The sequence below is a fragment of the Gobio gobio genome (assembly GCF_949357685.1).
Source record: "Gobio gobio genome assembly, chromosome: 21".
Classification (NCBI taxonomy): domain Eukaryota; kingdom Metazoa; phylum Chordata; class Actinopteri; order Cypriniformes; family Gobionidae; genus Gobio; species Gobio gobio.
The window spans coordinates 29098154-29170242 of record NC_137117.1 but is presented as its reverse complement, the minus strand read 5'-3'; the positions used below and the strand labels follow the sequence as shown (position 1 = coordinate 29170242).

Below are 72089 nucleotides of genomic sequence, written 5' to 3'. Positions count from 1 at the left end.
TAGAATTGAGCTGATCTGAATGGTGAACTAGATTTTCATGTAGTCCGCTGTCCCCTACACACACTGCAGGAGCTACAGGCTATGCTGTGTATATGACATACGGTAATTTCATTTATTGGCCCATTGCTGCATTAAAGAAACAATTCCCTTAATTAATGCCATGCTTTATCTGTAGCGTTTATTTAAATCAATGTTCTCAGACCGCACTACAATGAAAACATTGATTTATACCGGCTCCTGTAAAATATGAAATCGTTGTTGCAGATTAAATCATATTGATTAAAATGTTTTTGCTTAATCCTTAGAAGGATAAGTGTTTAGGCAAAGTAAAGGTTGATTTATGGTTCATTTTAATTAACATTTTGTTATTACAAACAGTGTAAAGAAGTGCATATTTCTTTGATTTGATGAGAAAGAATGAGACTTGAGCTTGCTGTTTTGAGTGGCCAATCAGATTTTCTAATTCCCACTGGGAACTGAAAGACCTGCATAATTAAATATACTACATAAGATCTGTTCCAAAACACAGTTCACTAAGACAGCATTCTTCTTGAATAAAATGTTATAAGTGACTGATTTGGAATGCTCTACAGGCATGAAACCGGGCCGCACACAACAATAAATAACAAAACTAACCATGGCCCTAAGGGTGAACACATTTACCTTTGTATGGCGAAATCCTGTGGGTGAAATGCATTCATCTCTGTCTGGAAATTTAAGTGAGGTACGTGTGAGGTCAGATAATTCCCGTTGTGGATTTTACCTCGGATTTTAAACACATAATGTAGTTGTGCTGACCAATAGGATGGTGCAGGTATGACATCACTTTGTAGGCCAACCGACAGTTGGCATCACACCGGTTCCCTCTAATAGGATTTTTCCATAGGCTTTTGTATTGTTGCAACAAAAAAACAAGCTCTGTGATCAACAAAAGTGTATGATACTTGCACGTTTTGTCCATCAAGATAATTTTCACAGATGAACACAACTTTTTGTGAATTTTGAAGCCTAAATGCAGTCGCCAGAAGTAAAAAGCTAAAGCTAACAATAAACGAACTAAACCACGGTCTCGTGACTTCAACTTCAACTCTTTCAGTTTTTAGCTAATAAAACAATTCCCAGAATGTTTGAGTTAGACTGGTTTATAAGAGCACAATTTTGAGCATAATGAGGCTGTAAAAGCGGACTGAGTTTACCTTTTTGGTGTGATTATGTTTAATCTCCTCTACTGCCTTTGTAGTCCCATTTAGCCACTTGTTAACAACCGCCTTTTTCAAGACACATAACAGCTTAAAAAAAACCTGAGTGGGGTAATACTGATGTATTTTATGTCGTAGAATAAAACGTGAAAGTAACTTGTGTTAACCACAGACCTTATTTCAGCTATTTAACCAAAAACCCATTGACTTCGGGACGATAGAACCGGAAGTGCTAAAATGCTAAGACGCTTCTGCGTTTTGGCCTACAAAGTGATGTGATACCTGCACCACTCTATATAAGGCTGCTTAGTTTGGGTGTGACCCCTGAGTTAGAAGTGCTACATGCATTGCTACACTATTGATAAGGGACAGTGGACCTGAAATTTTGTCCAAGTTTTGCTAATGTGACTGTGACCGAAATAACCCTAATTCACAACCAATTTCATAGAGTTTGAAGGTAACATGTTGCTAAGCTAATAGGCACACGCACAAAATACAAGTAAAACAATACATTTGTAACAAGTCTGAATTATTTTATTAATATATTTTCCAGCATTGAATGAATTATAATTGTTTATAATCAAAATTTCACACTCAATCTCGATCTTAGCTGCATCTTTTCACTGAGTGAGTATATTGGGAGTGTTTTTACCTTGAAGGTTACTGTATATGTTATGTTACCTTATAATTTGGTGTGATGTCGGTGTTGCTTCTGCCTTTACCTGTGACACCTTAAAATGCTATTTTGGTAGACAGCTCCCTTAGTTTTGTAACAGCCATAGTGCATTTGTTTAAAGAAAAAATCACCCTGTGGTAAGAATCTAAATTGTAATGTTGTGTTTTTTAATATACTTCAAGACAAACCATGTGCAAATTCATACGTTTAACACTATTGCTTAACCGTTGCAGTATTTTCTCCTTAAAACTGGAGTGTACCAAAAAGAGTATCAAAAATGCGGTTTGAAACCGCCTCTGTTCTCTTCTGTCACAAACATGTAACCAATCCCATCAATGGGGCTTTTCCTATCATTATCTCTAAGGATACTGATTTTTAGCTGTCAGGCGGACTCTGAGATGGCGAACAAGAACATGGTTTGTGAAACATTAAAAACACATTATTAGCGGTTTAATAACATAGTCAAGTCCAAGGCAAATCATATCGATTACAGTTACGTGTCGACTTTTATTTGAATTATGAATGGATTATATATAGCCTAGAAAGCACACAAGGACTGCTCACTTTATAATCACTAGAAAGCTGTCAGTTCAGTAATCATTGAAGTTGTCTATACTGCACAATGAATCTCTTATTTACATCATGGATCAGGTAGTCCGAGCTGGTGTGATTGAGTGGAGGCGGAGACTAATTTGCATATCCATGCATATACTAAATGAAGCAAGGGTGTAGAGTTACATTCAAGCTATTTTAAGGCAGAATTGAAATTTCGTTTTGATAATCAAATATGAGTTTTAAGGTATACAGTTTGTATACAGGCATACAGTGACTGCAGGGGTACTTTAAATGAAACCTGAATGTCTTAAAGTGAGAGAATACATGTTTATGTGCCTTTGTGGTTTTGTGTACGTCTGGGTTAAGGAACTACTTTATGATGAGTTTGTTGGCAGCTGGTGGCTGATGCAGCACTCTGCTCTTCCCGCCTGCCCTCTGCCCCCACACCCCAGGGGAATCATGGGTAAAGCATTGATTGACTGTTTGTGGACCATTCTCACAACCTGACAGCTACTCAACGAGCCTGGTTTCAATCAGCATGTTTGTGCGTGTGCCCTTGTGCCTGTTAGACCCTTGCCCTCTTAAACACACACACACTCACTCCAGTGTTGTCCAGTCCCCAGTGCGCTAAATGCCCCAATGAATCACTGTGACATTCAGAGCAGCTGGACCGCACTGTCAGCTCTCTCGATTTCATTTACACTATCTGTGCTCTGGATATATACACATATATATATATACACATACATACATATACATATACATATACATATACATATACATATACATATACATATACATATACATATACATTACCAGTCAAAAGTTTGGAAACGTTATGGTTTTTTAATGATTTTAAAAGTAGTCTCTTAATCTCACCAAGTAAAAAAATACAGTATAATGTTTCCTTTTGACTGTGTGTGTGTGTGTGTGTGTGTGTGTGTGTGTGTGTGTGTGTGTGTGTGTGTGTGTGTGTGTGTGTGTGTGTGTGTGTGTGTGTGTGTGTTTAGAAGAGCTGAGAGGAGAGGAGGGGTGGAGCAAGCAGACAGGGTGGGTTTCTATTGTGCAGAAGTGAGATGGAGGAATGGGGGTGGAAGAGGGTGGGAAGGGGTGAAATGTTCTCCTTTGAACCAGCTGTACAAACTGAATATTATATACTAAGTACACACACACACACACATACATACATATATATATATTATATATATAAAAATCAATGCATCGCGATACTCTCTCCAACAATTCTGGATTGATTCTGAGCTTAGTTTTTAACCCCAGATGTGTGTGCTTTAGAAACACCTGTATTCTACTTGCTTCCAATTCCTCAGAGACGCACACACACACACCACTCGAGCCTTCCATAAAATAATCTTTCATAATGTTTCAAAAGGTTGAAGCGAATTACAAGGACATTCGTGGGGCTTCATTGCACAGGTGCGCTGTGAGAAACACAAGCTTTGCTTGATGTTACACTTGCAGTGCACGGTATCGCTCGCCGGTATTTCCCTTACACATACTCTACGAAGGCATCATTTATGTTGTTTGGAATCCAGTGGGCTTATATATTAAAAATATGAAACTGACTGATAGAAGGCTGGTTTCAGTTTCAAATGTTCACATGAGCACTTTGTGAAGAACACTCACGCATGCGTCGGTGTTAAAATGGAAATCTACCTGCATCTCAAAATGCTTTTATGACGCAAAATTAAATAAACGTTACTTCAGTGCTGAGTGTCGTGCTTAGCTGTTAGACAATTTGCATGGTTAAAAATCTTCGAAAACTTGAGCAGGTGTGCGATTTGTCATTCAAGTCTGAAGAAATGAGGGACGAGGAAGAAGCTGTTAGGATGCATGTGGTAGGTGTGCGGTGAAATAAGATTCTGTTAGACCGCAGTGGGGGGAGTTGACTGACAGGCTCAGGCTTATCGGAGGAACCCACTGATTGGAGGTCATCTGCATATATTAAAAGAACAAAAACAGTGTGCAAGGAATTAGCCGACCACCTCTCATTTGCACCTGCTTGAAGCCATCCTGTTTAGATGCCATGTACATGTGTGTGAGAGGTGGGGGCGGGGGTGTTCAAAACATGCATAGTCTATCCTCTCTGCCTGTGACCGCATGGACTGCACTCTTGATGAAATGTTTGTGTTATGGTGACTTCTCACAGGCCCTGCTGTGTAGACTGGATCATTACGCCTGATTGGTCGTTACTGAGATTCTGAGACAGGAAGCACAGCGGTGTTATCGACTGTTGTGCCTGCACCCCTCTGCGTGTCTGTGTGTGTCACATGCAAACACACACACCTGCTAGAGTATTTGCGGGAATAAACATAGCGACGATCACTCGACCTAATGTGTTGTTTTTTTTCTCAGCGATGTAGACATTTTTATACAGTATTGATGTAGTTTAACATTGAAGAGAGTAGAATTGTTTTTTGTTTTGTTTTTTACATTGCATGAAATATTTAAAGGTGCTGTATTAGGCTTGCTACGATAGTCGGTGTTGCCGGTGTTACCGGTGTCCAGACTCAACACCGGTTACATCACTTGCCCACCGTGGCACCGCCCACCGTCTTTTTGATTTTTTTTATAGTAATAAAATAATTTAGTTCAGTTAGAGAACAGACAATACAAATAAAAACTGAACGTATCTGCTTAGTAAAGCAGGATCCGACCGTGAGTCTCGGCAGCGGCAGGAGTCATTCATCAGATTTAAGAGTGAGGAGCTGACTGAGATGATCGCGGAAGATTTGGTTTCAAAGCGAAACATAAAAGCGCCTATTTAAGGGAGTTGGTCATTTGTTTTGTTGTTGTGTTTTTCATTAAAAATAATAGGCTAATGAACCCACAATTCAAGCAACCCGCAGCCGAATTGGCGCTAATTCAAAACCGAAAGTAAAATGTGGACGGCCGCACAGAGCGCGCATTGTTTCCTTTCGCATGGCTCCGCAGTGCGAGCCTCCGCGCTACGCTGACTGCGCATTTATTTTTGCCGCGCACACCCTCGCGCTCGTGCGGGCGCGTCAAGTATAAACGAGGCTTTACGGACGAACTGTTATTCATTCATGGCGTGCATCTCAATCATAGACTGATCAATGCTTGATCAGTGCCCTGACTACTGAACTAGGGAACTGATTGAGACGCACCCATGGCCTCACAGAGCGCGCATTTACAGACGAGCTGTCATTCACGGTGTGTGAATACGCAACACTGGCGCGTTTTCAGTTCAGAGCGGTCGTATGCATGTTACTTTCGGTTAGATAGAATTAGTGATTTAAAAGCCTCCGCCGGTGATACCGGTATTACCGGTGTTGTCACACATCAATTAACCGGTGGGAAAATTTCCTCACCGTCACATCCCTATGCTGTATCTAAGTTTTTGACTTTACTAAAGCTTTAAAATACCATAATATGTTTGAAGATATTTAGTAAACATGCTGAGTACACATACTCATTTCTCCGAAAAACAATGCTACAGCCAGTTATTTTAATTTGAAATGTCTGTTTTTGTTTTGGTCTGTGCGATACCAGTGTTGCCAGTATTTCGACACCACAGGTTGCCAGTTGACAAAACAGTGTATTGCTGCCATGGAAGCCAGCAAACAAACTGGGTCAGAGATCGCAGATTCCACCCAACCTAAAAAGTCTCTGCATCCATCTAAAAATGTATATGAACGGAATCACATTAATAAATCAATAAATCACGGATAAATCAACTCATCAACTTACAGTGTGCGAGTCTCCTTGCCTTCCATTGTCAATTGTGCTTGTTCCTGTTACGTGTCCTCAAACTGGCATCCCACGTGAGCGTCAAGTCTGAGGAGGAGGGGCGTGGCAAACAATATTTTTAATTTGGACTGCAGTACCTATTTAAACCACTAGCTGTCATTCTTACATACAGTACCATTAACATGTTGCAATTTACGTGCAAAATGCAGCAGAATCTAAAGTCGCCTTTGACCTCTTTTTAAAAAATTGTATTTGTAGGATGGGTAGAATTTTGCCCGAAAATCTGGTTGATGGATGGCGAAAACTCCAGGATATTCAGATGCAGTGGGTTTTATGAATAAAAGGGAAACTCTCCTCAGGAGTGAACTGGACTGGGTCCATATGAGTGACATAAGCCAAGGCTAATCATATTTCACCCTTGTCACACGGTTAAGAGGTTTTATTGGCTGTCATTATTTGCATCAAATGAGAAAGGAGAGCTTCAGGAAGCTGCCACCTGCTTTCAGGGTTTCATATCGTGTTAAGCAGGTTATCAAACCACCGTTTGACTGGCCTTGCTAAAGCACAAGGATTTGTATTGTATGTTACTACATTACACTACTATGATAAAGCAACTCCCATCGGTCCAGTTATCTCAAAGATGAATTCTGTGCACTCATGGTCCACAGCGAGTGACAAATGAAATTAAATATCTGAACATTTTTCAACCTATATTCATCCTTTTGTTCTAATTAATCAGGTTTTTAATATCTGATAAATAACATTTAATATTATTAATATTAATTATCATATCAAGTACCGTTCAGAAGTGTTGGGTTAGTATGATTTTTTTAAAATACATTTTATTAAGCAAGCTTAAGCAAATTGATCAAAAGTGTCAGTGAAGGCATTTACGATTCTATTAATAAATGAACTTTCTATTAATCAAAGAATCCTGAAAAAGTATCACTGTTTCCATTAAAATATTAAATGGCACAACTTTTTTCAACATTGATAATAATATACTTTTTTTTTGTTTAAAGTCTCTTAAGCAGCAAATCAGCATTAGAATGATTTCTGAAGGATTGTTTGACACTGAACAAAATTCAGGTTTGCCATCACAGGAATAAATTGCATTTAATTAAAATAAAAAACAATTACTTTTACTGTAATAGTGTAATAATTTGCAATATTACTGTTTTTACTGTATATGTATATTATGTACAACTATGTATAAATATATATTTTATATAATTAAATCAAGCTTAGAATTTATATATATATATATATATATATTAGGGATGCAACAATAAAGTTAGTCCACGGTTCAATACATACCTCGGTTTTTAACCACGGTTTTCGGTTCGGTTTGGTTCGGTTCTGATGGCTAGTCACATCAGTTTTTTGTGATTCTATTCTTAGGCAACAGGAACTGCAAGAGTTTAAGGAGAATTTTTTTTTTTTTTTATTGCAATACTCTTTCTTTATTTTACTTAAAATGATTGAAAAACCTTACTTTTTACACATTCCTAGTGTATTGTATAATATAAAATAAATATATATAAAGATTTCCACTGGCAGCTCAGAGCTGTACAGCAGCATTTAAGTATGAAATTGAATGAATAAATGTACAAATAAAACCCTACATGACTATAAAATATACATTGATTCTTATTAAAGGTCCTGTATTCGTTTTTCAGTCAAGAGCAGTGAGTGATTTTCTCTTTGTCTTTTGTTGTTGTATTAACATTAAAGGGATAGTTCGTTCAAAAATGAAAATTCTGTCATCGAGAAATGAATACAGGTTTGGAACAATATTAGAGTGAGCAAATGATGACAATTTTACAGGTGAACTGTCCCTTTAAGGATAGCGTGTTCACTATAGGCTGTTCTGCTGTCGTTTTAAGACCTCCGTGCATCTAATATAGACACGCCGATTTTACTTTCACTTTAGACATAACCGACTGTGTTTATGTTAACCTTGTGTGTATTTGACAGTATTAGCGCAGTAAGACGACTACTTAATCACGTGTTTGACAGGCGTTTAGTGCGCGCGCTCGGAAAAGCGCATGTTAAAACCGCGCACGGGAATGAGCCGGCAAGGCTTTAAAACGCAGGCAAAGAATGAACTTTCTTGATTGTGAATAACTATAAGTGTTCCGTGAGTATAACTCTAACACTAACGTGTGATGTGAATGTATGTCGCGTTGTTCAGTATTGGGATGGAGGCAAATGATAGAATTTGTAGAATGCAAAACCGAAAAAAAAACGCAATTCACAAGCGCGTATTGAACCGTGAATGCCGTACCGAACGGTTCAATATTATATTGAGAATTGTGGCATCCCTAATATATATAGATATATGTAGTACACTCGCCATTGACAAGTGTGGCGAAAAGTGAATACTTGTTCTCACACGTCAAGAAGAAGCAATGCACAAAAAAAAAAAAAAAAAATCTGCAAAAATAAGGCACATTCTAGGCTATTATACAAATATACAGTTAACGACATTTTACCTGTATTCTGGATTATACATTGAATTGTGTTATGTTTTAGGGTTAGCGAAAATTTCCAGTAATTACCAGTACATTTTCCATTTTTATATTTTACTGTGCATGTGTAACTTCCAGTCATTTGCCTGCCGATCGAAACATAAGCGAGAGAAACAGCAGCCTCGGCCCAGTATCTGCACTTCAAAAGCCTGACTGCTGCAGCCGCTTACTGAGCAGAGGCAAGCAAATAGTGTATTCAGCACATCACGGCGCAGAAGAGACACGTCCACCGCAGCGCCTGTGCACACTCACACATTTTATGGACATTACACTGGGAGCTCTCTCATCTGTCATTCAAACACCTTTCCTGAAAGACCAGTGAAGGAGGGAATGGCAAGAAAAAGTACATGTGTATGTGTGTGGACGCTTCAGAGCTTTTTAGCAGAGCTGGTAGGCATTAGTCCGGCCTTCCTCTCCCTGCATGAATACTCTTTATACTCCAATAAATATGCGGCTGTCTCTGTCATGCTCACCCCCTCCACACACTCAATGTCTCTCTTTCTGCCTCTCTCTCACTTTCTGGCTTATTTTTCCATCCCTCTTTCTTTCAGTCCCTCTCCCTTTCCATACCACCCAGCTTTCTTTTATCCTTCTCCCTCTCACATTCTCTCATCCAGTGTCCTCCACTCATAATTTCACCCCCCTCCCATCCTTCTATCCCTTCCTCCATCGATGTTCAGTGCCCCTGACTCTGACCTGCTTCCCGCTGCCCTCTTCCCCTAACTCACTCTGCATCACCCCCTCCCTCTTTTCATCCAATCTCCATCCCTCCTTCTCCAAACGGCCTGTGCCCTCTCCTCTACATCCAATCCATCCTGTCCTCTCTTTTTTCCTCCCTCTCGCTCTCTATTTTTCCTACTGGCAATGTACTCTGACCCCAATTCTGTCACTGTTGTTTTCCTCTATAGCCACATGTAGGCATTACGAGCACATCGTTTTTAACCCACTTATGTAGGGCATAAATACATATTTATATGTCACTTCATAATTACTATTGTCTTTGAAATGTGGTTAAAGTATAATGCTGAATATATTAACAAGCCTTTATGGTGAACTAACATTTACTTTATAATTTATAGCAAAACTATTTTGGATTTAAATATATTTGTAATTACATATTTGTAATGATGAAGTTGTAATTTCTGAGTTGTATATGTAATTTCTGAAAGGAACACTTTTTTTATTTATTTGTGTATCTTATGTTTTTCAATCATGGGGTGTATGTTTCTGTGTGAGTGTATGTGCTGTGTGGTATAGAGCTCTGTGGTATAGATCTCTTCATAAACTAATTTTCATACATCCAGCTTTTCAAAATGGACTGCACTGAACACCACGCACACCATCAAATACCGCCTGGTAGAAGGGAATTTGTAGTGGATGTATGTACTGCAGGTCCAGACCAGCTGTCATTCGTAAATGTTGTGAATGCTTCCAGTGTAGCACATTTGCATGCTAAAATTGTTAGCATGACAGAAAGCATTCCTGGCAGTAGGCAACATAAAAAAATACGGTTTAAAACCATCTTCTAAAAAAGCAATAAATAAGCTTCACACTTACAGATGAAGTCAAAAGTGTCCTCTGCAGACAGTAGCCATTAGCTGTGTTACAGTTAGCTATTAGCTATCTGCCTGTAGTGGAAAGCATTTAGCATAGAGTAAAATATGACCAGCAAGTTGTTAATGTTGGTTACCTTTATTCAAATGTTCTTTTATTCAGATCTTAAAATACTTTTTTCTCTCTCGGTATTACTAATAAGTTAACCATTTACCATGGTTTTTGGCAGAACTACCCATTTTTCTGACCGCTAACTGATGGGGTGAATTTTGGGGAAATTACTGAAAATATTCAATTGTCATTTTATGTTTTGCTGAAATGACATGCAGAACATAATCAAACTGTATGTTGTTGGAATTAGGGATGGGCGATATCTTATCGTTTGCGATATACCGGTAAAAATTCTCCCCACGATAAGAATTTGTCTTCCCGCGATAATAACGATAAAGCCTAGTTGATGGCGCGACCCATCCACACCGTGCCACCGCTGGCCGTCTCTTGATGCCCTAAGAGTTATTACTTTATGATGGCCGCAGTGGCTGCATACATCACTTTGTATAGCTGAACGGGGGTTGGAGAGAGAATTGTCTTGTGGTGCCCCCGCAGCACTCGGTGCCCTAAGTGCCGCGCAATGGGAGCGGCGGCACTGAATCCGAATCTCACGTGCAGATCCAAAACAACTATTGCGGAAGAGTTCATAGCTAAACGAGGGGCTACCTGAGGGCAATCTGAACCTGTACATACAGATGTATTTTCACTCACTGAGCACTTGGACTGAGCGCTTAAGAGATTCGCTCTGTCTCAATCGATCGGTAAAGCACACTATTTCAGTTCATCATCTCAATGAATGCGCAGTGTGAGGCGCGCTGTGTTTTTCACACACATTCAAAGAGAGGGCGAGAGAGTCTTATACCACACAGAATTGACGTGCTACATGTAAACAATATCCTTTGTTGTATTTTCCTGTAAAATAATGGCGTTTATTTGGAATTATTCAGCCTTTCATGAACAGGAAGAAACGAATGCACAAACGGGAATCTCATTGGCTGGCGTGCACCTATTACGGTGCCTGTTTTGATTTCAGCAAATCAGTTAGAATGAGCGCTGACAACGTGATTAATATTCATGAACCCAGAAGCTCATTATTCCTTAGTGCAGTTTATTTTTATTAGTAGAAGAATTCGTGGTATTATCTTATCAACTCAAATTACTGAAGTTCTATCATTAAATCATTATTTTCAACTTTTTGTAATCTGAAGACATTTTTGGGATAATTACTTTTGCTGTTTCTGCTATTTTTACCACTGTTTGCACCATGAGTGTATGAATAAATACAGAATCGGTTTACATGTAAAACTTGTCATTGATTTCAAAATTATTATTGTTTGTATTGTGTGATGTTTTTTAGCACAGTTGCACTATTTAAACATTACCTGCACTTTTACAGAAGACAATTATATCTGCAACTTTTCCATTTCTGAAAAGGCTGGTGTGGAATTTTACATAAAAAAATAATTAATTATATATATATATATATATATATATATATATATATATATATATATATATATATATATATATATATATATATATATATATATATATATATATATATATATATATATATATATATATATATATATAATTTAAAAAAAATTGTTTTATGTATTATAGGAGCCTATTTGATGACATGTACGTTTTACTTTAGATCATTGTTTGTTTTTCTGAGACTCTCAAGAATGCATGCAGCTCTCACTTGTATCCAAAAACATGGGGAATGATACTACATTTATCGTCATTGATATCGTTATCGCAATAAATACTAGAAAATATCGGGATAAATTTTCAAGTCCATATCGCCCATCCCTAGTTGGAATAGTGCAATGTGTTGTCTGTTGTAAAATTTTTGCTGTGTTTTGTGTATATTTTCAGATGATTCATCTTCTGAAAGTGGGAGTGGCAACGGGATTCGCACACTGACTCCTCCCTCAGTAGGTGCGGCCGGTGTGAGCGACAGTACCGGGACAGGACCTGGATCGGGCTCGTACACTGAGGTTAACGGCAACGGCAACGGTACTGCGGCTCCGCTCGACTTCAGCACGACTTCCTCGTCCTCATCCTCAGAGGACCAGCAACCAGTCAACCTCAGTGACAGACTGAGCCAGGCCCTGCCCAGTGCTGCCGCCATGCTGGCGACCTTTAACCCAGAGCAAGCAGAAGAGCTGCGCAGAAAATACCCCAAATCCTCAGAGCTACGCCTTGACCGAGACATCAGGGACTATAACAACAAGGTATTTACATTCATTTAGAGCAAAAAAAGGTTTAAAAAAATGGTTGTCACAAACAATACCAAAATGCAAGTAGTTGATACCAGTACCAGTTCAATTTACCTGGTATCATTTGGTATCATTGGTATTTTATTTAGGATTGACTTGGAAATAAAGTACCTTACATTTTGACATCCTTATTTGTTTATCTGGATTAACATTAACATTAAAACACTGGCTTACTGGACTAACAGTTATATAAAAAGACCAAACTCAGTCATTATTCACCTTATTGATGAATCATACTATATACAAGCAAGCATTTATATAAAAGCAACACTCAAAGATTCAGGTAAGCGTTTCCCCATAAAGAAAACAATTTATGCCTCAAGACCATAAAATTAAAAGATCACATTTGGTATATAGCTTCTTAAAGGGTCCATAACACATAACCAGTCTCATGTTAATCTTGAGTAGAATAGAGTAGTATTGCATCCTTCATATCTCCGAAGAGTCTTTAGTTGTATCATATTTATAAAAGACACTTTAACGATTCTTTCCAAAAACAGCCAAACTCGTGGAGGCGTGCAGTGGGCGGAGCTAAAGAGTCACGAGAACACACACACACACAATACATCATCACATTGTCACTGGATAACTTTTGATTCACTATACGTTTGTGTTGTTTACATTATAATGCACTTGTGCGCCTATTGACAACAAAACACAGACATTTGATGCCGTTTCACTCACCGCCTGCGGTTTCGACTCATGACCGGGATCTTATCACTGGGACCGCTCCATCTTTCAGTTTCAAATGATTTGCAAATCAAGCATCAAACATTCGGCACCGAAATGCCGGGAAAAAACAAACACTTGCACAAAGAAGTGCCCATACAAGCAATCCCTCCCTTTATGACGTCATACAGGGCCATATTCGATAAACACTCTCTGAAATGTATACGAATCCTGAAGGAGTTTATTTGGAACAGAAACATGTCCAACTAAATTTTGGAAACTTTGGCCATGTTTAGCATGTGAATCCAACTCTTTTAACAGTGTAAATAAGTCAGAATGCATGAAATAGCATAGTACAGGAAAGCAGATGAGCCCATGATATGAAAAGATTCACGTATGTATTTCCCTCCAATAGAAACCCGCTATAAAGAAAACATTTAATGTGTATCAATGCTACTGGCCCTGATAATCATTTACTTACCGCTTCCTCCATTTCTGTAATTTTTGTGAATGAATGAATGAATCTACCTGTTGCTTTGGTCTTCGTCATCACCCGCTTGCAACACTGGTTAGGTGACTAATGGCAGATGAAGATTATGCATCGGTATTCTACTGGCACTGAATTTGAAAGTGAAAACAATGGACTGAAAATTGACTGAATTTTTGGGAAATGAAGTGAATTCCCGTAGGTGAATATGGATTATTGAATTTTTAAAAAATGAAATTGTATATGAAATGTTTTCATTTGAATTTTGAAATATTCACAACTTAAATATACAACCATGTTGAATTTCATTCAACTTTTTTTCAATTAGTGCAATTCAACATGCTTTTCTTTGTCACTATTCTACTTCCACACAGTAGACTATTCCTTCACCCAGATTGTCAGTTGTTTTGAGCGTACAATGCGAGTTGAACCAACAGTCATGAAAGACGCTCGATTAAACCTCATTCATTCAGTTAGCCAGCTACTGGCACAGCAGCGTTTTTTACACAGACCGAAGCAGAGAGGTTTGAACAATCTGCAGAGCAAGGCTCCGGGTCTGAATAGAAACGTTTATTACATTCCTGTTTTCCATGGTCAGCTTCTGTTGCTTCCTGTCTCCTTTTTATTTGTATTGTCTTTGTAAAAAGAAGAGTGCAAAACTATCTTTCAAATGAACGGATTCTCAATCTGAAATGAGTGCAAGACGCTCGATACTGAGAACGTCTGAATAACATGGTTAGACCTTGAAGACATGTTTTCATCAGCCAAAGCGCTGTAGTTGGCCTCGATGGTAGATATCATCTTTTTTTTGATGCGTCTTTCAGTCCATGTCCTCCTTTGAAAGTCTATACGCTTTTGCAGACAGAAGACTTACCTTTTGGTTTCTTTGTGTGTTTGTGTAGTCTCCTCAATACAGTTCAGGCAGCTATGATTCAATAAAAATGGAGATATGTGCTGAAGATCTGACTGTTGGTCGGTCCCAGGCGGCTGATGATGATGACGATGACCATGATGATCACGACGATAGCGATAAGATCAATGATGTAGAAGGAGTGGATCCAGAGAGGTTGAAGGCCTTTAATGTGAGTATCAGAACATTCAGCTGATGATTTTCTACGGCATGAAAAGAACCGTACAGTCCCGTGTGGTTTATCATGGCTTTTTATTTGCAAGTTAAACTGCAATTCTTTAATGCATGTTTTATGTGTGGTTTTCACTCATTCCTTACACTTCGTTTAAGGAATTAATTTGGCTGACCTATTTCTCTCTCTCCGTTTAGATGTTTGTGCGTCTCTTTGTGGATGAGAACCTGGACCGTATGGTGCCAATCTCTAAACAGCCCAAAGAGAAGATCCAGGCCATTATTGAATCCTGTAGCCGTCAGTTCCCAGAGTTCCAGGAGCGTGCTCGCAAACGCATCCGCACCTACCTCAAATCCTGCCGCCGCATGAAGAAAAACGGCATGGAGGTACACACACTACCACGTTCAGCTTTTGTTTTTTGTTATGGTTAGATGACTTATATCGCTCCCTGGTGGCCAACACCGTACATGGCAGATACTGAGAAATACAGTTTTGTTTAGTGATGAAGCAAAAATTCTGAATTAATATTCATGAGTTGAAATTTTACTTGAATTGGTCCCACTCAACATTAGAATGGATGTAGGTGTTTGTTTGTTTTTAAGTGTAAATTACCATGCTGAAATTCAACAATTTAACAGAGGAATTTCATTTGTCCAACACAAGTTTTGCTACATTGAATAAATATTACATAATTAATTTAGACTAATTATGCAGATTGCTTGATTATGAAGATTATTTTCATATTAGACATTTTTCTAAATTAAATTCAAAACTATTAACATTTTTATTAATTTTTCTATACAGCAAGACAACATTTTCACATTTTTTTAGATAACTGTACAAAAATATATAAATCTATTGTGTATACAATACTATTCAAAAGTTTGTCAAAGAATCCTGAAAAAATTGTATAGCAGTTCCTACAAAAATATTAAACAGAACAACTGTTTTAACATGGATAATAAGAAATGCTTATTGAGCACCAAATCAGCATATTAGGATGCTTTCTGAAGGATCATGTGACACTGAAGATGTACCTTTGCCATCAAAAGAACAAATTACATTTTAAAATATATTCAAATAGAAAACAGCTAGTTTAAATTGTAATAATATTTCATAATATTACTGTTTTTTCTGTATTTTTGATCTAATAAATGCATGTAATAATGCAATAAATGCTTGGTGAGCATAAGATACTTCTTTTAAAAACATAAAAAATCTTTCTGACCCTAAACGTTTGGACAGTAGTGTATTACATATTTAACATACATAACATAACATACATAACATAAAATGTTCTTCCACAATGACCCATAAAATGAGTCCACAAAAGTGGATATATAATGAATATGCTGTGTGTGTACTAGCAGACGCGACCCACGCCACCCCACCTGACCTCAGCCATGGCTGAAAACATTCTAGCAGCTGCCTGTGAGAGCGAATCACGCAAAGCTGCCAAAAGAATGCGCATGGATGTCTACCAGACACACGTAGGTATTGTTGTAGAAGTGTATGTGATGCATGTACTTGTGAAAATTGGAGATGACTTGGTATGTTATTTTGTCTCTATTTATTTTAAAACCAAGTTAGCCTGATATATTTGTCACTTTCTCTCTCAGGAGGACCCAGTATCTCTGGAAAAGGCGGTCTCTCGTGAGCCGGTCTCGCTGACCCACTCTGCATACTCCCTGGCTGCCTCAGCCTATTCCCAGGACCAGCTATACATCAATGGAGGCCTCAACTACAGTTACCGAGGTTTTGGTGGACTGTGTGCCAACATGCAACACCCTGTGTCCCTGACAACATCTACCGCCCATACCAATGGTGAGAGGAAGCTGGTAGAATCCTAAAATAAGGGCTAACTGATTTGAAACTTCATTAATGCTTAATCACACAATAGCCTTATCTGTGAAGGATGCAATGCTGCTGTAAAATTTGACCTTATTTTATGATAAAACAGAGCAATGATATAAATCATAAGACATAAATCACTGGTTCTCAAGAAGGGTGCCACGACCCACTAGGGGACATGTCTTAAAATTAGTTAAATTATTATTGTTGTCATAATGAATAATAATATTATTATTTTTAATATGTGAGCGTGGACCACAAAATCAGTCATAAGTCTCTCGGGTATATTTGTGACAATAGCCAACAATACATTGTATGGGTCAAAATTATAGATTTTTCTTTTATGCCAAAAATCATTAGGATATTAAGTAAAGATCATGTTTTATGAAGATATTTATAATTTCCTACCGTAAATATTTAAAAAATGTATTATTGGTAGTAAGATGCATTGCTAAGGACTTTAGATTTTTTTGCAACCTCAGATTCCAGATTTTCAAATAGTTATATCTCTGCCAAATATTGTCCTATCCTAACAAACCATACATCAATGGAAAACTTATTTATTCAACTATATGTACGGTTTTATTGTACACCTTCCAGCCAATCAGAATTGAGTATTCAGACAGACCATGGTATAATTGTTGTTATTGAAGAACATACAGTTCTTGAAACTTCTGAAATCGCAAATTGAATTATGGATAATTAATTTACCTATATCGATACTACTAGTTTTCTATTAATAATATATTATTGCAATTGCTATATATTTAATGTACCGTATATATAATCAGGACAGCGAAGGACTGCTATGAAAAATGTGGAAACCAGCTGTAATTAAACTTTAAATTACATGTAAATGTTTTATTATAGAAATGTCAAAATGATTCTAACATTTTAAACTGACGCTACGGTTATAAACTCCCATGAAAGAGTATAGAAAGTGAATTTTGAAAGAGTCATTTTGAATGATTTATTAAAAGGACTGACTGTTAAGAGTCAGTTGTCCTTGAAAAAGACTGCATGTTCTGTACTGCATGTTTTTATTAAAATGAACCAGTTTTAAAAGATTTTTTCACAGATTGGATTACACTGGTGATGCAGTATGTGATTGCATGCAGCCCACACGGGTGTGCTATTATTTCTCAGTACACAATAATTTTGGACAGACCTCATTTCCTATAGGACTGTAGATTAGAAGAGAGTAAAAGAGCAATCCTGGGATTTTAAGAATTGATTTTGAGGTCATTCAAATGCAGTTCAAATGAGATGAATCATAAAATCAATTTCTGTTTCCTCCCCTAAGAGCTGTGTCTGTGTTCTTATTATGTCCATAATTATACTTTTATTCTCTCCGTTCAGGGCCTACTGATCTCAGTATGAAGTCTCTGGCATCGAACTCGTCCTCGTCAAGCTCTAGCAGTCTCGGCAGGAATGGAGGAGGGGGCGGGGCTTCAGCTCAGCTCAGCCATACAGAGGTAACGGCAGTGCGTCAGCTGATCGCAGGATACCGCGAGTCTGCGGCCTTCCTGCTACGATCGGCAGATGAGCTGGAGAACCTCATACTGCAACAGAACTGAACCGATCTTCAGCACTCTCTGTCTACATACATACCCTCGTCCCTCTGGACCACATAACTGACTGTGTCCCTCACATGATCATCATCCTCATTGTCAGTGGTTTTCTGGTCACCAAGGAAAACCATCTGGCTCTTAAAAATGTTAGGAGAGAGAAAACACAGCTTCATCAAGCTTTTGCTTTCATATCGCTTCAGTGAGAACGACCGACAGATGAAGAGGACAAACGTGGAGATGAATCCCTGAAGGACACTGCAGTGCTGAAGTGGACGGTTCGATGTGTCCTCCGCACACTGCTCCTGCATTTCATGCCTTCTCCACGGCCTCCCTTCGTTCGCTCTGCCTCCATGCCCCTCTGAGAGCCATTGATTTCTGATTTTCTTTGTTTTTAGCTACTTCAAAGGAGGAATTACGGCACGCCAATCCTCCAGACAGCACTAACTAAATGAAGACACTTTTGATTTGGGGGCGTAATGGAAAGAAAGAAGATAAAAAGAGCAAGAAGAAAACTAAGAGACCTTTGTATTTGCTGTAAATAAGCACTCGCTGTGTCCTGAAGCACTTTTCCATTCGTTCTGACCTCTGAATCATTAATTTATGCATTTAGATATGCAGGTGGAAGCTCACCTGGAAATACCTCAGCCTGTCTGTCCTGCTCTCTCTCTCCCAGCGTCCCCCTCTGTATGTGGGAGAAGAAAATGATCACCTGTCCATCCTCCACTTCACGGTCCACTTATTTGGTTATCGAAAGTGGAGAGTGGGAGTGAATTTGTTTCTGTAATTGAAGTGCGGACCCTCCTTCAAATGTGTTGTGTATATATCCCGATCCATTTCAAGGTATTGATCGCAAAAAATACACTGGACTTGTTTTGGGACTGGACCCTTCCTGATGGTTTCACAGATGCCAACTCTCTTCGTGTCCTCTGTACGTGTCACCTCCTGTTCTCCTCTTCTTTGTGTCCTTCCATTTCTCCTGTACGTCCTCTCCTCCTCCATCTTATTATTCTACTTTGGAGGGAGATGGAGAGGAAGGATCCGGGATGGAAGCTGTTAGTCTCTTATCTGTTGACTTTTCTTAATGGCCATTAATCCACTCTGCTGCTATGGACTCCAACGTAACGCCACAGACCTGAAACCTCAAGCCTCCCAAACACAACCAGAGCACCTCAAGGTGGAAAAACAAGGCAAAAAAAAAAAAATACTGCCGTTTTGCATTCTGGTCCAGATTGTTTGATTTAATACTGAGGGCTGCTTGTGTTTGCTTTTGTTTGATTTGTTCTAAAAGCGCGGTGTGTGCTTAAATCTCGAGATCAACTGGGATCAAATCATTGGCACAAGAGCTTGGCGCGCGCACACACACACGAACACGCATATGACACGAACAGACATGCTAAAGGGTCTTTAGTGAACTGAATATTTAGCAGGAGAGGTTTAAAAATGTGTAGTTAGCGAGGTAGATTTGGTTAGGGACCGACTGACAGTAATGTCACTGTAATTTGCTCCATTTTGCACACAGAGGCAGTGCTAATCTATGATTGAGGAGCTCGGCAGCTCCGTGTTGCACTGCTAGTGGGGGATGGAGAAAGAATATCGCAATGCAGAAGATAATCAAAACGCATTTCTGGCCCTAAAGGAGACAGACTAATACAGAGGCGTCCATGACCCCCGCTAAGGAGCCTTCAGAATCATTATATACATGATCACAGGACCCGGACCTACATATGATTGAAAGCCATGGTGATGAGTGAGTGTGACCAGAGACCAATCCGCTCTCTTAAGACATATTTGTGTGCAGTTTTGACACCATTTCACCCCCCAAAACAAAACACAACAGTACAAATATAGAAGTAATGATTTCTTCTTAATGCACGGTAGACCTTCACAGTCCAGCCTCCTACTTCAATATTGATTTGTTAATTTGGAAAGTTGCTACAGACGTGAAGGCATATGCAAAATTGTGCATGGCTCATGGCGTGATCTTTCTATTTAACGTTCCTCTTATCATAAAGGGTCCTTGACCTCTTGTCATCTCTGACTGCCTTCGCTATTTCTTTCACTTAATTTCAGGAAAGAACATGAAATCTTTTTTAAAGGGTAGACTCCATTTTGCTTCAACCCCCAGATAAAAATAAATAAGAAATTATATTTTGCATTAGGACAGTCAGTCAAGCACATTTTCCACCCAAATTCTAATTATCTTGATGTGTCCTGCCCTTTTTATTTATTTTTTTTAAATTAGAACATTTTTAGAATAATGGTGTTAAATCATTTATCATTTCAATTATAAACCATTATGTTACAGTACAAAAGTTACAGTAAAATACTGTAATACATAAAAGGGAGTACAAATATTACTAAGATGTTTAAACACCTTATAATTCCAATATAACATGGAATGAGGTTTTTTTTTTGCATTACACTAATGAGAATTGTGGAGAAATATGCTTAAGTCATGCAAAAAAATAATAATTTTATTTTCATAAAACACAATTTCTGATTTTATTATTTAGATTTTTGAAGTCAAACTTAACCATAGACATGTTTATCTCAAATTTGAACTGCACATTCAAGGGGGTTGGTTTGAAGAAGAAAAAATCGTCATGATCAAATCACTCCTCTCTCCTTTTCTTTGTTGTTTCTATTCATCTCCTCCTTCTCCTGCTCTTCTTTTCCATGTCATTCTTGTTGTGTCCGCTGTAGACGCACAGATGGTGAGAGGTCAGGTAATAGAGGATTCTAGCTGCTGTCTCGGTCATCTCTTTCTCTCATTGAGGTCTGATATGGGTCCCACTGCCGACAAACTCTGCTGATTATACACCAACCTCACATGCTCTTCTGTGGATTTATAAAAACATACGATGGAGATGGGACTGCTAACCGAAAAAAAGCAAAGCATTCATCTGTTCGTATGGTGTTTCTTCTCTCCAGTTCACTCAAGGACAGCTACTGAAAAACAAACTGTAAAACGAGGCAAACGACAATCTTGAAAAAGGTGTAACTAGTTCACGGTTTTGTTCCCATGCTCTGTGTTCTGTGTGTGGTTGTACCGCGCAGTGCGTCCCGGGAGAGTGAGGGGTATTTTAGCCATAATCAGAGCATCTCTCACTCTCAGATCCAAGTTCTCACGCTAGCCGCTGAGGACTCCTAGTGGCCCACTGTCGAAGACCTTTTTATCTGATTCCTATTTTTTTTTAGAATTATCTCGATTACTATTATTTTGTAATTCTTTTTGTATCGCAAGTGGTCTTTTCAGAACTGTTTTGTACCGACATCACATGTGAAGTTTGTCCTGTACGCCTATACATTCCAAACAAGGATGTCAACATGCCAAGCAGCCAGCCAAACCACGGTCACATCGGATTGCAGACACACACACACCGAGGGCGAATTCAGTCGTGCACCGCACAGGCTTTAAGTTGACGTGATAGATATTAGCAACAGTATTCGTTTTGTTGACAGCCTGATGCCTGACTCCTCTTGCGCCACAAACCCCAAAGAACTATTATCTCAGTACTGTATGACCAAGTTTCTGATTAGTTACTGCGCCGTGCCTTTAAGGGGGCTTAACAAAACTGATTGTCATGTATGTCCCTTTATATTAACAGTGTATTAGAAACCCATTCAGCTCTCCGTATTTGCTGTCATATGGTACCTCAGAACCTCTTCAAGGTGTCTTTTTTTTAAATCAGCACCGCAATCTACTGTGATATTATGTCCACCTAAACAGCCCACCTGTCGTATGTTAAAGGCATCACTCACAAACACACGGATGGTCCTATACGGGTTCAGGCTTTGCATTCAGGTGTGACGCTGGTTATGGTTGCTGCTAAACTACACAAGAAAAATGCTCTGGTTTGATCAGATGTATAGCTCTGAAAAAAAAAGAAAAAAGAAATGCAAGAAGAAAAAACAACTTGACTTTTATTTTTCTACCACAGTGGTGTACAGCTGCATTCAAATTCATGTGGCTCCCAGTTTTAATCATTTGTTGGTGTTTTGGATTTTTTTCCCATCCTGTCCCGGTTTCCTCCTGATTTCTCCTGTACAAGGAGCTGCTGATGTCGGCTCTGGTTTTGATATGTACCTAATACCAATGTGAAACTGTCTCTTTCCTTCTCATTTTGGACTCAGTGGAAGTGTGATGTTTACATGTACAGATTTTTGAGATTTTCTCTTTTTTTTTTTTTTGTTTTTAGTGTTTAATTCAAATGCTTTCCCCTTCTTCTTTTCAGGCATTGTTTATTAATTTAATCCTCTTTAGTGAAGGGAAATGGGACTTGCAGCAATTTCCATGCATTTACAGTAAGACAAAGTGTTTTTGTCTGGGAGACCCCCGTCACTGACCCCAATCACTTTCTCTAACTGCTGTCAACCGATACGCAAAATGAAGAAGGCTTTGTTGTAAATGAATCTTTTCCTCTGGCCATTAGGGACAACACATCCGGCTGTTCCTTAATGATTAAAAGCCATTATCACACCCTTCGTCGGGTGCAGACGTCAAGTATTACAGAACAAGAACAGCAGAGTGAAAACCTCAGGTAAATGATTGCTGTTTTATAGTTGAAAAAGAAGTCTTATCGGCGACCCATTTCCCACTTTAATACCATAATATATATTAAATAAATCTTTTTTTATATTTATTGTGTTAAATATATATAACAGTGAATACTTTTTTCAGTACTTGTGGCTAAATATTTTAATTCTTTAGAAAGTGTTGATACATACATATGTGAAGAAACTGAAAGATTGAATGAAAATGGAAAAAAAAATATTCTGTTGTTTAATGCAAAACAGCATGGGCGGCTCCTAACATATCACTTTCATTAATGGAAACCAATGATTTGAGATGAAGCTTTCTCCAGTGGGATGTCACTGCTAAAATGACATGACATTGTGACTTTTTTTTTCTCCCAAGCTGTACGTCACGAAACTAAATATACTAATAAAACAGTGTGCTATATATCAAATCCAGAAGCTGTATTTCTTTTCTTCCCCCTAAGGAAAAATGTTGAATCAGCATCAATGTATGTGCCTGCGCTTGTGTGTGGGTCAGGTTTTGCTAACTGAGTAAAACCTGAAACTGCTTAAATTGGTCCCCCATCATCCAAGACAATATTTGAAATGAATGCTAAGCTATTTCCTCTTGTGCTTAGATGTCAGTTTGTTTGTGCATCTTGATCGTTAGCGGTTATTGTATTTGTATTGTTTTAATGTAGAATATTTTAATTTTAATCGTTTTAAAGGTGCAGTGTGTAATATTTATGAGGATCTATTGACAAAAAATGAAATATAATATGCATAACTATGTTTTCTGTGGTGTATAAAGACCTTACATAATGAACCATTATGTTTTTATTACCTTAGAATGAGCCATTTCTATCTACATACACCGCTGTATTCTATAATCTCCTTCCTCTCATTTTTGTGACGTAACACGTTTAGTGAGTGAATTATAGTACAGTAACTATAGTGTCCAGAAAGCCTCCGTTTTTGGACCTGAAAGTTATTTGTTAAAGGGAAAGTTCACCCAAAAATGAAAATTAGCCCATGATTTACTCACCCTTAAGTCATCCAAGGTGTACAAGACATTCTTCTTTCAGACGAATACAATCAGAGTTATATTTAAAAAGTCCAGGCTAATCCAAGCATTATTATAGCTGTAATAGTTGCTCTCTTTTTGAAGTCCATAAAAAATGCATCTGTCCGTCGAATAACATGCTCCACGCGGCTCCGGGGGGTTAATAAAGGCCTTCTGAAGCAAATTGATGAGTTTGTGTAAGAAAAATATCCATCTTTAAAACTTTATAAAGTAAAGTTTTGGCCGACTGCCTTCGGTATTCAATTTATGGAAAAAGTGTTGAAAGTGCCTCTGCCGATCGAAAGACAATCGCGACCAGGTACGGACGTCACGTACGCATCTTGAATTGCAAGATGGCACTTTCAACACTTCTCCACGGAAGGCGATCGGCTGGAACTTTACTTGATAAAATTTTAAATATGGATATTTTTCTTACACAAATGCATCGATTCGCTTCAGAAGTACTTTATTAACACCCCAGAGCCGCGTGGAGCATGTTATTCGACGGACAGGTGCATTTTTTTATGGACTTCAAAAACAGAGCAACTATTACTGCTATAATAATGCTTGGATTAGCCTGGACTTTTTTTTAATGTAACTTTTAACATTTTATTCGTCTGAAAGAAGAATGTCTTATACACCTAGGATGACTTGAGGGTGAGTAAATCATGGACTAATTTTAATTTTTTTGTGAATGTGAACTATCCCTTTAACTTATCCATAAACTCACCCAGGTTAAGTCGCATAACCAGCTTTCTAGAATACCCCCAGATGTAGCTGTTACTTTCGAAATGACAGAAACCTAGAAGTATACAGAACATGTTTCAGCACAGAATACTTAAAACATAGAGAGAAGAACTAGAGATAAAGACCGAAATTGCTAAATTGTTTCCATTTATTTAACACTGATACAAACGCCCATGAATGAACCTATTTTGCACCACTGGTTTAAATAATTACAGTTTAGCCCTCAATGAGACTAATTATGATCACAGCTAGAAAAAAGAAATGCCTAGTTCTGTCATGAAACTCTAGATGGTGTGGGCTGATGGGTCCTTAATGCAAGCTGATGATAATCACAATGTTAACTACTTGACACAGCTGATGGTCCATGTTGCATCTGCAGCCAATGAGCTTGCTGCTCAACATTTAACTGGGAAGTTAGAGTTCGTCCCCAGCTCCACCTGTATAGATCTGCTATGGGATAATTGATAAATGCTATTTGTGCAGCAGCATGTCTTACCTGCTAACAGCAGCTTGTCGTGTATTTATTCACAGTAGCAAGTTACCGTACCTGCTCTGCAGCAGCAATAACAACAGAATTAATCATCAGCAGTAGCGGCGTAGCAGATCTATTCCGCCAAGACCAAATACATTAACATTGTCACTGTAAAAAAAAATCAGGTCTCCAATTGAAAATTTTCTAGTGCCCGATCACATCTAAATTTTTCAGTTGGCCAAATTGAATTTCTGTGAATTGATGCAATTTAATACAATTAAAATGCAAGAAATTCAATTTAGCCAACTGAAAAATGTAGTTGTGATCGGTCACTAGAAAATGTTCAATTGGAGACCTGTTTTTTTTTTTTTTTACAGTGTACCATGCTAAAAATCTTCCTGAGAGTTGTCATGATAGAACTTTATATTTTACATCATTTTAAGAATACAATCTTTTTTTTATTCTAGTTTTCTACATCTGACCTTCAATCTTTTTTTAGGGTTGCATAATTTATAACTGATAAGAACGATTCAATGCATTTTCACTATCTGAAAAGTAGGTCTTAATGTTTTTCATGTTTTTTGAAACTGTTTCTTTCTTGGAATTCAAAATCATTGATTGTGGCATAAGTGAAACTCAACAAGACTCTTCTTTTTCATTGTATCCTACACTTTCCGTACATAACTTCGTTTTGACCCGTTTAGTCGTCATTTTTGGAGCATTTGCTTGTCAGTGTAGTGAGGCCCATCTTTCCTGACCTCTGGTTATAGGATGGATCACTTCCAAACTGGCATAGGATAATGTACCAACATGTCTGGTGTCTGGGACTTATCTTCATCATCTCTGCCCTCACCTCGCTGCTTCAGTGCTTCTATCCTCTGTGATCCTCAACTACTTCATTTCTTACTACTTACTATTACCTCATTTTCTGATTTCTTATAAAACTTACTAACATCAACCTAAAACAAACACAAAAAGGCTATTATACTGCCTGCTATTAAAGAATAATAGTGCAGCTGCACAGAAAATATCAGCGTAGACTGTTTCCTAGTCTAAAATGAACTCACTGAGGTTTGGAGCCTTGACACACCATGTGGCCTAACATGTGTCTCCTTCACTTCCTTGTTGCCATCAACGTCAAGCACATGGCACATAGATTTAAATGTTATTGGCTGAAGGGGATATGTCATATGATAATAGTTTTTTGGTTGAATATTATTACCGTAGCCTATTTGAAATGCAATATTATCTGCGTCATTCATAAATGTCGATGAACCATAGAGCAATCATTTAAAACAAGTCATGTAAATTGTCACCCATCCTGTATAATAATAGTGGAAAAAATAATACAATAGTGTTATTTTCCGAGTAGCAAAACGTTTGAGGCATATGCACGCAAATGAGTCAGTCACTCACAGCAGGAGGGACGTGTTGTAATAAATGCAAATAGTTTCGAAGATGTACGAGTCTACGTTTAAGGAGTAAAGGCGAATCTATAAATAAATGGTTACATGGTTTCCATCTCCAAGTGTGCGCTTGCCTAGTGAACAGATGATCGCACTACAGGAGAAAAGTGTCGCGTGCAGCCAAGTTTACACACTGCGAAGCGTTTTGCTCCGGAGCGGGTAGAGGCACAAATGCTGCGGCGCACTGCAACGGTCATTACGAGAGAAGATCGAGGGGCGCCATGCACAAAGAGAGCCTAGATGTAGATGAAAAGAGGATGCTCTTCAAGGCACACGTCAACCACAATATCGATCTTCTCCTCGTCTTAATGTCTCATTGAGCTACATCCAACATGTCTTTTCCGCATACCTTTGTGATCCATCCCGAAACAGAACCGGTTTCACCTGATCCTCCGCTATGATCGCGGCCAGTGCGTTAGCTCAACAAAGGCGATCCCGATATAGAATCGCTACGGACGGTCTGTCACCATCGGTAAGGGACCCGCACACCTCTTTTATTTTCCTCTTTTACCGTTTCGCTTGGTGGACAGCTGCCAAATATTCTAGCTACGCTGGAGTCCGTAGAAGGAAAGGGCTGGGATGGAGAAGTGTTGTCGCAGCTGCATGCCATGCCTGAAGAGGTTGTGGGACTGGATATGGCCCGAATTTTACTATCCAAACATCGCTCACCCGGCCGAGATCCGCACCGTCTCAGGTGATATCCGGGTCCCGGCTCCGAAGAAGAAGCCGACGCAGCTGTACGCGGCTCTTTTCGACTTTGAAGCCCGCAGTGAGGAAGAGCTGACGGTGAAAGAAGGGGACAAACTGTCTGTCATAGAAAAGAGGGGAGACTATGTATTTGCCAAGAAGCTGACGGGATCCCTGCAGTCCGGACTGGTCCCTGCTAATTATGTGGCCCTAGTACAGGATGAATTCGCTAACTACAAGTAAGTCATGAGAATCATTCTTATATGTAGATTAGTTCGATGTTTTGTTTGTTTTTATGGAAAATCATCATTCTATAATAGTCAGCCACCAGTCTTTTCCACTTTTTCCTAGAGTTGAATGCAGAGCTTGACTCTAGGCTACTACAGTTGAGACACGTGTCAATGGTTGAATTTTCCAATTAGCCTTCTATTGTTTTCATACTGGGCTAATATTTTATTTTGCTAGACGTCACAGAAACATTGCATTTCAGATTTTCATTAACATATAAGATTTTGTTTGATTATTCATTACACCAGAATTATTGAGTTTCTTTGTTCTGCTGAACACAAAATATATTTTAAAGAATATTGGTAACCAGACAGCTGATGGTCTCCATTGACTCTCATAGTAGGAAAAAATAGTATGGAAGTCAATGGGGACCATCAACTGTTTGGTTACTGACATTCTTTAAAATATATTAGTTTGTTTTCAGCGGAAGAAAGAAACGCATGCAGGTTTTGAACAAGTTGAGGGAGAATAAATTATGACAGAATTTTCTTTTTAGGGTGAACTATTCTTTTAAGGCTTGAACCTTAAAGGGTTAGTTCACCCAAAAATGAAAATTATGTCATGAATTACTCACCCTCATGTCGTTCGACACCCATAAGACGTTCATCTTCGGAACACAAATGAAGATATTTTTGTTGAAAGCTGATGGCTGAGAAAGGCCTCCATTGGCATTCAGTACATACACACTCACAAGACCCATAAAAGGCACTAAAAACGTAGTTACAAAGTCCATCTCACCACAGTGGCTCTACAATAATTTTACGAAGCGACGACAATAGTTTTTGCTCGCAAAAAAAAATCAAAATAACGACTTTATCCAACTTGTTCTTGTCTTCCGTGTATGCCTCGGACGTGAACTCACGAAGCACCACGACGCATGCGTGAGAATAGGACGCAGATCCGGCGTTCGGACACATGACCCAGAACCGAGGAGATTTGTTTACAAGCAGAGGAAGACGCGCCATATCTAAGCTGTTGAATTCTACATTGATCGTGCTTTAGGTCTCGGCGTAGTGCTCAAAATGGGGCTAAAGTGTGCATTTCATGGATTCCCGAACGCCGGATCTGCGTCCTGTTCTCGTGTATGCGTCGTGGTGCTTCGTGAGTTCACGTCCGAGGCGGGTGTAGAATGACATGAGGGTGAGTAATTAATGACATAATTTTCATTTTAAAGGGAGAGTTCACCCAAAAATGAAAATTACAGCATGGTTTACTCACCCTCAAGCCATCCTAGGTGTATATAACATTCTTTCAGACGAATACAATCAGAGTTAAAAAAAAAAAAATGCCCTGGCTAATCCAAGCTTTATAATGGCAGTGAATGGCAGCCCAAAATGTGAAGCCCAAAAAAGTGCATCCATCCATTATAAAAGTACTCCACACGGCTCCGGAGGGTTAATAAACATGTGGAACCAATGCGTACCAGATGTGGGCCGGATCTGGACAGACACTATATTGTTGTCTGGGAAAGGCCTTCTGAAGCAAAGCAATGGGTTTTTATAAGAAAAATATCCATATTTAAAACTTTATAAAGGAAAATATCTAGCTTCTGGCGGACCGCCTTCCGTATTCAACTTACGAATAAAGTGTAACGCCTCTCGCAGTTCAAAACGCTTACGCTACATCATACGTCGCGTCAGTTATCATTTATAAGGAAGGCAGTCTGGCAGAAGCTAGACATTTTACTTTATAACGTGTTAAATATGGATATTTTTCTTACACAAACGCATCGCTTCACTTCAGAAGGCACGTGGATTACTTTTATAATGGATGGGTGCACTTTTTGGGGCTTCAAATTTTGGGCTGCCATTATAATGCCTGGATTAACCAGGACATTTGTTAATATAACCCTGATTGTGTTCGTCTGAAAGAAGAATCTCATATAAACCTAGGATGGCTTGAGTATGAGTAAATCATGGGCTAATTTTCATTTTTGGGTGAGCTGTCCCTTTAAGTCAAAACAAAAGGTTGGTGTGTCTTAGTAAACATTCCTTTCTCATATACATACGTTTTGACAAGGGTTTAAAATGTTTTTTAAAGAATATATTGCAAGCAGCCAGAAGTGGTAACCATAGCAACAGTACACTGCTTGCAAGCTTCCTTTGTGATTAGTTTCTGGCGCTACGTCCAGGTAGAATAGTAGAATAGATTTAATTATATTCATTATCAGGGCCGTCACTAGAGGGGAGAAAGGTGGTGACAATTCTCAGGGCCCCAGACTTTCGTAACGTGATTTCAACCAAGGAGGGCCAACAGCAACAACCTGCACACAGGGGAAAATACCCAGTCCATTCTATCTCTAAAACCTCTAGTGTTTTTTAATGTCTTTAGTTAATTGACATTAGGCTACAATAGACCCTGTAAACCATTAGATAATTCACTCAATAAGATCAACAATAAGATCGATAGTCCAAAATATTGTTTTTGAAATTAGCAGTTACCTACTCTGGGTTTTACACAAGCTCAGCCAAGGACGGTTCATATGCTGGAACTGTCTGTCTCGTTTCATTCACAGTGGCCTTTATCATTGTCCTGTGTGAACAATGAGCTCTGCGCTGTTTTCGTTTACTACTATGTGGATGCTGTGATAATGGGGTCAGTCGATTGTCCTCCCTATAAAGACCTCCTAAATAGTGTTGACAGGTAACGGGTTGTTACGTCAGACGTGTGTGTGTGTGTTAGTGCACCTGTCACCTGACTGAGTTTCACTGAAACTGAAGCACCATGGGATTGTGTTAAACAAGCATGTGCACCTGCCGCACCCATATTTAAAATGGAAACACTTTGAATGAGCCACAGTGTTTACTGTACGAAGCTGAACGTGGTTAATGTGGGCAAAATATGAACCATTTCTTTCTCTCATTTGAATAAATATGAGCTTATGTTCTTAGTGTAGGCAACAATTATATTGTCAGGCTAATTTCTGAACGTTCCTACACAGCTCATAACATATATTGAAGAATCATATTTTATGTTGAAAATCTTTGTTATATTTGTCTTTATAAAACAAATGGCAGATCTATATTTTCATACAACAATCTCAAATTTGGAGTGAGTGCATGCTGACATAATTACAGCAGGAATGACAATACAATGACATAGAAATAAATATTTGTCAGCGTATAATTGTAATGTAGACGCATGCATTTTCTGTGAAGCTGCTTTGAAGCGATATGTGTTGTGAAAAGCGCTGTACACATAAATGTGAATTGAATTGAATTATTTATTGTAAAATATGATCTGGACAAGTATTTATTTATTCATTCATTCATTGAGGTATTCAGCTATGCTATGTGTGTCTGCTTTACAGATGGTACTATGGGAATATAAACAGACAAAAGGCTGAGAAGCTGCTTTTGGCTTCGCAGAATAAAACGGGCTCCTTTCTGGTGAGGATCAGTGAGAGCCACAGCGATGAATATACTATCTCAGGTTCGTTCCCTTATTTCTTCTCCCTCTCTTACACGCACGCTTTCGATGGAATGCCTGGAGACCTACTGCCTGTCCGTATTCCTCTGTTTTTCAGAGGAAAATCATCTCCATTCTCATCTTCTTTCTTTTCTCATCTCGCATTTTCTGTCTGATCTGCATGACAACAGCCTCCACTTCATCAATCTTATTATTTTCTGCATAAGATATCCATTCTCTGCTTATCCTCCATCCTCTCTCTCTCTCTCTCTCTCTCTCTCTCTCTCTCTCTCTCTACCCCACAGCTTGTAACACCATATTGGTCATCCATGTACAACCGACTAAGCATTTTTCTGTCTCCATAGGAGCGTAGTGCTTTTTACCCTCATAATAGCCAAAATATATGCGGAACATTGAAGTAGCAGGTTTATACTAATCTTGGTAAAAATTGATTATACACAGTATTTCCTATTTGATAGCATGCTTCTAAAGTCCTCCACTAACAATGTTATTTCACTTATATTTGTGTCCCAGATATAAAATATTAAAATATGCAATCATTTTTTTGAGCATTGTTAAAAAAAAATAGTCTCCTGTTACATTTCTGAAGATATCATATCTACTTTGTCATAAAACAGAGGGATTCAGCTTCAGTAACATCTACCTGCTGGGTAGGCATAGAAATAATTGCGATTAATTCTGTTTTAATTCTGTTTTGTTCATGTCACTTACAGTGTAAGCATAATAAACATTTTTTTACTTGGAATAACATAATAATAATATAATAAAAACTAATACAATAGGCCCATATGATTTACTTTAATGCTGTGATATATAATATAATACAATTAGGGCTTTCAAGCGATTAATCGCATCCACACAAAAAAAATGGTGTTTACATAATATATGTGTGTGTGTACTGTGTATGATTATAATGTATATTGGAATTATGTAAACACAAACTTTTATTTTGCATGCGATTAATCATGATTAATCGATTCCACAGCACTACATATAATAAAATGCTGTCTGATTAAACCGGCCTACTGCTGGGATTGATGAGATGAGAATTATTGTAAAATAATTTAATGAGAAGATAAGAGATTTATTTATACTATATTACATTCCTAAATTATTACTTTATACATGCATCATTGGAGCTTCTGGGACGATGTAAGCAATCAATCTCAACAACAACAAACTGGGTTAAAAATGGAGAGAGTCTTTAACCTTGTACGGTCTTCGTTTGGGAATTACACTCAGGGTCTTTGGGGTCTCCACAGACCCCAGGCAACAAAATGTAATTTTGTAACAAAACAATTATTATTAATGTTTTTACTCAACATCTGTGCAGTTTTTGGAGTATTTATAATAATTTTATCATTTATATAAATAAATGTAAAAAAAAAAAAAAATGAAATGGATTTTCACACAAAATCAGTTTTTTTTTTTTAAATATATAAAATTCACTTTATAAAAGACCCAAATTTCTAACTTTCATTCGTGGGGATAACATGGATAATTTGACATGGTTTAGTATAAGATTTTTGCCCATCTTTTGGAAAATACAGTTAAAAAATAAATAAATAAAGACTTTTACCAGTAAATGGCTGTAGAGCTCCACTATTTGCTATGTGCTATTTGACTGACTGAAAGACATCTTTTCACAAGTATTTTTCAGTTAGATTCATGTCTAAATGTTATGAAATCACAATTATAACAATTGAAATTAATTGATTTTGTCAGAGTTTAGCATTTATTTGTACTGAAAAAATATTTTTTTCAATGATGTTACATTATGATTAGAATCAAACCTGAACAAGAGAAAAGTTTGAGTCTTTAGAGTTTATCCTTTATTTCAAACATCTGATTTTCTTATAATTCTACAAATGTAATCTACACTTGCGTGCGTGCGTGTGTGTGTGTGTGTGTGTGTGTGTGTGTGTGTGTGTGTGTGTGTGTGTGTGTGTGTGTGTGTGTGTGTGTGTGTGTGTGTGTGTGTGTGTGTGTGTGTGTGTGTGTGTGTGTGTGTGTGTGTGTGTGTGTGTGTGTGTGTGTGTGTGTGTGTGTGTGTGTGTGTGTGTGTGTGTGTGTGTGTGTGTGTGTGTGTGTGTGTGTGTGTGTGTGTGAGAGAGCATGATCAGTTTGCATTGTGGATGTTTTATGCATTGTTGGAAGAGTGCCAATTGTTTTCTGTATGCGTGTTCTGTGTTGTTTCTGTTTTTGAGGATGAATTTTGTCAATTTTCTAAGACCCTGAGTGTGACTTTTTTTTTGTCATACGAACATAAAAACAGATATCAATCAATATTTTTTTATTTGTAGATCTAGAGTGTTGACAACCGTACAAAGTCTCATGCCCTTTGGACAAAAGGAACTCTTTTTTTTTTTTTTTTTGAGCAAATGTCCTTTGGGGTCAGAAAAGTCCCCGAGGACCCTAGAAGGGTTTCAAAAGAAAATGTTTCAAAAATATTTATGTTGGAAAATCCGTGTTTTTTTCTTTGCTTCACAGCCAGAAGTGAAAATAGTGTCTTCCATTTCCGTATTCATCGCTCAGCTATTGGTGCTTACTTTGTATCCGACAAGATCTCTTTTGGCACTCTGGATGAGCTCATCAGATACTACCAGCAAAACTCCAGAAGTCTGGGATGCCCCTTAGAACAGCCGTGCGTACAGCAAGTATGACACTCTTAATATGTATTACACACATTCACACACTTCTTCATTTTAGACTTCACTTTTTGCTCTCATGAAGCTAATGCTTATAAATTGGTATCGTTTCTGCATTAGAGATCTAATTAGTCCTATAGAGAAGCGGTCTGTTTCTGGAGAAGTGGCCCATGGTCTGCCTGCAGTGGTTGCTTTGGGTTTCTAATCTCGAGTCCTGCATCTTAATCAGTGGCTTTCCATAGAAATCCGTTACAAGAGTTGTTTTGTTTTTTCTTGTGCTCTGTCTTGGTTTGGCCTTGTGGTGATCGTCCGCTCCTCTCTCCTCCTTTTCAAGGAAGACACTGAGGCTGAATAACAGAGCGCCAAATAGCACAGCAACCTCTTACTTCCTGTATTTCATGTCGTTATGTTTTCACGTTTACAAGCTTTTTATTTTGTGACTAAGAACACTTGATATGAACACTTGATTATGTTTTATGATGTAAGACACTGATTAGGTGACTATCACGGTCACTGTCATTTCTTACTCTTTCATTGTGACAATTCAATTACTGGTCCTAGATTTCAAGTTGCACATCTGACATATGTGTAATGTAGTTACATAATGTAATGTAGCACTTGTTTTATTTAAACAATAAATTGTCGCAATATTAAAGGCTTATTTTGTCCCTTCTAAACAGTCAAACATACTACAGCACATTTAGTATGTTCATATTTGATTCGTCTGTGGGAGTCTTCTGGTTATTTGCTTTCCTAGTGAACTCTTTTAGAAATGCAAATTGCCTCCATTCCGTCTCCTTTTTCTTCTCTTCTGCCTCACTCTCTAATCTCTCTAGTTTTATGGTCAACATGGCACTCTGTGTTTAGAGCAACATGTGATATAGGGGAGAGATTCTAGGAAGAGATCTCTTGTAACCATGATTGTCTACGTGCAGAGGGAGTTATTTGACATGGAGCCATGGGAGCGGCCGAGGGAGGAGTTTCAGCTACTCAAGAAGCTGGGGGAAGGCCATTTTGGAGAGGTCTGGGAAGCTGTCTGGACCACAAAGAAGCAGAATGTGGCCATCAAGATGCTCAAACAAGGTGTGACATCATATTACATAAACCAACTAATACCACAAAACATCACAAAATTTGTCAAATCGATCTCTAATACTAATGTTTGTGCTGTTGTTTTCACCACCAAAATTGTCTTCCTGGATCATAATTAAGTCCTTTTGTAAGGGGATATTACAAAAGACTGAAAGTAAAAATGAGGACTGTAAAACAAAGGAAAGCAAAAATAAGAATGAATATCAAATTTGCATAATGCCACCCTATGGTTTTCATTGGCTGCCTGCAAACAGCATCTACTTTGTCCCTCAAACACTGTAGTTGTATCTGAAACTGGAAGAGTTTGGTTCATGTTGTCAAGAAGATGCTGTTTTTCCAAAGGATCAGGCCATCATTACTGTTCGTATCACTGTGTATCAAGTCCAGAGGAAGCGTGTTTACAACTGTGACAATAGGCTTGTTTGATATGCGCCTCGCCTCGCCTCGCCTGAAATTCAGCCGAGACTAGGCGGCTGCAGTGAGGGGAGGAGTGAAAAAAGTGCAGGCAAGCCGGACAGTTCTCTCTTCTCGTAGTGGATCAGACACCTGCGAGATCAAAGGCGGGTATCGCGGGATTCACACTCGTGCGCTTTGTTGCTGATAAACTGGATGTAATTTAAGTTCTGTTACTTTTATATGAAAATAAATATTATGAACAAGACACCCAACATTTTTGTTATTTATTTCCATTCGAAAGACATGTTTATCAATCATTTTTACTTTAATTAGGCCTACATACATGTTTTTTTAATATATATTATTATTATAAATATGACAACAATTACATAACCCACAGAGAGATCTCCTTTGTTAGAGAGTTTGGGAATATTCACACATAAAAACATGATATCAGAGTTTTAAAATCAAACATTTAAAAAAAGAACCATACATCACGGTTGTTTAAACCAATGAGCATTAAGCTGTGTCGTCAGCAAGTCGTTTCCCATCATGCTTTTGCTCAGCGCAGTCGGTGGAGAGCAACTGCGCTCGACTGCAGAATCCGACACATCCGCCTTTCGCTCGCGAGAGTTTTTTGACACACGTCAGCATGACATCAGAGCAAGGCGGACCGCCCTCGGACACATTTCTAACCGGCATGCATCTCGCGCTGATCACCGGTGATCGGTTCTGCGCAGATTTTGCTAATCTCAAACAAGCCTAATGTGTACCATGATCAACTAAAGGCTGGATTTTCTAAAGTATGTGAGGTTCGCGTATTTGATTGGCCATCTGACCAATCAGAACAGAGTAGACCAATCACAACAGACTGGCCCATCTGACCAATCAGAGCAGAGTAGGCTCTCAGAAAGGAGGGGTTTAGAGAAACTGAATACTTTATTGAAATGTTTCAGACACTGAGAAAAGACATGATACAGCAACGTATATTATGAGAAAATTCAAGTGGGTTTTTTTTACCTTGGATGCATGTAAACCTATTGTAGGAGTCTCCAAAATAAAATTAGGAGCCTTTAAAAAAGCACAATACTTTATTAGGGATGTTGTGATAAGGGAAAACTAACAAATATGATTTCCATTCTTAAAGTTAAATATTTTATGTCAAATATTAAGACATACAGTATACGAGGACGTGAAAATGTATTTGAAATGCATAACATGAACCTTCTCGTTTTCAAACTTGCCCACAAATGACTTTCAATTCAATTATTTGGGTTTTGTTTCAATTTCAAAACACTGTCCATCATCTGGATCTGCATCAAACCCTAAAAAAAGGATCATTGTCTGTACACAAATGGCTTTTCATAAAATATATAAATGTATATCGGTGATTATTGATGTGTTTGAACTCTTACTCTGCCCTGTAGAGGACACCAAGGTGGATGAGTTTGTGAAGGAGGTCCACGCACTGAAGAACCTGCACCATCCGAAACTCATTCAGCTGTTGGCTCTCTGCACACGAGGAGAGCCCGTCTACATTGTCACAGAGCTCATGGCTAAAGGAAGTCTCAAATCATACCTTTCTTGTAAGTGTTCCCTGTTCACTATGGTTTACACTCACTGCACCTGCATGTTTTATTATATGATATTGCATAAGATTACTGTATATGGGCTTGGTATTTTGTGCATTGCATTTTTTTCTTTTATCAGACGATCACATCTGCACTCACAAACACTTTCAACAGTACAAAAGTACATGAAGTCATTAAACACAAAAGTATTTATATCCTTGACACTAAACTCTTTTCTATCATTCTGTGAACCAATTTTCTTTTCTGTGAATTAACCCTGTCAATCATGGCGTCCACTATAGTGGACCGATATTTGGAAGCCATTTTGAACCATTTAAGTTTTAGTACCATGTCCCAAACACTAAGTGGCAAACCCCCAAAGTGTTGAATTATTGGATTTGTATCTCCTTATTGTTTTGAGATATTGCATCATACATTAAAAATGGAGGAGGAAAGAGGAGATGCACAAAGTACCTCAGGAATAAGTGTTAAATCCTTTTATTCTCAGATAACCAGACAGGAACAAAAATATTTTTCAGCTTAATAAGATGTTACAAATAAGTACTTTTATCCAGATTTTAATAATATTATTTTCTGTGACAGACAATACATATATTTGACTATATTTACATTCCACCTTATTTTCTATGTTTTTGTTAAAATTACGATTATAATTTGAGTCGAATAGTTTTATTAAACAGTAATATTATTACAGTCTATATTTAATTATTAGGTCATATAAAAGTGTAGGCATATACTTATTTTATATATTTCATAATTATTTTATTATTAGTTTTAATTGGTGGAAGAATATAAATCAAATGATACTAAGTATGATACTGGTTATAATTGTTTTAACGAGTTCACATTCAGTCAGTCACATTCAACGTTACATTTCGAGACCTAGAATGATGTGTTTTTCAAATGTCCTCTCTATTGTTGTTGTTATTTAATGTTCTTAAGTGAATTCATACCATTTGCTCTTAGAAAATGTTTTAAAAACAAAAGGGGTTTTTTTCAGACCAAACACTGAGTTCTATTGAATCACTTTTTATACCGTTGATGCATGGTGTCCACTGCAGTGGACAGATATGTATGTAACTCCCTCAAAATAAAATATATTGGGAAAAAATAATAATAATGGCATGATTTTTCACTTGTTTAAAAGTAAAACCAAACATTGATTCAAATAATTCATGCATGAAAGGGTTAATGCATCATTCCTTGAACTGAAATCATATTTTAAGCATAACGTTTTGACTGAAAGTTGAATTGAAAATTTAAATATGTTTCAGAATGCCTTTGAATTTGTTACCTTCCCCTTTTGCTTTAATGCCTCGAGCTGCATGAAATCCACAAAATGAAATCCAAAGCCAGGGCTATTATCATTAACTAATACTAAAATTAAAACATGTAAAATTAAAAACATTTCTGTTAATTGAAATAAAGCTGAAATAAAATAAATTGCATATATTTACTGAAAAATAACTTTTTTAATAAATATTAGAAATGCTGCTTTGGCAATAAACTGAAATAGGTTTTAGCTAAAAGCACTGAAATTATTAACTGTAAATAAAGAATAACTAAAACATAAATATAAATATTATAAATATTTAATTAATATTTATTATAAATATTATAAACATAAATATGAATAGCAATATTTATAATAAAAAAGCACAACAAATTTGCAAAAAAAAACAACAAAAATTTACATAAAAGCGAATTAAATTAATAAAACAAAAAAAAAACTGATTCGACTCTCTCTGTACATGAGTCACATGATCAGTGTCACTTATTAATGCTTTTTTTATTATTGGCCTAGAGAAACTGAATCTGCAATATTTTTTCAAACATTTTTCCTGTTTATTTCCAGATATAAAATATATTTAGAATCCCACATTTTCAGTGTGGTCTCAGACATTTGGACCCTTTTGTTTCACTGATGTTCCCAAAGAGCAACTCTTTTTTTTTTCCGCCCATTTCTTCCTGTAGCACCGGAGGGTCAGGTGTTGACCTCCGCTCACCTGATCTACATGGCTGGTCAGATAGCAGAAGGAATGGCATATCTGGAAGATCGACACATTGTCCACAGAGATTTAGCAGCTCGAAACATCCTGGTTGGAGAGGACCTGGTGTGTAAAGTGGCTGACTTTGGTCTGGCTCGCATCATCAAGGTAATGGTTGGATGTCAAAGATGGAAATATGCATGTAAAACTGATGCTTAGTATGTAATTATGTGTTTGTGTGCAGGATAGTGTGTATACAGCTAGCAGAAACACTAAGATTCCTGTGCGCTGGACGGCTCCAGAAGCTGCTCTCTACCAGCGTTTCTCCGTCAAATCTGATGTCTGGTCTTTTGGAGTGCTGCTGTATGAGATGATGTCACGTGGAAAGATGCCGTATGATGGTATGGGTCTCTATTTATAAAGTTTTCTTCCAGAAACAATAAATGCCTTCCATTTTTTATAAGTTCAAAGTTTGGGGTCTCTTACACTGCATTCAGATGCTTGACGGAGGGCGTGTCTGAAGCTTGGTGCTGACACGACCATCATAGTGACAACAGCCAATCACATTACACTGCGCTAGGGTATTTGCATAGGCGGTCTGGTTGGCTGACGCCTGCATTGGTGCTTGAAGAGTTGAAAAAATGTCAACTTCCGCTGCGAGTATTGCCAGTGGCGCGATGCAGTGCAGCCCACAATTCAGTTCGGCAACGCATGACATCACCCATTCAAAGTAAATGAGAAGCATTAACACAGACGCCCTTGATTCAACCAAGGCTTAATTTGTTTGATAAAAAAAAAAACAGCAATGTTGTGAAATATTATTACAATTTACTGGTTTAAAAACTGGTTTTTATTTTAACATATTTTAAAATCTAATTTATTCCCATGATGGCAAAGCTGAATTCCTTCAGAAATCATTATAATATGCTGATTTTACTGCTCAAGAAACATTTTAATGTTGAAAATTGTTGTGCTTTTTGTGGAAACTGTAATAAGTTTTCAGGATTCTTTGATGGATAGAAAGTTCAAAAGAAACATTTTTAACATTATAAATGTCTTTACTGTCACTTTGGATCAATTTAATGTCTTACTGACCCCACACTTTTGAACGGTAGTGTATATATCTTCTATACATTTGTCACTCTCTGTTTCCCACAGGGAAGAATAATAAGGAGGTGCTGGAGATCCTGTCGTCAGGATACAGGTTACCGTGTCCAAATCGCTGCCCCCCAAACATCTACCGCATTATGATGGAATGCTGGCACGCGGAGGCTTCCAAGCGGCCCTCGTTCCACGCCCTTCACAGTCAGCTGGACAATATCTACTCCAGACTCTACTTCAAAACCATTGAGGTGTAGAACACAAGGAGAAGAGGTGGACTGAAACACAAGATTTTGTGGGACAGAAAAGAGAATGGAGAAAAGATTTGCATGGACAAAAGTGAACATAAGACTTTTTTGATTGCTTATGTTAATGAAGTTATGTGCAATAATAAATGCTTGTTAAAGGACTTTAAAGAGTATAAAAGATACCATGAGAGTGGAGGAGAGGAACGGAAATTGTAAAAGAGGAAACTTGCATCATCTTAATCTGACAGGGCCAGATCATCTGTAGCTTGTCATAGCGACTCCTGATCATCAGTGGATCAAGAAGTCGAGCACTGTTATGCATCATTCAGTAATATGCATCATTCGCCCTGCACTTAATTTTATTTTGCGCTAGAGTTGATCTGGCCCATTCAGTTTCTGTAGCAATAGGAACAGGAGATTATTTAATCTGATGTTTTCATATCAGAGTTTGTTTACAAAAGATTCCTCTGCCAGTGTACGGACAGGTGTCGGGACGGTGAGAAAACTACGGCCGTTAAGTTATAACTGTTGAGTGTCTTTAGCCTATGTGAAGGCAGGCTGCACAAATAACTGTTTTCTACCAGGTACACGGTTGTGTAACTAACACTGTGGTTAACACAGAAGCCATATGACAAAAACTACCTGGGTAGGTTTCCTCATGATCGGTTTCGTAGAAATCACATCCATGTCAAAAGTCTGTTGTCTTCCAATGGATTATACAAAATGAATTCTTAAAATAACTCTTGTAAATAAAGTATTTTTTCAGTATACAGGTTTCGGCAGTTTCTTGATCATTTGTTTGCCTAAAATGTAACCCGTCTTTGCGTTTGACCAGAAATTTGCAAGCATGCTGGTAGCCTGTAAAGCAGTTAACCTCAAACAATAAAGAATGCTTGTTTAGCCTACTCAACTTGTGTCATTGTCGTCCACAGGCGTGGTTCAAACGCGGAAGGTTTCACTATGCCAGTTCCCTAAATTTATAGACACGTATGGGAATCCATTAGAGCAGGTGTCTCTCGGGCACAGTTTTATCTCATGGGGGAATGTTTGAGGAAAACTTGCCCATGTCTAAAGACGTTATGGGACAGAATATACGGACACTCAACGGCCGATGGGGAAAACAGCATGAAAGCTGGCAGTGACTGTACAGGCGAAGGACCCGCTAATACAGAGACTATTACGCGTTACTCGCCTCCGAAGACAGACAATGCTGCTATCTATACTGGTCTATGGGACTTTGAGGCACGCGACGGACAGGAGTTGTCGTTCAAAGCTGGTGATATGTTTGAGATTGTCAACCGTTCCGGTGACTGGTGGAGTGCGAAAAGAATCGACTCACTCGGCAGTGTAGCCACCGGTTTTGTGCCATGCAATTATCTGGCACGAGCGGCATCCGTTGAGTCTCAACCGTGAGTGTCTCAAAGCTACTTCTGAAAAGTAGTTTGTTAACACTATCCTAATACTAGTATCTAGAGCAGAGATATTCCCTTAAATCTACAGCAGTTCAGTCTCTAGCTTCCCAGCAGAAATCAGAACAATCTTGATCTTTTTACATTATGTTGTAGGCTATGATGAAATAAGCATTTCAAGAATATTTTTGTACATGTTTATGCTGGCCACCATAATAATCTACCTTTATAATTAATCATAAATAGGTTCTCCAAGACAAATAGTTATTTTAATCCAGTGGGATATCTGGGTCGTTCCTGTTATACAGTGACTTTTCTGTCTTTATGATTTACTTACTCAGATTTTCTTTAAAATGAGTCACATAGTTATAAGAAATGGCTTAAATTATAAATGTAGGTCTTCTTTATCACTTAAACAGATATAATAGACATTAAAAAATACTCTTTTGTATTTTACACACCTTTTTATTGATATATGCATTCAATTGTTCATAATTATGTCGTCAGTGCAAAGTAATCAACTTCCACAAGAACTATAAACCATGAAATGATAAAAATCTCAAAATATTTTTAGATTATGTTATAGAATAGGCTAAACTACCTAGTTATACATAGAAATCATGTGAAACTAAAGTAAAAAATTTTTTTTACAATTGTGTTCATTCACTGTGTCCCTGAAGTCATCTTCCACCCTGTTAGTATGTATTTCTCGACTTCCAAAAAAGACCACAATTTCATTGAGACAATTTTCAGGAAATTACATCATTTATTTTTCCTGCTGGAATTTAACCGAACAAAATTAATTAAGCTTCAATTCTCACCTCTTCCTTTTTTTTAGTTTTTGAAATGTTATCCTACTTGTCCCACTCTTAAAGTTCCACCCTGTTAGGCTCTGTTATGAAGAATGTTTGTCCGGTCAAAAAAAATGTAAAAACATATCTGACAGTTATAAAAGTTTTGTTTATCCGTAGAAGGTTAGCTAGCTAAATGTTGATCACTCAAAGAGCTACGGCTAACTAACATTTTCCACCCTGTTAGATCTATAATCCTAACGTGGTGGAAATTATTATAGAATAAATCGTATTTATTGTATATTGCAAATATCTATATTTATGTGTATATATAAATATTATATATATAAAACAATATTATGTAGGTGCAGTTCCACACATTACTGATGGCAAATCATGCAGGACAATGACGAAATCTCATCCCCTGTTATGGTGTTCCACCCTGTTAGGCGAGTCATTTTTAAATAATAATTTGACAGCAACGTTAAATGTTTTGCATACTTATGTTTTATTTTGGGAGTTGAGGATCATTAACATCATATACAAAATATGTTTTTGAACACATTTTTTTATTATTTACCATCCTGTTGGCAAAAATGGGTACAAAAAGCACGTGTTCTTAATAATCAAGACATTCAATTCATCAATAATAGTTTTGTTATTGTTTCAAGAATTAAAAAAAATACCATGATGGCATAAGGGACTATGCATACTATCCAAGAAAAACTTGTTATTGTTTTACATTTACATTATTAACATTTTGTGATAACTATGTATATGTCCATAACAGGGTGGAACACCTTCAGGGCCAGTGTCTGAACAATTAATCTACTCATAATTATTATCTTTTTAGTCCCTGAGCTTGACCAATATGTATCCCTACTAGTTAAACATGTCACTATTTTGGTAGAATGCTAAAAACATGAAAATCATGTACTTTTTTTCCCAACATTTATGAAGCCAAAATGTTACCGCATACCAGGAATGACCCATCTATCACATAATCTGGGACGCAATTAAAAATCGAATTGCAGGATCGCACCTTTTATCTGATGGGTGCCACGTACAAACGATTTAAAGGGATAGTTCACCCGAAAATATAAAATGTATAAACCTTATATTTACTTTTTTACTGAAGCTGTCAAGGTTAAAAATTTTTGCAACAGTACCATAAAAATGTCATAACATTTCTTAGTACGCATTAAGGGCCCTGTTTTAACGATCTGAGCTCATGGTCTGAAGCGCATTGAGCAGGTGCACGTGTTGGAATCATAGACTGTAAAAAATATGGACGTTGTGTCCGTAACGTCACCCATAGGGTTTTGAAGAGCAGTTTTGAAGCGTAAAGTAGGGACGAGCTGGCCGTCGCCATCTTGGCAGCGCGTCATCGCTCGTCACTCCCAGATAACAGAAAATGGGAAAAGAGGCGGGACGTGGGCGGAGCTGAGGTGAAGTGATGACTAACAGACAGCAGATAAATGGCTATCCACCTGTTACTCAAAGTGGCCACGCCCTTAACTATGCAGGACTTTAAGGCTTTATATAATGTAAACAAATGAGTTATAAAAAATTCACCCCCCTCACAGTTGTCATGAAGGGCAAAATTAGCCGTATAGACCAAAACCACAATTTGTACCAGGCTGTAAACATGTTTTTTCCTGCTGTAAAGTTGGGCATTTTAACATGGGGCTCAATGAGATTCTGCTCCCTTCTGGAGCCTGACCCTAGTGGTCAGTCGATGAATTGCAATTTAAGTCACTTCCGCATTGGCTTCAAGAGAAACTGCGGGAGTTTGCCGCTTGGTTGGAATCCACTTTTGCTGGTTTAACGATGGAAAAATCGGTCAGCGCGCCAGGCACATGGTCCAAAAGAGTTGTACCTAGTCTCTTAATGAGTCATTGGGTTGTTTTGGGCTTAACATGCAATAAACCAATCAGAGTGAATCTCCCACAACGGATTCACTATTTACATGGCGGAATTTGTGAGTGGAAAGACAACACTTCTCCAGAGTTCCCTTTTATTTGTGATATATAAAATGTGTGCTGCTGCGCGTCCCTGTGTTTGTAACAAGCAGAGTGTACGCGCGTTGTATAGGCAACTATAGGCACATATTACTAACACGCCCTTTAAATAACACAAAAAATACTGCGCTATTGACTTTAGAGCAGGTTGTTGTTGGTCAAATGCGCCTGAACACCTCGTTTTCAGACCAGCAGGCCAATGGGCGAACAGATGTGCGCGAGTTAATTTGCCTTTTTAAAGGCAAATGGCGCTGGACGTGAAAATAATAATAATAATAATAATAATAATAATTTGTTACATTTATATAGCGCTTTTCTAGGCACTCAAAGCGCTTTACATAGAAGGGGGAATCTCCTCAACCACCACCAAAGTGCAGCATCCACCTGGATGATGCGACGGCAGCCATATTGCGCCAGTACGCCCACCACACACCAGCTGATTGGTGGAGAGGAGACAGAGTGATGATACCAATCGTATATATATATGGGGATGATTAGGAGGCCATGATGGACAGGGGCCAATGGGCAAATTTGGCCAGGATGCCGGGGTTACACCCCTACTCTTTACCGATGGGCATCCTGGGATTTTTAATGCCCACAGAGAGTCAGGACCTCGGTTTAACGTCTCATCCGAAGGACGGGCCGAAGGACGGCCGTGCTGAAACTAGCAAAAGACACTTGCGTTGAGCCTGGTGTCACATTGTGCCAGGTGTATAATAGGGCCCTAAGTCTTTGGGTGACGAAAAGACAGAAATTTAAGTTGTTATTCACTGATAATGTTTTTCCCTCCAGTGAGATGATAACAGCTGTGAAGGATTAAGACCTGTTCACACCCAGGCCCGGTCTCAGAATCAAATCACTGAGGGTGCTTCTGAAATTGCTGAGGGGGCTCTAGTAAAGTGCAGATAGGCTAAGCAACGGCTCCACCATATCAGTGTACAGTGAGAACTGTATGATTATTTATTTACAAGTCATTTACAAATAATTGGAATTTCAAAAATACTAAAAAAAATTTGCTACAAATTGTCTATTAATCTATTAGTCTGCCTTTACATTGCTTTAATGCGTTACTAGTATTTTAACACATCATCTTCCTGAGAACCAGAAAAAAAGGTTTTGTGAATTTAAAATTTAGAATTTTTTTGGAGCATAAATTAAACTTTTATTTTTATTTTGTATTCCTATGTTATAGGCTATGCTATATCCTCTGCTCTGTAGAGGACACCAGAACCTCTTTATTGAGAAAATTAAAAGACATGACTAGACAAACAATGGGATTTTTTTTTTCATTCCCCAAACAATTTTTATGCTTCAAGTTTTTTTTAAATCCAAACTTTGTATAAAGATGATTCTCAGTGTTATGAAAGATACAGAATAATTTGATATACCATTTTTCTTTATGCAAATATATGTGTGTAATCATTATTGCCATTAAATGCTATTCCCATTCTATAGGCAATGCATCATACTATATCTAATTTGCATATTAATGTGTTGTAATGTAAAAAGACGTGTAATAATATTTTTATAAGAATATCTTGTATTTCATAAGAATATCCAGACTTAAAACTGTGTATGTTGTCAGAGAAATTTGTTAAATAATGTAAAAAACCTCTATTCTGGGTCTCAGGAGGATATTTCTGTCTCGTACAGAGTGGCATTTATATTTAGATGTCATGTCACTTCCGAAACTTTGTGGCATGCAATTGGCCGTCGGTCCTCTTAGCAATAATAGTTTATTCAATGAATGACTGTAGCCTCGAAAGTGAGCCAAGATCACTACGATCACTAAAATGCTGTTGCTTCACTGGATACATCTGTCCTTTCAAATTTTCGTCCAATATCTGTCCTGCCTTTTATATCTAAGGTTATGGAAAAAATTGTGCTCTTACAGCTTCAAACCTTCTTAACTAATAACCACATCGATGAGATATTCCAATCTGGTTTCAAATTGCTGCATAGTACCGAAACCGCTTTAGTAAGAGTCCTCGATGACATTCATATGACTACCGACTCCGGTGATTCTGTCATTTTACTCATGCTCGATTTGTCTTCAGCTTTTGATACTGTTGACCATGATATTCTTATCTCGCGTTTGAAATCCAGCGTAGGTTTGGAGGGGGGAGGGGTTTTAAGTGAAACTTTACTTTACTTCTTGTGGTGTACCTCAGGGCTCTATTTTAGTACCTACACTTTTCTCTCTATATTTACTTCCACTGGGTTGCAACTTTGATAGACATGGTGTTTCCTTTCCATTGTAACGCTGATGACGTGCAACTCTACCTGCCTGCAACTATAAAAAGCAGTAGTGCTTTAAACACTCTCAGCGTGCTTGGACGATGTCAAAACATAGCTCTTCAAAAATGCTCTGTTCCTAAACCTGTTCCTGTTCCGGAAATTATAGTTTTTAGCCCATTTGACTCCAGGACACAAAATCATTTGGATCTTGAGCATTTAAATCCTTTTTTATCTTCACAAGTGAGAAATCTGGGTGTGGTAATAGACAACCGCCTGAAATTCGACAAACAAATTAGCTCTGTTGTAGGCTCAAGTTTTTTCTATAATCGTTCGCTTTCCAAAATTAAATATTTTCTTTCTGAAGACTCGCTAAAGGTTGCCATCCATGCCCTCGTTACATCTCGGCTGGATTATTGCAACTCACTCTATTACGGCAATTCTAAGTCACAAATTTCTCGGTTGCAACTTGTTCAAAATGCTGCAGCTAGGTTCCTCAAGAGACAGAAAATTTTTTATTGTCACGCCACTTCTGAGATCCCTACACTTGTCTATCCAGTTCAGAATTGAGTTTAAAATATTACTATTAGTATACAAATCATTAAACAACCTGGCACCTCTTTATCTGACAAACTTAATACACCTCTATACTCCGGCGAGAGGACTTAGATCGGACGGCAAATTCCTCCTTAAGATCCCCAGAGCTCGCTTAAAGACAAGGGGAAATAGGGCTTTCGAAGTCATTGGACCCACATTATGGAACAATCTTCCACACTCTATTTGAACCGTGGCCACTTTATCTGAGTTCAAATCTAGTCTAAAAACCCATTTGTTCTCTTTGGCTTTTAACTTATCATTTGTTTTAATTTTTATCTCCTGCATTATTACTATTATAAATATTGTTTTTACTTGTATTGCACTTGTATTTTTACTGTTTTACTGTTGTTCTGATTGGCTGTCAATGTTCATATCATTCGTCAGAAGGAAAAATTGCTCTGAAAGTGATAGCTGTGATGTGGACTTCCCTATTCTCGTTAAATTACAATGACTATTAAAACTTTATAGTTCTAGTTATTGCCCTTGGAGTGAATGTCCCTTTAACTGAGTGAACTGATTAGATCGTTTTGTGAATCAGTTTGGTGAATGATTCATTGAAGAGATCTGAATCAAAGGAATGTCAATTGAATAGTGGTAGATTACAATTATTGATACATTATTGAACACCTGTGCTATCAATTGTACTCAAACTATACTGTACATCCCATGTGTTGTTCTGTATATTTAGGTGGTTTTTTGGAAAGATGAGCCGTATTGAAGCAGTGAATCACCTCATGTTTGCGGGAAATGATAATGGAGCCTTCCTTGTGCGGATAAGCGAGTCTGACTGCATGGGCTTTGTGATCTCAGGTGTGTGTGTTGTTTTCTGACAGTCATTAGTGAGATTCTTACAGCATATATCCTTTAACCTGCTTTTGGAGACTGATGTTCTGAATCTTTTCTTTTAGTGAAGACACAGGACAAAGCAAAGCACTTCAAGATCTACCAGACTAATGGTCAGTTCTTTGTGGATCCGTCTCCTACATTCACCAGTGTATTAGAGGTGGTTGAATATTATTTAACTCACTCATTCTCCACTTCAGACCAACTGAAGCGACCCTGTATTCGGGTGAGTAAATTTTTTTTTATTTCTCACATGTTCTTTCTGTTTGTTCAGTATTTGTCATATGAGGAAGTGACTGAAATAGTTTCTTTATTTTGAGAACGTCCGTTGTCCATTTGCATTAGAGACAGTAAATATTTGCCAATATCAAGAAACTACATTTTCAGTCCTCCAGTAAACACATGCTGATGTCTGATTGTAAAGCATCTAACCCAGTAAATATGGGGAGCGTATATAGAGCTGTAATAAAGTGAAATGCATTTATAAACATACTTCCTGACACCACCGTCATCTTTCTGTAGAAAAAGCCCCGGCTGCAAGGTCTGTCACCTTCCACAGTCGATGAATGGGAGCTACCTAAAGAACAATTTACCCTTAAGAAGGTGCTGGGCAGTGGCCACTTTGCTGAAGTTTATAGTGGGACATGGAAAAATCACACTAAAGTGGCCATCAAAATCCTCAAGAACAACGGTGAGCTCATAGCTTGAGGTGCCACAGAGCAGAGCTGAAAATATGAATGTAAATGTTGCACAGCAAAATAATATATACACACCAAGCTGACGGGCGGCCATTGACCAACGTCGGGCTAGTCTTTGTGGTGTGTTCCACACGTCAGCTCTAGTCGCGCTCACATCGGCAGGAGTTCACCATGATGAATCGCCGCCGGTGAGAGAGATCACTCTGATTGGCTGTTCAGTTTAGCGAGCAAGTCAGTGCTCAAGAAAAAAAAGTGAAAGCGAGCAAAGAAGTCAATATGCACTATATTACATACAGAACCCCAGGATCTGCTGGGAATTCTTGCTTTTGCCAGTTACAGTGTTCCAGAATTTCCTTCAGGGACGGAACTGGATGTAAATGAGTAATGTGACTGAGCAAAAATCAGCTGCATAATTCATACAAAATAAATGTATCCTTATGAAGGCAACCACCTTAGAGAAACCACCTGCTTTGCAGCCTTAGGGCATGAATACCTTACAATTTTAACAACCAACGGTTTCGGATTGTACATTGCACACATTACTGGTGAGGTAAATGTGAGCTTAGGCTGAACACAATGTAAATCATGCAGAATGGCTGTGATCCTCAACATTACACTAGTAAATCTGCAACTGAATACCTCAAGCAGAAAAAGGAATAATCTGGAATTAATGGCGTTCTAGATGCATTGCAATACACTTTTGTCTTGTTCTTCAATCAAAACAAAATCTAAACTTTAAAACAAGATACATTTACATAATATAATAACTTCCTTCTTGCACCATTTGTAAATAGTTGTTCTTGTCTTAAGCATAAATCTAACAAATTTCAATGACTATGCAAAACAAGAAATAAAAAAGAGAATAAGAATGTTTTCTGAAGGAGTTAGAAAAATTTAAGATATATCCTCAAGAAAGGTCTTATTATCTTATCCACTTTAGCTTTGTTTAAGTACTTGTAACTCGTTTTAAGCATGTTTATATATTTTTACTGTCAAACAAGGCAAAATGCTGATTAAGATAATTAAAAAAAAATCTAATAAATACTATATATACAGGTGCTGGTCATATAATTAGAATATCATCAAAAAGTTTATTTATTTCACTAATTCCATTCAAAAAGTGAAACTTGTATATTATATTCATTCATTACACACAGACTGATATATTTCAAACATTTATTTATTTTAATTTTAATGATTATAACTGACAACTAAGGAAAATCCCAAATTCAGTATCTCAGAAAATTAGAATATTACTTAAGGCCAATACAAAGAAAGGATTTTTAGAAATCTTGGCCAACTGAAAAGTATGAACATGTGATCTGGCATATCGCATCTTCCTCTTCACAATACCCCATAGATTTTCTACGAGGTTAAGGTCAGGCAAGTTTGCTGGCCAATTAAGAACAGGGATACCATGGTTCTTAAACCAGGCACTGGTTGCTTTGGCACTGTGTGCAGGTGTCAAGCCCTGTTGGAAAATTAAATCTGCATCTCCATAAAGTTGGTCAGCAGCAGGAAGCATGAAGTGCTCTAAAACTTCCTGGTATACGGCTGTGTTGACCTTGGACCTCAGAAAACACAGTGGACCAACACTAGCAGATGACATGGCACCCCAAACCATCACTGACTGTGGAAACTTTACACTGGACCTCAAGCAACGTGGATTGTGTGCCTCTCCTCTCTTCCTCCAGACTCTGGGTCCCTGATTTCCAAAGGAAATGCAAAATGTACTTTCATCAGAGAACAGTCCTTTTTGTCTTTAGCCCAGGCGAGACGCTTCTGACGCTGTCTGTTGTTCAAGAGTGGCTTGACACAAGGAATGCAACAGCTGAAACCCATGTCTTGCATACGTCTGTGCGTAGTGGTTCTTGAAGCACTGACTCCAGCTGCAGTCCACTCTTTATGAATCTCCCCCACATTTTTGAATGGGTTTTGTTTCACAATCCTCTCCAGGGTGCGGTTATTCCTATTGCTTGTACACCTTTTTCTACCACATCTTTTCCTTCCCTTCGTCTCTCTATTAATGTGCTTGGACACAGAGCTCTGTGAACAGCCAGCCTCTTTTGCAATTACCTTTTGTGTCTTGCCCTCCTTGTGCAAGGTGTCAATGGTCATCTTTTGGACAACTGTCAAGTCAGCAGTCTTCCCCATGATTGTGTAGCCTACAGAACTAGACTGAGAGACCGTTTAAAGGCCTTTGCAGGTGTTTTGAGTTAATTAGCTGTGGCACCAGGTGTCTTCAATTTTGAACCTTTTCACAATATTCGAATTTTCTGAGATACTGAATTTGGGCTTTTCCTTAGTTGTCAGTTATTATCATCAAAATTAAAAGAAATAACATTTGAAAATATATCAGTCTGTGTGTAATGAATGAATATAATATACAAGTTTCACTTTTTGAATGGAATTAGTGAAATAAATCAACTTTTTGATGATATTCTAATTATATGACCAGCACCTGTATATGAAGTGAATAACACTGATTATCTCTTCATCACGGCACCTGTTAGTGGGTGGGATAAATTAAGCAGCAAGTGAACATTTTGTCCTCAAAGTTGAGGTGTTATAAAATAAATATAATAGTAAATCATATTTTTTGTCTATTTCTTTTTACCACAGATGCTCTTGTGCAGAAGGACTTTCAGTTGGAGGTGCAGATTATGAAGCGTCTGCGTCACAGGCACCTGATTGCTCTCTTTGCCATCTGCACTTCCTCCGCCCCATTTTACATCATCACCGAACTAATAGAGAAGGGCGACCTGCTTAAATTCCTCAGAAGTCAGTCAGATTGATGTCTTACATCTTAGTGAATGTGTTACACCAATATAAAATGTCCTTCTTGTGATTCCTTCTTCTCTCCGTCTTTCAGGTCAAGAGGGTAGGGTTTTGGACATGGAGTCTCTGATCGACATGGCAGCTCAAGTAGCAGATGGGATGGCATATTTAGAGACACATAACAGTATTCATAGAGACCTTGCGGCAAGAAATGTTCTAGTCGGAGAGGGATATGTCTGCAAAATTGCTGATTTTGGCCTCGCTCGAGTCACTAAGGTGAGCAAACATGATATGCTGACTTCACAATCTGCATCCCAAGTGATATATATATATATATAGTTGTATTATTCAACCCCTTCATGGCAAGCATCTTTAGTACTTAGTAAAACACCCTTTTGCTGTTATGACCTGCTGCAAATGAGATCTATAACCAGACACCAGCTTCTGGCAGCGTTTCTGAGGAATTCTCCATAGCCTCCAGTTCAGTAATATTCTTGGGTTTGCCTGCTACAACTGCCTTCTTTAAATCCCACCAGAGATTTGTCAGGTGACTGTGATGACCACTGTAGAATCTTCCAGGACTTCTTCTGCAACCAAGCCTTAATGGAATTGATGGCAAACTGGAGGCAAATTTTCTTGTGCTTTTGGGGTCAGTAGTGATGTAAGTCTTAGAATTCTGGCATGGAAACTGCATGCGTTTAGTACACGCCTTATTGTGCAAACTGAAACATCAGTACCTGTTGCCACCAAGTCTTGCTACAGGTCTTTTGCAGTCACTCGAGTCACTCTATCAAAAGTGCTCCAAGGAAGGAACAGTGGTGAACAGGCGACAGGGTCATGGGTGAGGCTCATTGATGCACGTGGGGAATTAAGGCTGGCCCATGTGGTCTGATCAAACAGACGAGCTACTGTAGCTCAAATTGCTCAAGAAGTTAACGCTGATTCTGATAGAAAGGTGTCAGAATACACAGTGCATCACAGTTTGTTGCAGTCAGGGTGCCCATGCTGACCCCTGTCCACCAACAAAAGCACCAACAGTGGGCACATGAGTATCAGAACTGGACCACGGAGCAATGGAAGAAGGTGGCCTGGTCTGATGAATCACGTTTTCTTTTACATCGCGTGGATGGCCGGGTGCGTGCGTCGCTTACCTGGGGAACACATGGCATCAGGATGCACTATGGGAAGAAGGCAAGCCGGCTGAGGCAGTGTGATGCTTTGGGCAATGTTCTGCTGGGAAACCTTGGGTCCTGCCATCCATGTGGATGTTACTTTGACACGTACCATCTACCTAAGCATTGTTGCAGACCATCTTCCCTGGTGGCTGTGGCGTCTTTCAGCAGGATAATGCGCTCTGCCACAAAGCAGAAATGGTTCAGGAATGGTTTGAGAAGCACAACAACGAGTTTGAGGTGTTGACTTGGCCTCTAAATTCCCCAGATCTCAAACCAATAGAGCATCCATGGGATGTGCTGAACAAACAAGTCCGATACACGGAGGGCCCGCCTCTTGGACTTACAGGACTTAAAGGATCTGCTGCTAAAATCTTGGTGCCAGATACCACAGCACACCTTCAGGGGTCTAGTGGAGTCCATGCCTCGACGGATCAGGGCTGTTTTGGCACTAACACAATATTAGGTCATAATATTATGCCTGATCGGTGTATATGAGCTATATGTGATAAATGAGTTAAAAAAATTAAATGAGGTCAAAAGTAATCTTAAAGTAGTCAGATTATATTTCCTTGTGTGTGTGTGTGTATATATATATATATATATATATATATATATATATATATATATATATATATATATATATATATATATATATATATATATATATATATATATATATATATATATATATATATATATATATATATATATATATATATATATATATATATATATATATATATATATATATATATATATGCATACAACACATGCCAACATGCAAACAAAAGAAAAGAGAGTACTGGCACCTTATAATATCAAGTTCAAGCACGGCATCCTGGAAATTATGGACATTTGCTTCCAGCTTTATGGATATGTCCGTAGGGAACATGGTTTTGTGATCCTGATCCTGTGAAATCAGTTCATATGTCTTTGCTATATATTATTATACAGAACAATCATCCAATTTAACCAATCAGTGATTTCACTTTGTTTTTAAGTGCTCTTCAATGCACTGATCTGTTCAATGAAGTTGTCTTTTAACATGTCTAGGAGCCTGTTTATATATCTGATGAAAAGAAAATACCATATAAATGGACCGCACCTGAGGCTATCGGTCGAGGCCGTTACTCAATCAAATCTGATGTCTGGTCATTTGGGATTCTCCTTTATGAGATTGTCACGTATGGAGCAATCCCTTACCCAGGTCAGTTTCAACATGCTAAATCTTGTATCATGTTTTTTTTTCTGTTTGAGAAATAATATTTATCATTTATATTTATAATTTTTAAATCATACATTTTTTCATTATTATATGTTTAATTATTGTATGAATTATAACAAATATTTTTTTGTTTTAGTTTTTTTAGATTTTGAGCAATTTGGCTTTTCATAACATTTTGTCAGACTAGAGGAAGGAAAACATACAAATAAACATTTAAGTGTTTATTTTGTTGTACTTTATCTATTTGCATCTGTAGATTTCAGTTACAATACAAATAAAGGTTTTTTTATATTATACATATTATTTTATACAACATATCTAAAAACATGGTGAAATGTTTTTCTAGCTGTTGACAGTATTTTCTGATTTATGGAGTGATAAAATGAGATATCAAAAATCCCTTCTGTAAAAACCTTAAGAAGTCAACAATAATTCAGATTTCTGTTCTGGAAAAGTATACAAATTTGGCAACACTTTTTTTTTTACAGTGTCCTTGTTACATATGTTACTTGTACTTACCATAGTAATAACGGTAAATTATGCATAATTACATGCAACTAACCCTCAACCAAACCCTAATCCTACCCTAACCCTATAATAAGTACATGTAGTTAATTAATATTAATCAGAACTTAAATATATAATTACACTGTAACAATGATACCTTAAAATAAAGTGTAACCCAAATTTGTGCATGTTTAATCAGATAATTCCACATTTGCATAAATATTTGCAAACTTTAATATAAAAAATGTTTGCAATACTTGATTTGCTTTTTTTTTTACCCTATTCATCTGGGGCCTTAAATACCTTAACATTTGAGTTTGTATATTCAAGCCATTCTCTTCTTTTATAGGTGTTGCAAATTCTGATCTGTATCGTATCGTCACAGAACAACACTATAGAATGCCTTCACCAGCCAACTGTCCACAGATCATTTATAACATCATGCGATCTTGCTGGAGTGCAGAGCCAGAGGACCGTCCCACTTTTGAGGTTCTGAGGCATGAACTAGAGAACTATCAAGGCATCCTCTGTCGTGATTCTGGCAGAGTGTACAATTAGATTCCACTCCTTGCAAACATCCTGAGGCCTAAAGTCTTAGAAACCAAAACACCGACCATGAACAATTGCAACAGTCATCTTTGATGGATTAGGGGGACTGTAGATTAGTCCACCATATCAGTTTTCAAATAATGAGGAAGATGCACACATAAAGCACTTTTGGGAGCGCTAAGGGCAAATAATAATTTATTTGTGTTTAGACTTAGAGCAATAATTATTGACTTAGTTTAATGAGACAATTGCTGTAGTTGTTTTTTTTATAGATGAAGCTAGATGAATGTCAAAGAACATGGAATGCAATAAAACAACAAATAAGACATGCTGCTTTATGTTGTTTTAAATATTGTGCTGTACTGTTTGTAATATATTTCATTGTGTATTATAATGTTCTGCATTGTTAATGTTTATTGCAATTCACCAAAACAAATTCCTCATGGCAGTCTTACATTGCCGATAAACTTCAAAGAAAGAAAACACATGCCAAATCAGAAACCCAAATATGTTACAACCCTCCTTTGTTAAAACATGATTTGTTTTTTTGTTTTTTAATGGCACAGCCTTATGACGGGCACAATCCTGGTGTGTCATTAACTGCCTTCCATAAGGAAACAGTAAGATGGGGAAAGGTCATAGCATATGAAATGTTGCCATATCTACAAACTCAAAGGTTGTGGGACTATTAGATAACATGGATTATTTGTTTTGTCAGATGTAATACTCTATATTGATGCAGGTGGTAACAGATTGTTGTATAGGGTCATCACACTTCTCACATTAGTGAACCAATGAATAAGGCCTGTGCAATATGAAATGTCACCAGCAGATAGCGACATACCAGTATTTCAGTGATGAGCTGTAGCTTGCAACCAAGAAGTCTGTCTTTTAATTGAATTGAACGGCATGTCATCATAATGCTTATATCATAAAGCGTGAAATAAATCAATAAAACAATGACTCATGACCATGTTCAATAATGCGTATCCATAAGCACTGCGACCTTCATGCTTTCACTACAACAAACACACTATACCCCTATAGAGGCTCTGACACTGTAAAGTTTAAGCTGTTATGTGTTTGAACTACTGACAAGAGCTGCTGATGTATGGGATCATGTTCGTCATTGTCATTATCATCATAGGTGACAGGGTCGTTCCTGTTATTCCTTTTACGAAACACATTTTCAGCATGTATTTCTTAATTTACTGTTTCAGTATTAAACTCACTATTTTAAAGAGAGTGAAATATGTTGGGGCGGTTTATTACAGTATCATGGGGTGAAATACTTACGCCTATTTTCACTACGTTGGTTTGCCAGGATGTTTCCATTTTTGGTGATATGTCGTAACATTTAAAAACAGTGACATTAATTATTTTTGATGGAATATTGCAATATTTATTATAAATGATTTATCCCTACACATCATTAGACTATTAAAAACAAAGCATGTGCCATAATCAAAATAATTTCCCCTTCCTCTTGCAGCAACATCTCTTCTCTGATGCCGTGTTTACTGGCGGAGGGTGGGGCAAACTGTCACTCACCCGAGATCACAGCAATAGCAAACCACAACCATCCAAGTATGACATCACTGTGTAGGCCAACCGACAGTTCCTTTTGCGTCAATGAAGTGAGATTAAATGCATAAAAAATGTTGTTTTATTTAACATATTTAACATAACAAATTTAGGTTTGCATAGTATTCTGATTTTGCATTTGACTGATTTTATTCATTTTGAGGAATACCGAATCTTTTTTGTGCAAGTGAGATGAGTAAATGCATGCTCACATTTAGTCTAGAGCTACAATAATCCATCATGTTTACACACATCCTCTGCACTTAAGATTTCTCTCCACATTGGGACAAGAGAGCCTCAGTCAATAAATGGGAGAACAAAGTAACTTGCGTTACTTGGTAACAGATATTTTGTTGTAAATTTGAAAAGTAATGCGTTACTTTACTAGTCACTTGAAAAAGAAATCTGATTACATTACTCAAGTTACTTGTAATGCGTTAACTTACCCCCAACAATGGCCAGAAATAAAAAGCTAAAGGTAGACTATAAACGGACTATACCACGACTTCAACGTCACCATCACTAAGCTTACGACAACTCTCAGGCAACTCTTATGACAACTCATTTTTCCAGAATGTTTGAGTTAGAATAGTTTATGAGAGCACAATTATAAGCATAATAAGGTTGTAAAAGTGGACTGTGCTTACCTGTTCGACGTGATGACATTTAATCTCCCCAAATGCCTCTGTAATCTCATTTAGCCACTTGTTATCAACCGCCTTTATCAAAACACGTAACACACTCTAAAAAATGCTGGGGTCAAAAATGGACAAGGTTGAAAATGGACAAACCCAGCGATTGGGTTGTTTTAACCCAGTGGTTGTTAAAGGGGTCATGAACTGAGAAATCAAATTTTCCTTGAGCTTTTGACATATAAGAGGTCATCATACTATAAGAATATCCTGTAATTTTCAGAACTGAAAACTTCTTTGTTAGTCCAATAAAAGCTTTTATTGACACTAGGCCCAGCAAACAGCAGGTAACATAGGCCTAGTGTTAAACCAGATCGAGCTACAAAGCAATAAACATGCCGTTGAGGATTACAAAATATTGTGCAGTGCCTGGGCTCGACAGTAATACAACATGTAAGTAACTGTGTTCATTCTAATGCCTAATCTGAAACGTTATGATTCATGTAGTCAGATGTTCTTTGTCTGTGTGTGAGTAAATTAAACCATTGACTAAATATCAACTTGCATTGTTTCTCTTACATGAAAATAATCTGTTATTTAACGGTGATTAAATTCTATAAAGAAAGCGATCAAGCTCCCTTTGCAATCGTTTTGAGCAGCTGTCAATCAAACAGGAGAGTTTATCAGTGACTCCCGTTTTATTCAACGAATCTCTTAACTATATCACGTTTGCACTGTCATTTTAAGCAAGCAATTCTTTAAACAATATTTGAGTTAAATTAAACTACCCAGCAGGTTTGGCAAACATTTAACCCAACAGCTGGGTTAAAAATAACCATTTACTAAGTTAAAACAACCCAATTGCTGGGTTTGTTCAACCCAGCATTTTTTAAAGTGCAGCCTCAAAAAATCATGAGTGGGGTAATACTGATGTAGCTATATGTTATGTCGTAGAATAATGAAAATGTGACAGTGTCTTGAGCTTGTGTTCACCACAGACCTTATTTCAAACAAACAACCCATTCAAAAAACCCATCGAATTTGGAACGAGGGAACCGGAGGTGCTAAAATGCTAACTCGCTTCCGTGTTTTGGTCCCGCCCTACATTTGTTCGAGAAGCCGTTTCACTGATATGTGGAAGAAAATGTCTGTTTTATGCAGAGTTTAAAACAATTAATTAAGAAATATTACAAGCATTTCTTTCTTTTTCTGTCTCTTTCCAACCTGTTTGGAACTTCAACTACATTCAACTACAAAATCCAGTTCCTTATGACATCATCCTTTAGCCAGGAAGTGATTTATACTTTTTGGGACAAAATAAGCACAGACATCAGAAAGTATTATTGTTGTATTTGATGAATTTTAATGGAGTTCTTAAGAAATCATAGCCTGACAAGCCAGACCCACATCAAGATGTTTGGTCTGGGAACACACCATTGGCAGGGCTCAATCCGAGGGGCGGGATGAATGGTTGTCTTTCAAATTCCCTCTGCACGCAATAGGATAGCGCTACATCCAACCAGAGCAACGAAGAAGGTGAAGCGGAGCTAGTTGACAGACTTTCGCTGTATCCGGTCGGCAAAACTCCGAACACATCTTCCTTTCTTAAGAGTGACTTCAGTGCCGTTCTTTGTTCTTTTCTCAAAGAAAAGCTTAACTCCAAGTCTTCCAGAGTCGCGGCCAAAGCCGATTCGAAAGACCGCTGTTCGCCAGCTTCTTTGTTTACAAGTAGCTCACAGAACCGCCGCAACTCTGTCGTCATTATGTTAAGCCCGCCCACCGACTCTATACACGATGTGATTGGCCTGACCACAGTTTGGTTTTTCCAGTTCCCAAGCCAATGGAGAGTTGCTAGACGACCCTGGCTGCAAATTAGAGTTGCTGCCGCTAGGGTGCGTCTAGATTTCTAGGCTAAAGAAATCAGCTTGATGTTATCAAAATTAAAGAGTTAGTTCACCCAAAAATGAAAATAATGTAATTTATTACTCACCCTCATGCCGTTCGTCTTCGGAACACAAATTAAGATATTTTTGTTGAAATCTGAAGGCTCAGTGAGGCCTCCATAGGGAGCATATATATAGTAACATATCTTATATATTAATACCAATTTCAAAACACTGCTTCATGAAGCTTCGGAGCGTATCGAATCAGCGAGTCGAATCATGATTCAGATCGCGTGTCAAACTGCTGAAATCACGTGACTTTGGCGCTCTGAACCACTGATTCGACTCGCTGATTTGATACGCTAGAAAGCTTCATGAAGCAGTGTTTTGAAATCGGTTATCATTATATAAGTCGTTATTTAGTTTTTTTTGGCGCACGAAAAATATTCTCGTCACTTTATAATATTAATATTGAACCACTGTTCTCACATGGACTGATTTAAATATGTTTTTAGTACATTAATGGATCTTGAGAGTGTAAATTTCATTGCTCCCTATGCAGGCCTCACTGAGCCATCGGATTTCAACAAAAATATCTTAATTTGTGTTCCGAAGATGAACAGAGGTCTTACGGGTGTGGAACGGCATGAGGGTGAATAATAAATTACATTATTTTCATTTTTGGGAGAACTAACCCTTTAACATTATGTTGACATGTAGCTACTGTCCAGTAGTTTTAGCTTATTTCCACCCTGTTCGGTTTCAGTTGGGTATCTTGTTCCTTTTCTTATCACTGTCTAAATAATTAATTAACAAACAAACAAATGAAGCAAAGAAATTATGTCTACATGGCATAAATATTGAATTATATAAAAGGTTTTGTTGTGCTTAGTATAAACACATTCAACTTTGCTTCAGGTCACTCAGACTTTGAATGGTGACATGATCTCTTCCAGGGAAAGTTGCTCTAGTTCCATGCGTGGGAGTGATTTATGGTGGGCCATGCGGCTGGAAGAGGCTCACGGAGCTGTTCATGCTGTCAGAGCGTGATCAGTCAGCGCTGGATCAGTCTAGAGCTTCTGACCATCGACCTGCTCCCCTGTCAATCTGTTCCTCTGTAAACCAGCTGTTCTCACTTCACTGCAAAATCGATACATTTGACTTCAGTTTGAGCTTGCTTATAAAACAAACTTTTTTGGCAAGTGTCATGTCTGTGATCGCTCTTACCATTTAATTTAACCATAGTTGCAAGTAGGCATGCAGTTACACGTGATTAATGTATAATTTACTTAATTATTTAAACTGAATTATTATAGCTATATTATTATTATAATGAATTAATTACGACTGGATTCTGGATCAGGCTTAGAACTGCACTTTTGTAAAATATTTACATTCTTAAATTCAACCTGGTCCAAGTTCGCCTGAGGTAACAACATTAAATCAAAAATACCACAACCAGCTACAACAACACAGCATCATTAGTCACAAAACTTTGTGGAAAAATTCATGACCCCAGACGCTTCAACCACAGGCTTATGTGTATTTTCCTCTTCAATTGAATTCTTGTTTTATTTATTAATTATTTAACTTAAAAAAAACATTATTTTGATTTTGAATTAAAAGAAGTTTAAGAAGCCGATATTTGAGTTATCCTATCTATGTATTATTGACACAATTATGCTTCTTCACAGTGTGGCAGTAACTTAAATAATAATTATATTTAGCATATTGAGTCAACATTTTTGAGCTGTTCGTACAGATTTGGAGTGCCTGAAGCGATTGCTTATTACTTATAAGTTTATAATAACTATTTTATATTTTGCATAAGCTTTGTGGTTTAAATCTATAATTTCTATACTTCTATCATTTCTGTGATTCAACAAACTTTAGTGGATTTATATTGTGAAAAATTGGTCATGTGGCCTGCCCGCTGTGTTCCAGCATGCCTACACTGCTAACCACATGAAATTATGAGGGCAACACCTCACAACTAACTAGGCCGTTTATATGACCTTATGCTGACAACAGCGGAAGGAGATAATATTAACAGTGTTGAAAATGTCTGTATTTATGAATATAGCAGCAGGTTTCATGTTGCTCTTTTGCTAAATTATACAGTCAATTGAGGTCAACCACAAATAGACCTTGCACCCACTAACCTTTGCAACTCTGGCACCAAGCCAAAGTTTTTATAGTGTTGTGGGTGCAATGTGGGTAACAGCAGCGCCATGTGCTGTTTCAGTAGTGCTATCGTGTGGGTGTCATTTTCAGGTTAACTTAATATTGAATTAACCTTCTTATTCCTTTAAATGTAGTGTGAATAAGGAATATGAATAAAGAGCCTTTCTGCATCTGTTGTGTGATTTGGGAGGAGTTGTAGCTGTGCTTTAAAATAGTAGTAGTAGTAACATTAATTTATAATGAAAAACAGTAATTTAATAGTAATCGCTGAATGGTTCTATAGAAATAGCACCACAGAAAAAACTATTAAGATCAATTCACGTATTACTGTTAAAGTTATAGCTGTAAGTCCGTCATCATTTACTCACTCATGTTGTTACAAAACTGTATGACTTTATTTATTCTGTGGAACGCAACAAAAAATATTTTAGAAAATATAATGTTTGTTTTGTTTGGTTACTATGGATCCCCTAATATTAATTAAAAGCTTGTGCGTTCCCCCGTAAAATATTACATTTGCAAACTTAACTTTTCGTCTCTCACAAAAGTTTTTTGATTTCCCTGAGAAAGTTTGTGTTCACTTGTAAAAAGCATTGAAATGTCATTTTCCCCCTCACCTCCATATTATTTTATATCAGTTATTTTTATATATCAGTTTTGTGGGAGAATGCAAATCACTGTTACCAATATTCTTCAAAATGATATTCTTCTGGGTTCTGCAGAAGAACGCAAAGATACAGATTTGGAACACCATGAGGATGAGTAAATGATGACAGAATTTTCATTTTTGTGTGAACTATCCCTTTAATATTAGTGTATATTTACATATATATGCCGTTCATTAACCTGACAAAAATGTATTTGTTTTGACATATTTTTGTTTGATTTACTAATGGGGAACAATCTCTGCATAGTTTAGCTTTATGCTTAAAATATGAATAAACATTTGCTATGTTTTTAAATTCCTGGAAACATCATGGATGCCAAAAATGTATTAAAATTAATTTCAGAGATTTGAAAACTGATCTTAATCGCATCACAAAAAGCCATAAATATGACAAAGCACTAATCAGATTACCTTCTGCTACGTCCTTATTGTAAGAACGTCTCAAACACAAACCTGTTTTTCAGTTGTTTTATTAATTACTCTGTACCTATTTTATTCTCTGCCCACCATTCACCTTTATACAGAATGACCTTTATAATACAAGGCAGTAAACAGAAGAAGTACATGCTTCACCCCACTGGCTCCTCCTGTTCAAGACTCTTTAGCAGGCATGTCAAATGAAATAGTCCTGTTTTTCTTACCCTGAGAATATAGGTCAAAGTGGATTGATGGCTTGCAGGGTTTTCTCTAACCTCAGAGAGATTATAGACATAATCACAACAAAAGGCAACAAAAACAATCTACAGTGTGCTTAATAAACATAGTGTAATTAGTATAATTATTATTTACAGTAAATACTAAAAGTCCATTCAAAAGCGATAGCATTCATGTGTAAAAGTGGAAGCTTATCTCGTGCAATGAATTTCTACTAGCACTTGCGAGGCCTGGAAGATATTGTTGCGGAGCATAAGCAGGGCATTCCGACCTTTCCTTCATCCCAAATGGTTAAGAAAGCATAGGGGTGTTCCTCAGGGTGGGACCTCCAGCTCCTCAGCAAATAGCTTGAGCCTGGAGCAAAGGAGGGGTTTGATATAAAGCTACATCCTGCCTCGTCTGTGTTTGGATATGCTCAACGATTCCTCAGGCTTTTCCTTCTTCACAAGATTAATGTCTTCTGGGACATTTATGCTGCCATTGGACTTTAAGGACTTTTACACATGACAGACAGCCTACAAAAAGGCAAGGTCCATTTAAAGATAAGATCAAGGCATAATGCATGGTCTTTAAAGCTGCCTTTCTAATGAAATGCCTGATTAGCAGATCAGCAATGTTACTGTTGTTAGACTTGAAGAAACATTAAACACTTAAAAACATTAGGTTTAACCACAAGCTGTATAAACTGACCTAGATATGTTGACATGATACTAACCAAGCAGGTCTATGACTTTTTGAATTGTGTCGAGTTGTTTTTCATTCGTTTTTGTTGCTACATTTAGAAATGGAGTTTGTTTTACTGTGGATGAAGTTTAGCAGGGGAATGTTCACATCTATGAAGATTAGTTTTCCTCTTATTCTTTCTTACTTTCATTCTAATGTCTCTCTCTCTCTCTCTCTCTCTCTCTCTCTCTCTCTCTCTCTCTCTCTCTCTCTCTCTCTCTCTCTCTCTCTCTCTCTCTCTCTCTCTCTCTCTCTCTCTCTCTCTCTCTCACCCACCACATACATCAATTCACAGAAAAACTTTTGTCTTTTGGTCTTTGTAAAATGCCTGGAGGACTTAGACTCAGATCTTTGTAGAAGAATGACACCCTTTTCCATTTTCCAACTTTTCAGACTGCTGCATCTGTATTCAATTCCAGACATCTCTAAGCCATGTAAACTTTCAAATGAGATCAAACGACATCATTTTTTCCTTTAAACCCTCGCTGTTTCACTCTTTAACATCATCAGAGTGGTCTGGTGAAGCATAGTTCTCACTGGTGTTATATCACTGTGGATTACACCTCCTCTACTCAAAGGCTTTTTAGTTCAAGACCAATTTCATGTTGACTCAGTGAAGGATTAGTGCTCAAGACCAGTCTTGTGCTTAAGAGAGCCTTAACAGCCAAAAAAGCCTGTTATAAATAATAAAAAATTCAAAGAGCCAGGAGGCTGCCGATCCGTTGAGAAGCATTGTCTTTCATTTTCAGCATCAAAACAAGGCCCCCAATATTAGACAATATCAAGTGATATGCTGCTGGCTGGCTATATAGAGCAAAGTTCATTTCCATAATTAGCAACATCCAGCTATGATCGCATGCTGTCTTCTCTCAGACTATTAGTGTGAAGGTAGTGACCCTGAAGATGAAGAGTATGACATAAAGCTGTCAGTCATACAGGAATTAGGTCAAATCATATAACAGTGACAGCCATTATTAGCCCTATATATGTGAATTCCCATAAGGCAAACATAACATATTAACATAAGATAAGATGATAACCATTTTTCACTCTTTCTGCAAGTTACATCGATACCCTATTAGGTTGCGACATGTGACCCATCACAGTTATCATTTTCACGTCCAACGTGCGTACACTTATTACACACACAGGGACGCACAACAGCACACAAACATTTTTAAATATGAAAAATTATAGGATTAAAATAAAAGATTATTATGTACATAAATATAAAAGTGCCTATATGTCATAATAGATAGTCATTGCATGTATCAGAATAAGCCATTAGCTAATTTGTCATTGGAATGAGCAGATCCATTTCCTCTCTGGAGAAGTGTCCAGTTTTTCCGCTTGCAAATTCTGCCACGTAAATACACTCTAAAAAAAAAAGGCTCGTAATCATAGGGGAACCTTTTTTAGTGCTATATAGCACCAATTTTGGTGCTTCAGTGGTTCTTCAGCGGTTCTTCAGAGGTGCTATATAGCACCTTAGTCAAATAACCGGTGAAGAACCGGTGAAGAACCTCTGAAGAACCGCTGAAGAACCGCTGAAGAACCGCTGAAGAACCACTGAAGCACCAAAATTGGTGCTATATAGCACTAAAAAAGGTTCCCCTATGATTACGAGCCAAGAACCATTTTTGGTGCAATATAGAACCTTTTTTTTTTTTAGAGTGTAGCGAATCCACCATGGCGCGAGTGCAAAAGGCTTTTAACGGGAATGGGAGATGAGACTCTGGTTTATTGCATGTTACGCCCAAAACACACTCATTACTCATTAAGAGAATAGGGACAAACCTTTAAGACCATGCGCCGGGCTCGCCGACCATTTTTTCCATCGTTAAACTAGCAAAAGTGGATTCGGACAGACAAATTCAAAAGTGCCCTGCTCATGTCATGTAAACATTAAGACCATACTCTGATTATTAGAAATTGGTGCACATGCAATTTTTGTAATTTGTTACATTTATATAGCGCTTTTCTAGGCTCTCGAAGCACTTTACATAGAAGGGGGGATCTCCTCATCCACCACCAATGTGCAGCATCCACCCAAGGGGGTAATCCTACACCCGGAAAGCGTACCTTCCATAGGGGCGGCCATTGCTAACCAAGTCATCACCTGCTGTTAGCATCCCATTGACAGCGAATAACTTTGTATCTGAAGCGTTTAAAGACTCAATTTGACCATTGTTTATTTCTTAAGAAACAACAATGTATAAAAGGCACAATTACCTTGTATCTTACACTATCGCCCCGTAGAAGCAACCGTCGCATAGTAGAGAAATTACCGTACAGACAGGAGGAGAAGCTCGTAGGCAATCTTTTACTGTCTATGAGGTAGTCAGGGGGACGTGGAGGCATAAAGTCAAGGGAGAAGCATGGGGAGAAGCCCATAGAGAGCCAAAAGCAACGGGACAAATTATTTAAACAACGTGATTGAGATTTCACTTTGCACAACTACTAGAAGACTTACAACTGTCAGACTGGTTGCTCACGTCACATCTACGTCGTCAAGCTCAGTCTGAGGCTGCGCAGTACACTCAGCCACCAGGAAGTGAGTGCTTCTAATTCCCTTCACTTTTCCCCGTTGAAGCCTATGGGGTCGCTGTGTCCATTTCTTTTACTGTCTATGCATCCACCTGGATGATGCGACGGCAGCCATATTGCGCCAGAACGCCCACCACACACCAGCTGATTGGTGGAGAGGAGACAGAGTGATGAAGCCAATCGTATATATATATATCGTATATATATATATATATGGGGATGATTAGGAGCCCATGATAGACAGGGGCCAATGGGCAAATTTGGCCAGGATGCCGGGGTTACACCCCTATTCTTTATCAAAGGACATCCTGGGATTTTTAATGACCACAGAAAGTCAGGACCTCGGTTTAACGTCTCATCCGAAGAACGGTGCTTATTACAGTGTCCCCATCACTATACTTGGGTGTTAGGGGATGAACAGATTTATTTAGAAACGAATCACAGCCAGAACAACATCAATTTTGCTATCATAAAGCTAAATGTAGGGGTTTTACATGTATATTCTAGCTTATGTGATACAGAGACCCTACATAGGACAAGCGGATTCTGTTTACAATTTGAGCAAAACTGGGGTAAAGGTCCTTTCTATGACTTTTGACACACCTGTGATTCACCTTCAATCAGTGTGTTTGTTTTATGTGGTGTCAACAAGTTATGTTTTGTTTCGTCTAAAGCATGATAAGAGATTTTAGTAGGACATTTTCCCCCATGCTGAATTTTTTTTTTTTTTTTTGCTATCATGTTTGTTGCTCTAATGAGGATGTTTGTTCCCTGACCATAAAACAAATAAAGCTCATTCAGCACTGACCTTGACTGCTTCTTTGCTATATTTTCCAGGTTCCAAAGAACACTCCACTTTCCAAGCATTTGGTTCTGTCTTATTTACACATAAAAGCTGACCATGACCACCGTAAATGCCCCTGTGTGTTTGCTCGCTCGGAATGAGTTTTATCGGAGTAAGTGCAGCACTATTTTTAGCTCTCTACTGTTTAACCAGCTACAGGACACGTGTAATTCTGAATGTCTGCAGTTTCCCGAATTTCTATTTTTTTCTCCTGAATGAACTTTTACCTGAATGTAGCACACACTGTTCTTATTTTAGCCTTATCAACCAACATAGCCATTGACTTATTTGTTGAACAAATAAAAAACATTGCTCCTCTTTTTGTGAATTGACAGAAATAAACCTAATTTCATTGATTAAACATTACAAGGTACTAAAAACATCAAAAGAAATATCTCAATGCTGAATAAAATGCAGATTCAGAAGGGATTATACTAGGGTTTTGTTGTTGTTGTTTTTTAATCAAATACATGCCTAAGAAGATTTCCTCATGTGTTTGTGTATGTGGTTGATTTTGTTTGCAGGCATCTACCCAACAGACAAAATGAAGGCAGTCAATAGTCTTTCTGATAACTTAATGGAACCAAACCACAGACAAGTGACTGTCTGGTTGACCAAATCAAAACACCAAGGTATGGTATAAGTTCAACAGAGATCTGTACAACTAGATGTACATTTAGCACTTCTGACAAGAATGGCTCTTAAATCCTGTCTTTCTGTCTGAATGCAGATTTCTCAGGACCTATGAACGATCGCTGGACAATAAATGTGGTGTTAAGGAGTCAGACATCCAGCGAAACCTCTTCCAAATGACTAAGTCCTGCAGATCGTGTGGTCAAGTAGACACCTGAACAAAAATAGTGCATAGAGTGCTGGGTAAAAAAGTGTGCTTCTTTACACAGACAGATTTTTTTTTTTTTTTTTGCTTGTTGTTGCATTTTCTACAGATCTAGAAGACTCGCATGGTAGAAAATGACAATAGTTTTTGTTTAAATGCTACCATTCAAAAGTTTGTGGTCTCTAATGCTCACCAATCCTGCATTTATTTGATCAAAAATACAGTAAAAACAGTAATATTGTGAAATATTATTAAAATGTAATGAATAATGAATTAATTTAATGAATATATTTTAAAATGTAATTTATTCCTGTGATGCAAAGCTGAATTTTCAGCATCATTGCTCCAGTCTTCAGTGTCACATGATCCTTCAGAAATAATTATAATATGATGATTTACTGCTTAAGAAACATTTGTTATTATTATTATCAGTGTTAAAACAGCTGTGCTAATTAATATTTTGGTGGAAAGCATGATACATATTAATAGAAAATCAAAAGAACAGCATTGATTTGAAATAGAAATCTTTTGTAACATTATAAATGTCTTTACAGTCACTTGTGATCAATTTAATGCACACTTGTTGAATAAATACAAAATTCTGTAAACAAATGTCTTACTAACCCCAAACTTTTGAATGGTAGTGTAATTAAACTGTGTAATATCCATTTAGTCATGTGTTGCATTTGCTTACTTTACACAATGCATCTCCCCACCAACAGTATGAGGAGATGGACCACTCCTAAATAATGAATTGGAAAAATTGCAGGTCATAATTTGAAAACTGTAGGGAAGACGGTCATACCTTGTAGTTAAAAGATCCAATTTTTTAAGATAGGCATTGCCTGTTTGTTTGTTTTTTTAAATGTAAAAAAAAAAAAACATTGCATGCGCATTAGTTGGACCAACCTGAAATGTAACATTATTTGAGATAAAGAATAATTTATAATATTGTTTTAGTTTTGAAGATCTTGCTCTTTCATCCTTTGAATACGTAGGAACTGTATTCTATTGCCTGAATAAAAAATAGCCAATATTTGATTTGTCTGTGATGGACAGCCATCTATTCTGCATTAAAAAAGTACATTAAACTAAACTACCGATCACAGCGCTTGTCACAGTCTCTTAGTTGGGACCCATTGCTGCGAACAAAGAAATAATGTCTGAAAAAGAACAGAATCAGCATGCCACAAAGAGGTTTTTCCATGCATCTAGCCACCCATCAGAACTTGGTGACCTGGAAAATCCATGTACACATGGGAACAAAGCTGTACAACGTCATCTCTACAGAGCCATTTTCCATATGGACTGTTTCCCATATTCACTGTTTGGGCTACCACAAGTCCACAGGCACCATGTTCTGTCCTTTTTGGGTTACATAAACCATGTCCAAGTATGAAGTAGATGTCTATTCAGAAAGCAATGCACTAGCTTAGTAACATGTTTTTAAAAATGCTTTATTCCTACATTTTAAACCTATATTATTTCCTGGACCTGCAGCTCACCCTGTTCAAAAGGATGCGGAGCGCATTTATTTGAATAAAAAGTCTTCTCCAAGAACAGTTAACTGTTGGCTTTTATTATTCTTGGATCATTTTTATACAAGAGGAACAGACATTTCACTCAAGAGCAGTTCTTCTTGGTCATGACATTTTGTCTGCCTCAGTTACTATCAAACAGTTGAGTTGTTCAAACTGAAAGCGTAGTCACTGAATTTAGTTTCAGCATGCTTGTTAATCTAATAGTTTTTTTTTTATACGAAATTAACAAAACGCAAGAGCCTTTCCTCCACACTGCACATTTAGTACAAATCAGCTGTAATGTACACACATACACAAGTCCCCATTACAGTGTCTACAAAGAACCATGTGCAATGGAAATGGACAATGAATGCAGTGTCTCTCCTCAAGACCTCATTATATTTCTCAGCTTTTAGCATTCAATTACGACTGTCCTTCTGAAATGCACATTACAGTAAATGGCCTTCTCTCAACTGTAAAAGGGAGATGTGTACAGTTCATTATATATATAAAAAAAAAATTAAAAAAAAAATCCAGTAGCGGGCTGTTTAAGACCATTTATTGTGCTGAAAACACAGGTTAAGACAATAACAAGTAACAATCTCCAGTGTTACAGATGTGTAAAAATGTACAAAATTCTTTTTGCAAGTTTCAGCTCTTCCATTTATTACGTGATCTATATAAAACAATGAATACAAAAAAGAAAAATGGGAAAAGTACTAAAACAACCCATTATATGGATGGGAAATTTATTTTAAAAAAAATTAAAAAAAATAAAAATAAAAGTGCCCCATTTCCATCCCCTAGCGTTGATGTCCTGATCTGATCTCGGATTCAGGAATGAGGAGGAGAACTCCCCGCCTCCGACTTGCCTCCATCGCTACATTCGCTTGCTTGCCTCACCATCTCCCGGGCAACACATGTCACCTGCCCATTGGTCACACTCACCAACCCTGACCTGCAGAGAGCAAACCAGATTAGGAGATCTAGAATTATAACCATTTGATATGATAAAAATGATACCCTGGTTACGAATCCTAAAATTTGCAACGGCATCGGCCTTTGAAATCAGAACTTGGCAAGGCATTCATGTTACATGCACCAACTTGGGTGAAACATAATCCAGTGACTCACTTCTGCTGAGCCTCCTCAGTAAGAGTTCCCATACCAGGCTGGTTCTGCTTCCCAAAGAAGAAACTGGACCACCAATGACCGGAATCCTGTTTGGGCAGACCTAAAGCACAATTAAACAACAGGTCAGAACAAAGCACCACCAGTCTTTCCTAATCTTCTAATGGATGACGTATACAATGACATAAGCACTAACGCAATCACGGTGAAAGAGTCTCTAAACAAAGACATGTAGGCTGGTGAAGATAACGGCCCAATCCGAGCCCGGTCAGATGACTAAGCAACAGTATTTTTTCTAAATTCAATGAGGTGACTTCCTCATAAGTGGATGACCCAGAACAATCAGAAGGACACCCATTTTGACAGTGCTGACCATGCAAATTGTGTTGCATAATGTTTATAAATTGTCAAAACTGTTGCAATAGAATATTGATTTAGGCAGGGGGTGAAGATAGATTGAAAACGAAATGTAACCCACCTGGATGATGTGGAATAACCTCCCCACTGTACTCTGAACTCCCACACGAGCTGCTACTGGATGTAGAGCCAATGCGCCCTGAGAAGAAACAGTCTGATAAGGCAAATTCTCTGTACAACATCAACTATTAATAGGTGTGTATAACTATAACAGTAAAGCACTTGCAAAGGCTACTTACTTCTGTAGTAGTCATGAGTGGCAACAAGAGACCCACTAGCTGGGATGGCTGCCATTTTATAGGCTTGTGTAAATCGTGACTTAGATGGAAACCCTGAGGAGAGGAGAGCAAAATGACATTTGGTCAGATATGACTGCTTCTGTAGCGATAATAATTTATCATCTTAAACCTGAAAATGGCTTCTAATGAATACAGACAGGCTCAAATGAAGGTATTTAAGAAGTTGTATCCCTAATGTGTGGTTTGAAACCTTGTTTTGGTTAGGTTGTGTTATTGTAGGGTTACTCATTCATGTTTTAGTGTCAAACCACAGGACTAACATCAAAGTGACATTGTGCCACATTAGGCATTCATTAAGAGAAGGCTTCCCACCGCATTTTTCAGAAGGCTACGCGAGGAATTTACAGTAAGCCCATAAGGAATTTCAGTAGTTGAGAGTCTAGGTCATGCATTCACAAAAAAACTAAATTTTCCCCAAACATGCACGGTTAGACCACTAACTGTTACAGCGAGATGCATAGCATTAAGGGTGAAAGATTAATTTGTAGTTACTCTGCTCAGATTCTCTAACCTAAACAATGACCACCCAGTAAAATAGACCACCCTTTAAAATATTAGGTGTAAGACCACATCCTCACCTTCTTTTGCCGCTCGTGCTGATGTTAGAGCACCCTGCTCGATTCAGTCGGAGGCTTTGGGGAGAAAACGCTAGGCGACGGGGCCCATTTGAAAAGGTTTGGATGGATAAGACCCTCCACGTCCGGAAATAACTACCGCAATGCTGTCTAACAAAAACAACACGTACGCTGACATTTATACAGACACGTCCGGATGGAGGCGGGGCCTCTCTTACCGCTATATAACGTTAACCGCTTCAGGCTTCAGCGTGGAACCGGATCAAACCAGCGAAATCAAGGACGGAATGGTTGGTGCTTTCTTTTCTGAAAATGTTCAGAAACAATGAAAGTGTTACCAAGATTTGGTCTTGTCATACATTTTGTGCACAATACCGCATAACATTATCTATAAATGCACATGATGGACACATATAACATTTTACGAAGTTTGGTAATTGTTCTAAATAATATTGAACGATCTATACTGTCACACTTCCCTGGTGGTCTAGTGGTTAGGATTCGGCGCTCTCACCGCCGCGGCCCGGGTTCGATTCCCGGTCAGGGAATTACTGTTTTGTAAAACTGCTCAATAATTACGCTTATCATTTCTAAAACAAATACTATCCACAAACGAATCAGAATGAGCTGCGTTTGATGGCTAAAACCAGTTTACCGATAGCCATATTGTGAGACTGACGCAGATGTTTGCTTTTTAGCCATAAAGGACTGTTTCGGGGAATAGGTTTTAAGGAATAAGATAAGGCAGCTGAAGTTTTTTTTCTTCGTATTTTTCATGTCCTTAAGTA

The 72089-nt window shown here is 37.8% G+C and overlaps 4 protein-coding genes across 7 annotated transcripts in view; 3 read left to right on the top strand and 1 right to left on the bottom strand.

Annotated features, from left to right (window-relative positions):
* The window catches only part of nol4lb (nucleolar protein 4-like b), a gene marked incomplete at its 5' end in the record, with an annotated part of 130275 nt that extends 108157 nt beyond the window's left edge, over positions 1–22118 (top strand). The window contains 6 exons of one of the 3 annotated variants that reach the window (XM_079802395.1): positions 12177–12535; positions 14639–14818; positions 15016–15204; positions 16189–16308; positions 16438–16642; positions 18029–22118. In XM_079802395.1, the coding sequence (XP_079658521.1) occupies positions 12177–12535; positions 14639–14818; positions 15016–15204; positions 16189–16308; positions 16438–16642; positions 18029–18246 (1271 nt within the window). In that variant the 3' untranslated portion in view covers positions 18247–22118. Of the gene's footprint in view, positions 1–12176; positions 12536–14638; positions 14819–15015; positions 15205–16185; positions 16309–16437; positions 16643–18028 lie in introns of all 3 variants that reach the window. The other 2 variants (XM_079802394.1, XM_079802393.1) reach the window with 2 other exon arrangements.
* Positions 22119–25629: 3511 nt separating this feature from the next.
* Positions 25630–40879, top strand: srms (src-related kinase lacking C-terminal regulatory tyrosine and N-terminal myristylation sites). Its single transcript, XM_079801831.1, has 8 exons — positions 25630–27432; positions 30792–30913; positions 33401–33567; positions 34494–34641; positions 36474–36632; positions 38613–38794; positions 38871–39027; positions 39785–40879. The coding sequence occupies exons 1-8, from the start codon at positions 27086–27088 to the stop codon at positions 39982–39984; spliced, it is 1482 nt and encodes a 493-aa protein (XP_079657957.1). The 5' UTR covers positions 25630–27085; the 3' UTR covers positions 39985–40879.
* A 24-nt stretch (positions 40880–40903) lies between these two features.
* ptk6b (PTK6 protein tyrosine kinase 6b) lies at positions 40904–55781 on the top strand. 2 transcript variants are annotated; one of them, XM_079801833.1, is made up of 9 exons: positions 40941–41384; positions 47717–47838; positions 47937–47984; positions 48072–48097; positions 48394–48562; positions 51192–51350; positions 51442–51623; positions 53576–53729; positions 54604–55771. In XM_079801833.1, the coding sequence occupies exons 1-9, from the start codon at positions 41011–41013 to the stop codon at positions 54810–54812; spliced, it is 1443 nt and encodes a 480-aa protein (XP_079657959.1). In that variant the 5' UTR covers positions 40941–41010; the 3' UTR covers positions 54813–55771. The 2 variants fall into 2 exon arrangements, with proteins under 2 accessions (XP_079657958.1, XP_079657959.1); XM_079801832.1 differs by having other exon boundaries at positions 40904–41384; positions 47937–48097; positions 54604–55781.
* Positions 55782–69421: 13640 nt separating this feature from the next.
* ppdpfb (pancreatic progenitor cell differentiation and proliferation factor b) lies at positions 69422–71497 on the bottom strand. Its single transcript, XM_079801834.1, has 5 exons — positions 71305–71497; positions 70667–70759; positions 70489–70566; positions 70014–70113; positions 69422–69837 (listed from the first exon to the last, which is right to left on the bottom strand). The coding sequence occupies exons 2-5, from the start codon at positions 70719–70721 to the stop codon at positions 69714–69716; spliced, it is 357 nt and encodes a 118-aa protein (XP_079657960.1). The 5' UTR covers positions 70722–70759; positions 71305–71497; the 3' UTR covers positions 69422–69713.
* Between the last annotated feature and the right edge of the window lie 592 nt (positions 71498–72089).

Coding starts and splice junctions, on each gene's coding strand:
- ptk6b (XM_079801832.1), top strand. CDS start 41,011: ATGGGGGAATGTTTGAGGAAAACTTGCCCATGTCTAAAGACGTTATGG. Junction 48,563..51,191: donor CAAAATCCTCAAGAACAACG/GTGAGCTCATAG, acceptor TTTTTACCACAG/ATGCTCTTGTGCAGAAGGAC. Junction 51,624..53,575: donor GCCTCGCTCGAGTCACTAAG/GTGAGCAAACAT, acceptor TAACATGTCTAG/GAGCCTGTTTATATATCTGA.
- srms (XM_079801831.1), top strand. CDS start 27,086: ATGGAGAAGTGTTGTCGCAGCTGCATGCCATGCCTGAAGAGGTTGTGG. Junction 34,642..36,473: donor CATCAAGATGCTCAAACAAG/GTGTGACATCAT, acceptor TCTGCCCTGTAG/AGGACACCAAGGTGGATGAG. Junction 39,028..39,784: donor TGGAAAGATGCCGTATGATG/GTATGGGTCTCT, acceptor TGTTTCCCACAG/GGAAGAATAATAAGGAGGTG.
- ppdpfb (XM_079801834.1), bottom strand. CDS start 70,721: ATGGCAGCCATCCCAGCTAGTGGGTCTCTTGTTGCCACTCATGACTAC. Junction 70,114..70,488: donor GGTTATTCCACATCATCCAG/GTGGGTTACATT, acceptor ATTGTGCTTTAG/GTCTGCCCAAACAGGATTCC. Junction 69,838..70,013: donor ACTGAGGAGGCTCAGCAGAA/GTGAGTCACTGG, acceptor TGCTCTCTGCAG/GTCAGGGTTGGTGAGTGTGA.